This window comes from Coptis chinensis, chromosome 3 (assembly GCF_015680905.1).
Source record: "Coptis chinensis isolate HL-2020 chromosome 3, ASM1568090v1, whole genome shotgun sequence".
Taxonomy (NCBI): domain Eukaryota; kingdom Viridiplantae; phylum Streptophyta; class Magnoliopsida; order Ranunculales; family Ranunculaceae; genus Coptis; species Coptis chinensis.
Genome location: NC_141458.1, coordinates 98,497,779 through 98,569,867, shown reverse-complemented (window position 1 = coordinate 98,569,867; position 72,089 = coordinate 98,497,779). Strand labels below are relative to the sequence as shown.

Genomic DNA, 72,089 nt, shown 5'->3' with positions numbered 1-72,089 from the left:
TTACCTCATGAATATTCTCAGGAGATTGGTTGTCTGGTACAAGAGAGTAAGGGGGGGTCTTCATTTTCAGCTGTAGCTCTTTGTACCTGTTCAATTTCCTCCATAATAGATGACTCAACAAGAGCAGCCGACTCAAGGAGAGGAGCATTTGGCTTTTCTCTTTCACTTACCAAGCCAGTTTGTTCACTTGGATCTTGTAAGTTGTCAAAGCTTGTCCAATTCTGCTCTTCACTCTGGGTCTTCCCCTGAAGAGGAGAAGTGGAGACCAAGGCACTAAAAAACATCTCAGTCTCCAAGAAGGTAACATCCATAGTAACATAAGTGCGTCTGGTGGAAGGATGGTAACAACGGTATCCCTTTTAATGTGTAGCATACCCCAGAAAAATACAACGAACAGCACACGGATCAAGCTTAGTACATTGATTTTTATGGAGGTGAACGAAGACAACACATCCAAAGATACGAGGAGTAAGCATCAGGATGGAAGGCAATGGTTCATGTTTGGAAAGAGCCTGAAGTGGAGTCTGGAAATCTAATACTTTAGAGGGCATACGGTTCATCAAGTATACAGCTTTGACAACTACATTATCCCAGTAAATTCGAGGCACATGAGCACCAATAAGGAGAGACCTTGTAGTTTCTAAAATATGCATGTTCTTTCATTTTGCAATACCATTCTGTTGAGGAGTCTGAGGACAAGTGGTCTCATGAAGAATGCCATGAAGCTGAAAATAACTTTGAAATTCATGTTTGACATATTCTCCAACATTGTCAGAGCGAAGGATGTGAATTTTAGTGGAAAATTGAGTCTGAATCATGGTATGAAAAACCCGAAAAATACTAAGCACATCATGTTTATGTTTCAGTAAGTAAAGCCAGGTCATGCATGTACAATCATCCATAAAAATGACAAACCAACGAATGCCAGAAGAAGTCGAGATTGGAGAAGGTCCCCAAACATCATAATGAACTAAAGCAAAAGGTGTATCACTCTTATTCAAACTCAAAGGATAAGACACACGGTGAATTTTGGCTAACATGCAAGTGTCACATTTAAAAACTGAGTCATGTAAACCTAAAAATAAATTAGGTAATAACTGTTTCAAATAACCAAATGAAGTATGCCCCAACCGAAGGTGCCACAACCAAATTTGTCTCTGCTTGACGCTCGACGACTGTTTCGGCAGTAAACTGCTTCAACACAACGAGAGCAATGGTAAAGAATGCACTAAGAAACAGAGGAATTTGATGTTGGGGGAGATGAAATTGAACCAAATATTGGCTGCCTACGTACCCAAGATCTATTCTCTAGGGATCAAGTTTCAACATAGTTCCTTATGAAAAATAATGTGGTATTTATATAGGTAGAGTAGAGAGTCCTTGTAGCTCAAGTAATCTTGTTGCTTGAGTAATTGTGATAGAATATAACTGTAAACTGATAATTATCTTTTTGATAAGAAATAAATCTGGACATAAATCAATGTACATTAGTGGCAAGCCGACACATGAGTTAATGGGTCTGTATATTGATCCATGATATTGCGAATTGGGCCTTAGCCCTGTTGATTAAACGAATAAAATGGAGACCCCTAATAATGGATGTTTGCCACGTATGTGGGGGTCAAAACACCGCCCCCTCTTTGTCATGCGAACAAAGTTCACATGGCAAAGAAGAGAAGAAAAATCAAGGAAAAAATGGAATAAGAAAAAAGTGAGCGTAGTGTATAACGAAATATCATGCGAAAGGAAATGATAGAAAAATTGAATGTCGAGAAAAATGCCTGAAATATTGTGTGTTAAATAATTGTAAACTAATTTATATGAGGCTACAATGTAATTAATTGATAGAGGGGGAAGCAAGAAGTAAAATAGGTGACAAAAAATCGATAAAGAAAACCAATTTTTAACCCGGATTGGCAGATCTAGTATGAATAGAAGTATGGAAAAAACTAGATTCCTTTCAAGAAAGTGGTTGGGCTGTAGTGTCACACCCACTAGTTGGTGAGAGGGGTGAACAATGTTCGAGTCTCCACATAGACAAATTAATTTTTGAATTTCAAAGATTCCCAAACCTGGGCTATTATCCGGGTTGGATAAGGTAGGAAGATATTTAAAAATAAGTGATAAGGTTAAGCAATTTAAAGATAAAGGATAAAACAAAGGTGATAAACCAATTTAAACCGGATTAGGAAGTGATAAAACCTAATTTAAACGGATTAGGAAGTGATAAGCTCTCGCACCTTGGAACGATGGGCTAACACAACAAAACATAACTCATGAAGGAAAAAAAAAATAATGAAGCCGATGAAAATTTTCGATTCGGAAAAATTCTCGTAGAAAGATCGCGAGAATACCTTAGAAAAATAATGACGCCGATTTAAAAATTTTTGCTCTGAGAAACTTTTCATAGAAAGATCGGCACAATGCCTTAGAAAAATAATGAAGTTGACGAAAATTTCGCCTCGAAAATTTTTCGTAGAAAAGATCGGCACAATGCTTTAGAAAAAATAACGACGTGAATAAAAAAAAAATTTTCATAGAAAGATCGGCACAATGCCTTAGAAAAAATAATGAAGCGAATTTAAAATTTTTAATTTCGAAATTTTTTAAGAGAAAGATCGGCACAATGCCTTAGAAAAAATAATGAGCCGACGAAAATTTTTCGCCGGAAAATTTTAAAGTAGAAAGATCGACACAATGCTATAGAAAAATAACGACGTTGACGAAAAATTTTCGTCAAAATTTTTCAGTATAAAGATCGCACAATGCCTTAGAAAAAATAATGAAGCCGAAAATTTTTTCGCCGGAAATTTTTCGTAGAAAGATCGGCACAATGTCTTAAAAAAAAATAAAGTCGATTTTAAAATTTTCGGCCGGAAAATTTTTCGTAGAAAGATCGGCACAATGCTTTAGAAAAAATAACGACGTTGACGAAAATTTTCACTCGAAATTTTTTTCGTGAGAAAGATCGCACAATGCCTGAAAAAAAATAATGAATTTTTCGTTCGGAAAAACGCTCGAAAATTTTCAGAAAAGATCGGCAGAATGCCTTAGAAAAAATAATGACGCTGACGAAAATTTTCGCTCAAAATTTTTTTCATAGAAAGATCGGCACAATGCCTTAGAAAAAATAATGACTGCGAAAAATAGTTAACCGAAAGCGCTAAACGAAGCGAATGCAGATTTCGAAGATAAAAATTAAGATTTAATCGAACAACCGTAAGACAATTGACATAGATAATTGATTAGGTAATCATGCGAATGTAATACCATAGAGTTAAAACTTCTTTTGATGAAAAATAAAAATAAAGATGGGTTTGTTATTGAATATTGTTGTTGTGTCAGATAACATACCTGCGGAAAACTGACAATGTTGTAGATTTATGCAATTGAAATGAAATAGAACCAGACACCCCCATGTAGAGAAAAACACCCCCAATGCGTACTTAACTTTGCAAAATTAGGCTAAGCGAGCATAAAAGCGTTCAAACTTAGGCTGACGAAGCTAAACGTGGTAACCTCGTCAGATTTTGTCGGAACGATAGTAATGGACTAAGTGAGCGTAAAAGCGTTCAAACTTAAACTGACAAAGTTAAATGCGATAATTTCGTCAGATTTTGTCGTAACGATATTAACGAACTAAGCGAGCGTAATAATGTTCAAACTTAGACTAGCGAAGTTAAACGTAGTAACTTCGTCAGATTTTGTCGTAGCGATAGTAATGAGTAAGCGAGCGTAAAAAGCGTTCAAACTTAGACTGACAAAGCTAAATGTGGTAACTTCGTCAGATTTTTTTTGTAATGATAGTAATGAACTAAGCGAGTGTAAAAACGTTCAAACTTAGACTGACAAAGCTAAATGTGGTAACTTCGTCATATTTTTTCGTAATGATAATAATAAACTAAGCGATCGTAAAATCGTTCAAACTTAGACTGACAAAGCTAAATGTGGTAACTTCGTCAGATTTTTTTGTAATGATAGTAATGAATTAAGCGAGTGTAAAAACGTTCAAACTTAGACTGACGAAAAAATGACTGCAAAAGTGATGTGTCAAGCCCTTCGCTTCTAATGGTGGCGGAGATATAAGCCAATGAATCTGCATGACGTAAGTCATTTCGGGGTCTTTGAGTGATAGAGATGCTATCAAATTGTCGAGCAAGACTATGTATCAAACTAAGATAAGCCGCCATATGCTCATCTCTTGCTTCAAAAGACCCACCAAACTGATTTGCAACAAGGCGAGAATCCGTGTATAACTGGAGCTTTCGCGCCCCCAGTGTCAAAGTTGTTCTCAAGGCACAAATGGCATCCTCATACTCGGCTTCGTTATTTGAAGCGGCGAAGCCAAGTCGCACAGATTTCCCAATCTTTTCTCCGTCGGGTTTAACAAAAACACATCCAATTCCCAACCTAGATTTACTATGGGAGCCATCCGAGTAAACAATACATATGTCAATGGGTTTAGGAATTGCGTTTTCAAGTTGGTCTTCGTCGCCCCCAGTTATTGGCGGCAGAATGTCTTCCATAGATTCTTCCTGGCGCAAAAAATCGTCAATAGGAGAATCATCAATCGGAAAATCAGCTACCAAAGAAACCAGAGCATGTCCTTTTTCAGTAGTACGACTTCCAAAGACAATGTTATATACATTAAGATAACTTTCCCATTCGGCTAATCTACTTGATTCTGATAAAAAAAAGCGGGTCTACCATCATCAATGAAAAGAACAACACTAATAGCTTGAGTTGTAGCTGCCAGGTATATGCCACTAGATTGACGTTGAAGGACTTGTCAATATAGGAGGACTGGCCAAATATTTCTTCAGTTGTTGCAATGCCATCTCATAATCAATGTTTCAAGTTGCCGCCCTCTTTAAAGTCTCTACGAGTCATGAGGTATCCCAGAAATTTTCCAGAAAAGAGGCAAAAAGAACATTTTGCGGGATTAAGTCTCATGTCATACTTGTTAAGCCTATCAAAAACAAGTTGAAGATCGGAAAGATGATCACCAGTATCTTTCGATTTAACGACTATATCATCGATATAAGCCTTCATTATTTTTCCCAACAGATCGGAAAAAATTGTATTGAAGAGTGAAATCCATTTCACCCCGGAAGATTTAAACGCATTGCGCCCCCGGTCGAGCCTATGTGGAAGATGACACCTTCCATTACCTCTTACAAGAGTTAGAGATTTTAGGCGCGGTACACACTTTTGGGTCCGACTCGAGATTGTCTTTTTCTTTGCGTGTAACCAACCTATCTAGGTCGGTAGTTTGTCTGGGATTGTGGTCTTCCCTCTAGTTGCTTCTGTGACACCTTCATCCCTGCCTGGCTGGACCTGTCTGGGATGACAGTTTTTCTCAAATCTGCGAGGTCGGCCTTCTCTGTCAGGTCGGTCCAGTCTAGGATGAAGGTTTTCACTATACTTTCTTTTGTGACGCCTTTTTTCCCTGTCTGGACGGACCTATCTAGGATAGCGATTTTCCGCAAATCTGCGAGGTCGACCTTCCCTGTCAGGTCGATCCAATCTGGGATGAAGTTTTTCCTTATACTTTCTTCCGTGACGCGTTTTTCCCCTGTCTGGACGGACCTGTCTAGGATGGCGATTTTTCGCAAATCTGCGAGGTCGGCCGGCCTGTCCCGTCGGTCCAATCTGGGATGAAGTTTTTCCTTATACTTTTTTTTGCGCCTTCTTTTTTCGGGCGTTTGTACCGCATTTCTTCGTTGGCGGCGGTAGCGCGGCGGTGGCTTCTTCGCCGCTTCCCGGAACCTAGTAACAAAAGTACCTAACTTTTTGTCACATTGTTGCTTGATGTTCAAAAGTGAGTCGACATCCTTTGGCGTCTTGCAATTGTGGCGGAAACGATTAACAAACTGATTTTCTAGTTCATTGTATTGGTGAATTGATCTTGAAGGCAACTCACTAAACCAAAGGTAATGCTTCTCCCTTTAGAGTTAATGGAAAGAGCTTACATATGCGGATCATCTCCACCCCATAACACCAACTTATTTTTGAACGATAGAACATGCAAGCCAGGATCTCCTTCCGACTCATCATAAAGTTCAAAATCGGGTTGTTTGAAGTCGGGATGGTGGTAAGCTTCATGAATGTCGAGCAAAAACTTATCAAATGCGCCATCATCGGGATTGTCAAGTTTTTTTCATTCTTACATCCCTTGACTTTCTATCGTTAAGTTCTTTTGCAATCAACTCTTTTAACTATTGTTCTGTTAGAGTTAAAGTATTGGCTCAAACAACTGGACGCCCCCGGTCGTGCCCATGTGGAGAAGGATACCTTCCATTATCTCTTATTGGAGTTAGAGATCTTTGGCGGTACACACGATCGCTCCGACCCGGTGATTGTCTTTGTTTATCCCTCAGAACCAGCCTACTTGTAGGTTGGTAGTCACCCCTGGCCGGGGTCGATATAATTATACCACTTCTCCATGTTTTGTTGCTCTTGTGCGGGATGCCCGCCTTCCGGTCATGTCGTTTATATATCTCGGATGGCGGTCTTCCCTGAAATTGCTTCTCAGAGGTAAATCTTCCATTTGAGATCGGACATGTCTAGGGTAGTAGTTATCCCTACCAATCCAATTCTCCCCATAAGTACGGGTAATAGGGCCATTACTCTTAGAGTGTGCACTGGTTGATTGTGTTTGACAAATAACACGTTGTTGAGGACGATAAAGTGGATCTTCAAGATGGTCCCATACACTGGAATGGCCTGCGTCCCTTCGTGGTCGCCTGATGTTGTTGAATTTGCATCCTCGTCCACCGGCCTTTGCCTCTTTGCTAGCTTCCTTCTCAAGTTCCTATTTTAAATTTTTGACTCGTCGTAACTCACGCTCAACCGTATTAAGAGTGGCGGTAGCGGAGGCGGTGGTGGAGGCGGTGGCGCTGCTATGGTTGGATGTTGAGAATTTATCTTACCACTAGGAGCAACTTGATTGTTCAACGGTTCTTGCATTGGCCGATTTGAATTTCGAGGGTTGCAATTCCTATTAGTAGGAGGAATATGTTGACTATTTGGTCTGTTTTTTGTGCTTACCATCTTGATTGTTTCACGTGATAATGAATTCTAAATTCCCCACAGATGGCGCCAATTATGTTTCGGCAGTAAACTGCTTCAACACAATGAGAGCAATGGTAAAGAACGCACTAAGAAACAGAGGAATTTGATGTTGGGGGAGATGAAACTGAACCAAATAATGGCTGCCTACGTACCCAAGATCTATTATCTAGGGATCAAGTTTCAACGTAGTTCCTTATGAAAAATAATGTGGTATTTATATAGGTAGAGTAGAGAGTCATTGTAGCTCAAGTAATCTTGTTGCTTGAGTAATTGTGATAGAATATAACTGTCAACTAATAATTATCTTTTTGATAAGAAATGAATCTGGACATAAATCAATGTACATTAGTGGCAAGCCATGTGGCTAAGGTTCAGCCTTAGACACATAAGTTAATGGGTCTGTATATTGATCCATGATATTGTGAATTGGGCTTTAGCCCTGTTGATTAAACGAATAAAATGGAGACCCCTAATAATGGACGTTTGCCACGTATGTGGGGGTCGAAACAACGACTGTTGCATATTATTAGCTCTGCCAGTACTTAAATCATCGATATAATAACCCCCTTTTAGTACCACGACCAATGATCTCCTTGGTGAGAATATCCTGAAGAAAGCAAAAACCTGGATAAAGTGCACAGCAATTTAATTCCTCAGTAGCCTATCCCACAGACATCAACTTATTTGAGAGAGATGGAACAAGTAAAGTATTCGATAATGAAAGAGAGGGTGAGAGAGCAACAATTCCAGCTCCTGTAACTGGATATGTAACCCCATTAGCATTAGCAATACTAGTGCGTCTCAGTTGAGTAATACTAATAAAGTCCTTAGAATCAAATGTCATGTGGTATGTTGCCCTTGAACCAATTATCCATCCATGGTAATCACTCTGATTAGAACTAAATAAGGCATAACCACTATTACTTGAATCACTAAGGGTTGTAGACCCATCAATGCAAGCTGAAGTACTAGATGATTCACTTGGTGAGATAAAAGATAATTGAGGTCCTATATTTACCAAAGCAGCCCGACCTGAGTGACCATTGGTACAAGCTACATGTTGTTTCTGTGATCTTGAGTTCGTTCCACCATTCTGGATACCCATGTAACTTAAAACAAATTTCATGGGTATGTTTCAAGTTACCATTAATGAGTACAGCCCCTCCCGGATTGTGCCTTAGCCTTTGATGGATTAGACTTTCCACCACTTGTAGAGGAAGACTCGGTTTTGAGCATCTCGAGTGAAGAAGATAGTTGGTGTCCACTCTTGATACCTTTAGATGCCATAACAGCGCCACTTGTAGTTTCTATGCCTGGCATCATCACTGCCTGCCTAATATCATCCCTTCGAACGTGATCGTAGGCCTGTTCAACCATAGGGAACGGTCTTATCTAGAGCACATCACTCCGAACATTATCTAACCGATCATCCAATCCATCAAGAAAAGTATAGACTCTATCTTCTTGTAGGATTGAGTTATACTTATGTATGTCAACAGCACACTCCATTGGATTAGGACGACGAAAATTGATTTCCCTCCACAAGCCTTGAAGACCATTATAATAAATTTCAATGGATCCTCCGGCTTGTCTCATTCTTGTCACACATTTTTTTAGATCATACACTTGGGAGGTATCAGTCCCATCAAAATAAGTCGTAGCAATCGAATCCCATACCGTTTTGCAGTTGGAAATCGAATGAAGTTACTGATCAAGGATGAATCCATGGCGTTGATCAACCATCCCTTCACAATCGCGTTTTCTGTCCTCCATCTATTGAAGTTGGATTCTGTTTGTTGAGGTTGTGGGAAATCTCCATTGATATATCCCAGTTTGTCTTTGCCAGAGATATACATCTCGACAACTTGGGACCATAGGGCATAGTTGGTGTTGTCCAACTTAATACCGATCTTTGCAGCGGAAGAATCGTGGTTTGATGATTGGATTTGGGTATGATTTTGGGTCAAGACTTGCGTTATTCTGGTCGTGAGATCTTCTAGAATGGATTCGGTAGAGTTTTTGCCATGTTGTTGGTAATCCACCACATCGGTTGGTTCTACCATAGTTTTCAATCGGGTTTGGGTGTTCTTGGTCGACTGCTACAAAAAAAAATGGTCGAGAGATCGAGAGTAGCAATTTTATACGATGCTGCGATGGCTTATTTTTTTTCGAGAGATCGCCACTCCGATACCATGTTAATTCGTAGAGCACTCTTTATTCTTTTTTCCTACTTTCTCTGTACACAGAAGAACACTACTATATAGCTCATGGAAGGAGCTATATTAGGATATCTAGATCCCACAATATGTGGAATCTAATACAATAAGGAAACTTTAGATTTCCTACAGCTATTACAATTTCTACAGCTCAATCCAACAATTTCTACAGCTCAATCCAACAGGAAGGTAGTAAAAATGGATTAATGAAGAAGTCTGAAAGACATATTTGATGTAAGGAGCAGTGGGGCCAGTGTTGTAAGGTGGAGTTGTGATGAGAATTATGAATTATGATGGAGAGAGAAGGATGGTGTTTGAGTATGAGCTAGCCAAATTCTACCATGGAGATAAAGTGGCATATTGCTGGTGAAGGGAATAGAACTAGTGTGTGGTTCATCAGCATGTTGATTTTGCCTGAGAGTCGGATAAGAAACAGGGAAGAAAGAGGTCTTTAGAAGATGGAATAATTGTAGGGTAGTTAGGATTTTTGACGATGAATATTATTAAATTAACTAAGAGACCATATCACTATTGGACCAAAGACCAAATGAACAACATGTAAGGACTGATGAAATTCTAGGCTTAAGGCCATATGCCCGACCTGTCAACTCCTGAATTCGAAGGTACGGTTTATTAATTATGTCTTCCATCGTTTTCCATTCCCAGAATCCCAGAGGGTATAAGAAAACAATTCGAAATAAGGAATATGAAAACAACATCTAAAATATTATCTTGATATAGGAGAAGAAGGAACAAGTAGTAATTGCTACTTAGTTCAAGTAATATTTACATTTGACATACTATATTAAGAAATCTATCGGTCACAAAGAAACAATTCATTTGCATAAACAATCGAGTTTCAACAAATTGTGAAAACCAACTTCAAAGTGAAGCTGAGCGATCTCCTATGGGATATTGCTCAAGTAGTAATAATTTTTTGGGTAGATACATCACCCTCGTTTCTTGATTAACGTACAAAAATATAGAGCATCTGGTAAAGAAACTCCAAATTAGCTAACACTAAAGCCAAATGGTATATATGCTGCATAAGATTAGCAGTTCTTTACATGCTCACCATGAGGTTCTGCATACCATGAACCAATTCAGTAGCATCAGGGGCGGGAACCCAACTCGACTGCAATTTTCTTAGCGATTTGCCGAAATCTTCACACGCATGAGAGAAACTTTCTAAAGAGACTTCAAGGTTGAGGACCTCTGCCTTCATTTCATTCACATCACTTGATATATTATCAGATGCCACATTTATGCTAATAATATGAATAAAATTCTCTTGGAAGTATTTGTTAGATTGAAACACAAAAACTAGAGCAAAGGGGAGTTCCAAAGCTTCGGCCCGAAAGTAATATAAGCCAGACAACTATATATATATATGTATTTTTTTATGATTGTGAGAGTGTTAGACACTCCATTGCAGATCTATTGGATGTCAATGTCATATAATCAATTTCATTGTGAGAGACTATGGGCATTGACACTGTGATGTTCATGCATGCTCATTCATCTTCTTCTTAAACCCTGTAAACCTTTGACACCATGTTTTATTCTTCTTAATTCTCTACTAATTGCATTGAGCTTTTGTATATATTGAGTCTTACACATTATCGTTACATGTAATCGATACACATTATGTTCTGTATGAGATAAAGAAGCATGACACATGCAACACTTGCTTAATACTCATCTTTCCCAATAGGTTATGGTCTTCAAGTCGCCAATGTTAATGTGCATTAACAGTAAACATTGGTAATAGGCTATACGTACATGTTTGATCCATTGACTAGAAATTGGTTTGAAGCTATATGATCATGAAGTGAAAGGTTAATTAGTTAAACATGTTAGATATTGACACATGTAGAAGTAATGGAAAAGAATCAAAGATGCATGTCACATTTTTTTTATTTGGCTGAATGTATTGTATATTCATTGTTTATGTTGTTTGATATCGATTTTGTTTGTGAATTTCACGAAACTGTTTCACATTGTTGTGATTAAATCAACATAGAGTTTTTGTTATTCTATGGTCAAGAAAGTTTCATCCTGATAGATTTTTGGGGATTTTTAATGTATTTTAGGATTCTGATTGTGGGGGTACATTGTTAGGATGGATTGGGAATCTCATATATAGTAGCTCGGTATATTATTGAATTAAGTCTAAAGTGTGGTATATGTTCAGCACAGACTGTCTCTAAAATCTTTCGACAAAATTTATGTCATTAAATCGGATTAGTATAAATAGTTTGAATTGTAAGAAATGTTGTATGTTCATGATATTATTTCCAGATAAATAGAGTAATGCTCAAGTCCGCTCAGCACCAATTAAGAGGACATAGCTAGCAAGAGTTATAAGGCCTTAGAAGCGGAAGCACAATTAATCTTCTAGAGTAAAGATAATAGGAAACAAGAAACGAGAGATTTTGGATTGTTCAATTCTCAATAGTGCTACTAAATATCCTTTTAATACTCAATATGTGTTACTCAATGAATCAGATCAGTTTGACTTACTCAATTAGGAACAATTGATATTGATTTTTAGTGAGTATTTTTACTATGTCGAGGAGAATACTTAAGATTGTCTGCACCTTTCGTAGAAGATCTATAATGTGTTCCTCAAGTAGAATCTAAGGTATAGTACTCACATTTACCATGTCATTAGGCCATTAGGTCAACATTATCTCTTCTGTCTATATTTGTTAAATGCCTTGCTCTCCTTTTCATTGGTGTAAATTTATATTGTGATTTTCTAATGGATGAAAATGAAGTCTTTTCCTTTGAGGTGAAAAAAACGGGAATAGTCCCTAGCAATAGAGCTAGAATACAATTTCAACAAATGCTCACCTTCAGCAGGTTGCAAAAGAAAGACCATTCATTGTTTGATCATTAACACATTAAGTCGTGGGTTTTCAAGACAATTGAAATTTTATGTAATAGAAATGAAATGGAGCCTTTCTCCATGACATAAAAAAAATGTAAATGTATTATCGAAATTTTTTTAGATAAGAGAGTTGTCCATAATTAATTGTTATAAACACGCCTATGCTAGAAGTCCTTCCTAAATTATTATTACCTTATGAAGTATTCTATTAGTTTCCGAATTTAAATGTTTTTTACCGAAATTATTAGTTTCTGATTCAAAAAAAAAAATAGTTTACAAGTTTAAATTTGGTTTTGGAGTCTAATCCGTGAGCGTAGCGAATCTTGAGGTCGCTTTTCTAAAGTCACCCAAAAAACAACTTGTTTCGTGTCACCCTCTCCTGTGTCTGACCGTACCCCCAAATAACACTTCTTTTGTGTCTAACCGTACCCCCCCCCCCCCTCTTTTCTCATCTTCCTCTATATATTCGCCTCCAATCTCTCCTCCATCAAACCTGTTCTCACAATCTACCTCGTTGGATCTAACTCTCCCAATCGTCTCTCTATTCTCGCTCTTGGAATCGCCGCTGCTGTTAAAAATCTGCAAGTTGGAATAATCTGATCTGCTAAAGAACTCAAATCAGATTATTGTTAGTAGGTAAGAGATTTCAGTATATTCGGTCACTCTCTCTGCTGTTAAAAATATGAATTTGTAATTCTATGGATGTAGATGTTATGGTTCCTCAATTTGTTTGTGAACTTATCCACAGAAATTGGTACGGTTAGATATATACGGGCACAATATAGGAGAAGGCAGTTTGAAAACAACCTTTAACCAACCATACAAGATTATTAAAGTGAAAGAGAGCATTAAGAATGTTATAAAAGTTGTGTGTAATATTATTAAACTGTGGGGTAGTCAATGATTATAGACAAATTAACATAAATTGTGGGGTAGTCAATGATTGTGCCTATATGCTTCCAGCTATAGATATATTGATTCATTGATATATGATATGACTGGTCATTGGTAACTCTTTGGTTTGGCAAATACTCATGCTCTACATGCTAACCCATTTGTTACTCTTGATCCTAATAAAGTCTTAACCTCTGCAAGGTTCTTGTTCATCATCCATTTCGAGGTCCGAACTTCAAAAGTTGTGCATTCGGTTCTCACGGTTGGCCTACGAAAAGACAGTGCTCCTCATCGTTTGGAAATGCTATTTTTGAAAAAAACCACCAACTATGCATGTGCTTATCTTGTTGGAGTTATATATAATTGCTTTAATTTTGGGGCAGGATGAGTGTATTCTTCCAAAGATTTTCGAGAGAGATTTGAGGCGATTTGCCATTCGCAAATCAACATCATCAGATTAGGAGGAGTCTTCCACTTCCAACGCAAAGAGGTACTTATATTTGAAAATTTTGGTAGCTTAGTTGTCTCATGTTTGGATGACTTGATCGTGTTCACTCGTCATGATTTGGAACTCTGCACACTTGAGTCTTGACACTTCAAACCGCTAAACTATTTTTTGATATATATTATAGTTTCAGGTTTGTATATATGGTTTTGGAACTATTACGGATGGATGTGCTAATAAAATAATAATAATAATTGACTTTGTTCTATTTGAAGTGTTGGCCGATTTCTTTAGTTTTTGATTATTGTGCAAGTTCCTAGGGTTCTCGACATTTGAGTTAGACCGTTCTTGTTTTCGACAACAATCATTGACTTATTTAACAATGTCTTCTTCATTGTCTTAATAACACAGTAATTCCCTAATGAAATCGATATGTTGGAATTTAATCACCAAATTTAAGAACATGCTTTTCTATCCTTTTGTTGAAAAGTTTGATGAAGAATGAAGAGCGACTTGCGATCAAAAGTTTGATTTAAAGTTTTTCATTCGAAATCAACCCGATTGGTGGGATGCGGCAAGTAACCTCTAAGCTATACAAGTTTGTTGTGGGTTGTGCTGTGTTATTGTCAAATTTGAAAAAAGAAGAATTGCGGAGTATCTTAAACCTCCGATAATCCAACTTACTGAGAAAAAAAAAAAGATGTAGGCTATGTACCCCTTATAATAAAAGTATAGGTAGTTGTTGAAAGATGAAAGGTAGAAGATTCTATATGGGGAAGAAGTAAAGGGAGGGAGGAGAGATTGTTCACACTTTAAGTGTGCAATATGTCACTATGAAGGGCCAACCCAAGTCTGTCACGAGAGCTAAGTAAGTTGAGAGAATTAGTCGGTGATTACTTCTTGTGCTAGCAAAAGTGTTTGCTTGAAGCATCATCACATATGATGTTGGTGGTATCTTGGCGTGTCATTGGTATCTTTGATTCTTTCTTTGTGTTGTTGCATCGGTTTACACACAAGGAAAGAGTTATTTATTCTAGAGACAGAAAAAGAATAGAGGAGAGAGCGAGAGAGTTGAGAGGTGGTCAGGGATGGATCTAAGGGGGTGCAACTGCTAGGAACTAGCTAGAAGTATGCCCAAACAATAAGGACTTTGTAGAGAAAAAAAGAGTTTTTTCTCTGTTTTTTAACATTCGAGAGATGGCGCCAGACGCCATGGTCCAGTGATGTTTTTACGCCAACCGCTCGAAGAAGCGCACCGCCAGTCGAGTCTTTTTTTTTGTGGGCTTCGCTATAGTAACTGTGATTTTGGTTTTTTGGTATAAAAACAAAATCAGTTTTTTGGAAAACCTAACTTTTTCCAAAACCAAGAAAGAGAGAGATTATAAGAGAGCAATTCTTTGTGAGTTGAGTGTTCATTCTTTGTGAGTGAATTGAGAGACTTGTAATCTGTTACTCAGGACATCCAGTAAAGCTTGGAACTCGCAGTGTGGAAGTAGGCAAATTGCCAAACCACGATATATCTCGTCTTGTGGTTTGTTCTTTCTTTACATTAATTGTTTTACTTTATATGCTTGTTATTTTATATTGAGAAGTGTTGGGATATTGCTTGGAGGGTGTTGAAGTCTTGTCTAGTGTGAAGGATCGATCTTTGTGTGGGATTGATCTGTTTGTTGTGGGTAACGTTGTTTCCGCATTTATATATTTACAACAATTGGTATCAGAGCTTAGGTATACGACCTAGGATTTTGAGTTTAGTGTTCAAAATTTGTGTAGACAAGGTGTTCGATTAAATTCTGAGGTGAAACTGTTTCTTTTAGGTTATTGTGTGTAACTTGAAAGATGGCTCCCAAGATGTCAAACGCAAGGTTTGAAGTAGAGAAGTTTAATGGGAAGAATAACTTTGGGATTTAGCAAGTCCAAGTAAAGGACATCCTCATCCAACAAGGTTTGCACAAGGCTTTAAAGGGGATTAAATCTAAAGGCGAAAGTATGAGTAATGATGATTGGGAAGAGTTCGATCTTCAAGCTTTGTTCATCAATCCGGTTATGTCTTGCTAATGAGGTTATGTATAGTGTGATGGGAGAAAATACCGCCGGTATTTGGCTCAAACTAGAGTCTATGTATATGACCAAGAGCATGGCCGAACAAGATGTACCTTAAGAAGCGTCCTTTATCGGTACATGGTGGTCGATGGTTCAACGATGCAAGAGCACGTTAGTGAGTTCGTCGACGCCGTCTAGCGGATTATTTGAATGTTGGTATGAAGATGGATGATGAGGATCAAGCGGCATGTTTAATATTCTCCTTGCCAGAAAGCTATGAGCATCTAATGACTACATTCATGAACAGAGAAGTCATCGATCTTGACGAAGTTCAAAGTGCACTTCTTTCTTATGAGTTGATGAAGAAGACACGTGTAGAGAATAGCATTGATGCAGGTCAGGGGCTAGTGGCAAGAGGAAATTGTATGAACAATTATTCAAGTAATGATAATTCTAGGTCCAAGTCAAAGAAGCCTTTAAAATATGTGCTATCTTCAATTGCAATGAAAAGGGACATTATGCAAGTAATTGTCCTCACCAAGAAAGAGAACAAGAGAGATGGTCGGAAGAAAGGTAAGGCAAAAATTGAGGCAAATTATGCTTCGTGCTCGAAGAGGATGAGTTAGGTCTCGCGTGTGTCCACACAAGACTATATGACCGAAAAGTGGATTCTTGATTCCGGATGTTCCTATCATATGTGCCCCGAATAGAAAGTGGTTTACTTCTTATGAGAGCATTGATGGTGGTTCCGTTTTAATGGGTAATGGCGTTGCTTGTAAGGCGGTAGGAATTAGAACTATGAGGTCAAGATGTATGATGGTGTAGTGAGGACTTTAACCGATGTGAGACATGTTCCTGAGCTAAAGAAAAGTCTTATTTCTTTTGGTACCTTGGATTCCAAAGGCCACAAGTTTTTGTAGGCGAAGGTGGAGTCCTAAATATTGTTAATGGCTCTTTAGTTGTTATGAAGGGTCAAAAATATGGAACCTTGTATACTCACGATAGGTAGTGCGGTGATAGCGATGTAGCGATGGGTGCATATAGAAATGATTCGAAGTGCACTAAGATATGGCATATCGCGTTTAGGGCATATGAGTGAAAAGGGTTTGTCCGAGTTGTGCCGGCGAGGGTTCTTGAAGAACTTGAAGAAGCCAAGTATGGGGTTCCGTGAGCATCAAGCGTCTATGGGAAGCAGTCAAGCAGAGTCAAGTTCAAGTCAAGCAAGCAGCACGGCGACAACAGGCATCCTTGATTATGTGCATACGGATGTTTGGGGACCCTCCATGGTGGCTTCCAAGGGAGGTAACCGCTATTATGTCTCATTCATTGATGATCATACTCGCTATGTGTGGGTGTATATGATGAAATTGAAAGATGAAGTGTTTAAGACATTTAAGAAGTGGAAGACAAGGGTTGAGAATCGCACAGATAGGAAGGTAAAGACATTACGGTCTGACAATGGTACTGAGTATACCTATGGACCTTTCCAAAAGTTCGCGGCGATAGGGAATTGCCGCATTAATCGACAAAGGTGGGCACGCATACGCCAGAATGGAATGGCAGAGAGGATGAATAGAACTTTGCTTGAAAGAGCAAGATGTTTATTGTCTAATGCCAGTCTAGGCAAAGAGTATTGGGCAGATGCAGTGTCCATGGCGTGTTACCTGTACAATAGGTCACCCAGCATCCGCTATAGATTGCGGGACACCTTATGAGGTGTGGTCGTAATAACCGGTGATTATAGTATTTTGCGAAGTGTTTGGATCGATAGCTTACTACCATGTGAGGGGATGCAAGCTAGATCCCAGAGCTAAGAAGGCCATATTCTTAGGCTTTGCAAATGGGGTAAAAGGGATATCGATTGTGGTGTCTAGAAGACCACAAGTTCCGGTCACAGAGATGTTACCTTTGATGAGACTTCCGTGTTATTTTTCGCAGGCCGGAAGAAGTAGTTGGGCAAAATGGTGAGTCTATAGAAGTTCAAGCTAATGAGCTTGAGTTATGCGATGCAGCAGATGATTTGGTTAGATCATGATGAGGTACCAAATCATGGAACCACACAAAGAGGGGAAGAAGAGCAAGAGCATCCGCGAACTTGTAGTGGCTGACCCAAGCCACGAGACAAGTTAAAGAAGTGCACAAGTATGGGCACGGAAGCCCGTGAAACACTATGGTCGGTGGATTTAGTGGCATATGCACCGAATATCGAAGATGATGAGCGGATAGCTTCAAGGAAGCTGTTAGAGATGCTCATTACAGAGATTGGTTGGTAGCTATGCAAGCAGAGATGGAATCTCTTGATAAAAATCACACATGGGACCTAGTTTTATTGCCAAAGGGCAAAAGGACTATCGGCAGTAAATGGGTGTTCAGAAAGAAAGAGGTCCTTCCTGAGTCCAACAGTACTGGGTACAAGGCAAGAGTGGTAGCAAAGGGTTTTTCACAAAGAGAAGGAGTTGACTACAATGAGGTATTTTCCCCGGTGGTCAAACATACGTCCATTCGTGTGTTATTAAGTTTAGTTGCTCACTTCAACTTGGAGTTAGAGCAACTTGATGTGAAAACTGCTTTCTTGCATGGGGACTTGGAAGAAGAGATCTATATGAGACAACCTGAAGGGTTTGTCGTTGCTGAGAAAGAAGATTATGTATGCAAATTGAATCGGTCACTGTACGGGTTAAAGCAATCGCCCAGGCAATGGTACAAGCGCTTTGACACATTCATGATGCAACATGAGTACACCCGGGTAAGTATGACCTGGCTGTGTCTACTTTAGAAGGCTTCGTGGTAATGACTTCATCTATCTCCTGCTTTATGTGGATGACATGCTTATTGCTTCCAAAAGCATGGTGGAGATAGACAAGTTGAAATCTCAACTTAGCTCTGAGTTTGAGATGAAAGACTTAGGTGGAGCCAAGAAGATACTGGGCATGGAGATTGACAGAGATAGGAAGAAGCGACGGATAGTTGTATCTCAGAAGAAATACATTCAGAAAGTAATTTCTTGATTTGGTATGGAGAATGCAAAGTCGGTTTCTACACCTTTAGCTGGGCATTTTAGACTTTCAGCTAAGTTCTCTCCTAGTTCGGTGGAGGAACAAAAGCATATGGCAAATGTTCCTTATGCAAGTGCCGTGGGCAGTTTGATGTATGCTATGGTGTGCTGCGCCCGGACATTTCCACAAGCGGTTAGTGTTGTCGGTATATGGCAAATCACGGGAAAAGGCATTGGGAGGCGATGAAATGGGTACTAAGGTACTTGAAGCGGTACTTTGGATGTGGGATTAGCTTATGGTGGAGGCACTTGTTATGTCATGGGTTTGTGGATTCCGATTATGCAGTGATCTAGATAGACGACGATCGACTCATCGGTTATGTGTTTATGATGCATGGTGCACCGGTTAGTTGGAGGTCTATGCTATAGGCTACTGATTGCTCTATCTACTACCGAGGCAGAGTATATGGCGTTGAAAGAGGTGAAAGAGGCTATGGCTTCGAGGTCTTCTAGATGATTTGGGTATTGAGCGCGAAGGTGTTGTTTTGCGGTATTGTGATAGTCGAGTGTTATTCATTTGGCGAAGAACCAAGTTCATCATGGTCGGACCAAGCATATTGATGTCCGTTATCACTTTATATGGGATGTCGTTGAGGATGGTGATGTAGCACTTGAGAAAGTAGACACCCATGACAACCCCGCGATATGCCGATGAAAGTTGTCACCGGAGTTAAGTTCCAACACCGTTTGGACTTGCTCCAAATCCTACATGTTTGAAAGAGCCCCCGCGGTGGGCATAGCCCTTCATGGAGGCTTGATCGCGAAGTCTTCCTTGCTGGAGGTGTTCTTACTGGATGTGATCTTGCTGGATGTGTTCGGCTTGGTTTTATGTGTTAAAACCTCACCGAGGTGGAGAATGTAGAGAAAAAAATGAGTTTTTCTCTCGTTTTTTTATTCGAGAGCCCGGGCCGGATGCTGACCCGCCATGGTCCAGTTTTTGTTTTGGCGCCGACCCGCTCGCGCGCCAGCGCCAGCCGTGTCTTTTTTGTGGGCTTTGCTACAGTAACCGCGATTTTGGTTTTTTGGTATAAAAACAAAATCAGTTTTTTGGAAAACCTAACTTTTTCCAAAACCAAGAAAGAGAGAGATTATAAAAGAGCAATTCTTTGTGAGTTGAGTGTTCATTCTTTGTGAGTGAATTGAGAGACTTGTAATCTGTACTTTCGGGACATCCAAAGAAAGCTTGGAACTCTCAAAGGTGGAAGTAGGCAAATTGCTTCGAACCCGATATATCTCGCCTTGTGGTTTGTTCTTCCTTTACATTAATTGTTTTACTTTATATGCTTGTTATTTGATATTGAGAAGTGTTGGGATATTGCTTGGAGGTGTTGAAGTTTTGTCTAGTGTGAAGGATCGATCTTTGTGTAGGATTGATCCGTTTGTTGTGGGTAACGCTTGTTTCCGCGACTTATATATTTACACAGACTTGCACCCGAAAAGTTCTTAAGAAGTTCTATTATTGCTCCATTTTTCCAAAAGTTCCACTAGATTCGCACCTCCGAGTTAGAATCTCCGGTTCCGATCCCCCGAGGTGGTTTGTGGTATTGCTTTCTTGAATAGATCAATTCTGTTGTAGAATTGGCTCGCTTCACTTAATTTTATAATAGGCGACAAATTTTGATAAAACTAATTATTTTTTTTTTTTTTTTATTGAGGGTTAATCAAATTCCACGCGGCCCAGGCATTTGCTTTTGATCGGTTCCGACACGCCTTTAACAAGTTTCCATATCTCTCGAAAGGATGAACAAACTAACATACATTCCTCTTTCTTTGTAAACCTCCATGTTTTTCATTTCATATTGCTAATATATCCGAAAGAAGATTACTATGTAACTTGTTTTCTTAGAATCATTGAACCTATCTCATGAAACTAAACTAGATGATGATTGTTCTTAGCACGTATTTTGGATGTCTTAGTGCTTACATATACAATTAGAATTTTAGAATGGTTCAAGCTCGACCATGGGTCTTTGTTTTGATCGAAGTCTTATTTCTTTTCGTTAATTACCTAGTGATGATAAACATGGAAGAAATTGAAAGAGTTCACCTCATAACTATCTTAATATCATGTAGACTTGTAGGCTAGCAGAATTCAATATCGCTCGGCAGTAGTAAATTAGTAATACTTAATGTTTTGTTAGATTATTTATGTTTTCCTATTTTCAATGTTTATCTCGTTTAATAGGAAAATTGATAAAGTATGGTGATCTGAATATTTTCAATAACTTTATGATGTGCTTGCAAATGAAACTTGTAGGTTGAACTGTTGAAGTCTTGAAGAATACACTCCATAAATTAGTGTGTCCTAAGGCTCATACTGTTGCAATGCTGCTATATATATGGCCTATAAGAACGTGGGACTATTTGTAACCATTGTAATCTTTTTATAAGCTTCAAACAAGCAGAAAAGTGTGCATCAAAATATCTCATAGTCATTCTTTTTGTCAATTGAGAGAATAACAAGCACAATAAATTTATGCATACAGGAATACGACCATCTTCACTTATATAAAATTAGTCAAAGTAATTGATGTTAACAGTTAACCAAAAGAAACAACCTAGAAAAAAAAGGTAATATAATATATCGAGAAATATCGATACATTTCGAATCATAGTCGTAAATATTGAGAAAACTGATAATTTTGACATTTACGAATAAAAAATATTAAATTCACTCTCTGTCAGACCCTCGACTACTACTTGCATGCCATTAGGTGTAATGGTTCTGAGATCCCCATGTGAAAATCGCCTCAATTTCTCTTTTGCTATTTCACTTAGTAACATTTCAATGGATTCGAAGGTAGCATTGGCCTCTTTTTTTAAAACTTTCACAACTTTGAAATTGTCAATCACTTTCCTATTAATAGAACATAGTATTTCAATCTTTTAACTAAACATAGTTACGTGGTTTGTCTAAATCTGAACATTTTGAGTTTTTTTCAAAGTCTTTTAATTTTAGTCCAACTGTGGTGATCAATTTTTTTTTTCAAAATAAAATTTATAATTAAATAATAAGATAAGATCGTATTTTAGTCCAATGAAGTGCTATGCTTCGCTCACGCCTCCACTGCTATGCAGTATACTAGTTATAAAAGAGGAAAATTAGGCAAACTATTTAAAAGATCCCCGGCATATGCCGGGTCCAAAAACTAGTCCAACCCTCTAAAATCATCCAAACCCTAACCTAAATTTAATTTGATAAAGTTCATCATAATTTATCTAAATCATCTTTTGCAATTGATTTTTTTTTCGTCAAATTCACCAATGGCCTCGGTAAAGAGAGGAGATTTATTAAAAACTAACGGCCGATAGCCTCTATTTAAGTCGTCGAGAAGAAGAGAAAGATAGATGATGATAAAAGCAGGAGTGAACTGTCGATTTGAAGGTCGTCTTTTACTGATAATTTTCAAATCTCTGGCGTGGTTGCTCATACCGAGACAAGGGATGATAAAGTCGGAGCTTAACTGTCTTTGTCCTCAGATTTGCGCCGATTTGCCCGGTGCTTGGAGATGGCGGATTATAAAGGCAGGAGGAACGGTCCCGAATTGAAGGTCAGCCCATTACGATCTTCATCCGAACATGTGAAGGAATTGTTCATCGCTTATTCTCACGGAAAACGGTGTTCATTGGTACAAAATCGATCCTAGGATGAATATAAACTATTTTGATGAGTGAATCTGTTTTAACTCCAGTTTGCATAGTCCCTTACCCTGAAATTGCTTTGCATAGTGGTTCTGTTGCTTTAGGGCCCAAGATCTTTATGATGGGTGGTTTTATTCATGGAAATTTGAGTGGGATTCTTGCTCAAGATTCTGCTGATTCTCTTTCGATACTAATAGCAAGGTTGAGTTTTGAATGGCGAAAGGAGCCCACTCGGTTTGTTTGCCAAGAGGGCTACTCCTGCACTAGTTGCTACACACGGCAAAATCTATGTGTTCGGGGATAATAAATTTTGTCCAAAACCATGGGCTGAAGTCTATAATCCTGAAATTAACCTATTCTCCCCTCTTGTCCACCCTCCTCCTAAACTCACTATTAAGGGTTTTGAAGACATTTCTACAGCTCTTGTTGCTAACGGGGATAAGATTATTTGGGTTCAGGGTGCGTGTTCATCCTCTTTTGACGTGATAAATGGGTTGTGGACTCAAATATGAGTTCCTTTTTGGAAACCAATGCGTTGGCCTCTTGGGTCTGTTGTTGTTGGGGATTTAATATTTACTTTTGACCATGGAGATGTGCTTGCTTATGACTGTGCTAATGGTGTTTGGTTTGAAAGCCCAGTCCAAGGTTTAGATATCTCTGTCACTGTTTTGGACGTGTTCTTAATTTAGGAAATGGATCTTTGTTTGTTCTTTGGTACGACAGATGTAGACATTGGGGCACATATAAAGAACAATATGGTTTTGGGTGTTTGACATTTCAAGTTACTAGGGTAAACTCCGCACAAGGAAGCTATTTGTTCGCCAATGTTCTGAATCGGTCGCTACTTTGTGTTGGTGGTGGAACCAATTTTCATGATTGTATTGCAATGTAATTTTCATTGTCTTATCATAGAAAGAGAATTCTATCGATAAAAAAAAGATTCATAGAAAGAGAATTCTACGGGTATCTTCAAGTTTCATTCTGTTTATGTTTTTTTCGATTTTAATGTTAAGTTCGAAAGATTAAAGAACACATTTGATATTTCTTCAATTTTATGAGGGTCGGGGAACTTTTGAATGATTCACCAATCTACATGAAACACAAGTCATATTTTTTAGACAAGTGGAAATTTTATTTTTTATACAAGTGGAAATTTTATGGGAAATCTGAAGAAATAAACCCCTTTCCCCCAACCCAAAAAAAAATGTAGCCAGTTTTTTCCAATGGTAACACATATAAATCGGTATCAGATCATCAGCATCCACACACCAATACGCGATATGTGATATTATGTGGAAATTCTAAAATTGCCATAACCAAGATCAGATAGTTCATCATGAATAATTGAATTATATTATTCTATGATCTTAAGTTTGATAATCTTTATGTTATACAAAGCCTCCTGAAGCTTAGATAGTTTGATAATCTTTCGTTTATTCTCAACAGCGAATTCGGATGTTTTCTCGACGAGAAATTGAAGAAAGAGATCAGTAGATAGAGATGTTAATAAAAAGGGCTTCTAATGTTACCTTCTTTATGTTTTGGCCTAGTTTCATTATCTTCTTTAGTGGTCCGATGATGTTACCTTCTTTATGTTTTGGCCTAGTTTCATTATCTTCTTTAGTGGTCCGAGTGGGAATCTCTATTTCTCGGTGAATGATATGGAGGTTATGGATTGAGAGTTGGTAGGAGTGATCACCTCAATTTTGTGGGAGAGGTGGTAAATTTCTTGCAGTGCTCCTACACGCTTACGCTTTTCACGACTTGAGGTCTTGTTGCTGGAGGTGTCTATAATCATGTGGATTATCTTTTCTTCGCCATGATCGGAGGAGTGCTATCTCCTGTTGTGCCTCGACCAACCTGGAGATTTGGATCGTCGGGCTGTTCTGCTTCTGCTCCTTCTGCGAGCAAGTCGTTCATAGCTCCGGCTCCTGCTTCTATTGCGGTTGGCATTTAGCTTATGCCTGAGGTCGCTTTCTGACAGGAACTCCTTCAGTTTTCCCTCTTCAACTAAGTCTTGGAGGTAATGTTTGAGACTCCAACATTCATCGGTGTCATGGTGGTGGAGTTTGTGGAAATGGTAGTATGGACGTCTTGGTATTGCTATCACCTTGTTGATGTTTGGCTTGAAGTAAGGTGTTGTATATATCTTCTTCAGGATATGGGTTGGTGCCCGGAGAAGTTGGAAAATTCTCTTTTGGTGTAGGAGGGCTTGTGGGAATTGTTGCCCTTGTTGTTGTTGCTTGAATGTTGATGGCTTTCTTTGGGTCCTCGCTTGTCGCTTACTGCGAGGACTTCTTTGCCTTTACGCTGGGCCATCCATTCTTCGTACTTCATGTACTTGTCGACTTTGTGGTATAGGTCGTCTAGGTGCTTTGACTTGTTGCGCATGAGAGACCCTGCTAGGTCGGAGTCATCTAGGAAGGCGTTGGTAAATGCAGAAGTTCCAAAGCTATCCTTGAGGCCTGACTCCATTGATAGGAGTTCCTTCTTGAAACGTCCTAGAAAAGCATAGATAGTCTCGTTGTGTGCTTGCTTCATCTGGAACAGTGAGTCTAGGTCGGCTTGTTTCTTCTTGTTGTGGACGAACTCTGCTGCGAATGTCTCTGTTAGCTTGTCAAAGTTGCTGATTGAATCAGGAGTGAGCGTGTAGAACCAGTCTAATGCTCCATCCTTCAAGCTGGCTGGAAATAGTTTGCACTTTAGGTAGTCAGAGTCCGAAGTTACCGTAAAAGCGCAAGGATCCGCTAAAAGCGTGCTATGTGCTGGCCTAGACATGAGTTATCGTCGTACAACATGAACTTTGGTTAGATGAAATCTGTGGGAGGTTGTTTGTCCCTGACTTCAGTGGTGAATGGTGACGCCTTGTATGACTGGAGCATCTTTTGAACGATCTGTGTTGCGCTTGACTTCTCCAACCTCTGGACGAAGTCTTCTAGTCATTGATTGGTGGTGGTGGTGAGGGTTGTGATTTTATTGTTCTCGATTGCGTCTGGAGTCACGTTATTGGTGTTAGAGGTGGTTTGCTCGCGCATAGCTTGGTTCTCTTGCTGGAGCATGGTGAATGATTCGTTAAGGAATTTGACTTGATCTATTAGGGCTTGTAGCTGTGCTTCCATGGTGGTTTTCTAACCAACTTCGTGGCTTGAGAAAATGGCGTGTTTGTTTTTATCAAGGGAACGAACCGGCAGACGGCGCTAATGTAAAGGTTTGTATATTTTGGGGTCTACGACCTGATGTTGTGGTTGGTAGGGAATGACTGCTTGCCTACGTATCAAGTTCCTTGGGTCAACTTGAATTAAGTCTTACGTAGTTCATCTCTCTCTACTTATAGATGTTTGAGCTGACCTTCCATATTTGATCCAGGCCGTTGTCAAGTGTAGATTCATATTTTGTACTATCTTGATTATTCGTCATTACTCCTGATGTTACAAAGTGAATGTCTTATTGATTGGTGCGTTGACTGAGCTCCAGGATCGTGCTAGATTATTTGCTTCCATATATAGCTGTAACTGATATTTGGGACGACTTGAGTCTGGGTCGTTGTTACGTCATGGTGGCGTGGTACGAGCTGATGATGTACGAGTTGTGAAGATACGACCTGGATTGTGGACACATGTGCTGTAGTGATATGCTTGAGAACGGAGGGTACTTACACTATTCACTACTGGTTTGCTGATATGATTTAAAGGTATTTGATACATGTTTTGTTAGAATATTTTATAGCTTATGCTCTATCTATCGAAGTATGGAGTATTGTTATTTGAAGTGGGCATTGGTTGGTCTTTAATTAGTTAATTGTATAAATTTGTATTTGCTTGTTCAAGTTGGTATTGGTGAACAAAATATTTGTCCTCTATTTCTGCATCCAAGTGTATTGTTTGTTAAAATGCCAAGCTATATTTTATGGTAGTTATCCACTTACTTTGAGTATCTATTACCTTGCTTTGTTATTTGAAGTGGGTATTGGTTGGTTGTATACCTTTTGGGATAGTCAGTTAGCTTTATTTATTTATTTAATTAATTAATTTTTATTTTTTTTTTTTTTTTTTTTTTTGCGTTGGTATTTGGTTTTCTTAGTTTCAAGTTCAAGTCGGAATAGACAAATTTTTGTATATTCCAACTTGAGAGGGGGGATATGGAGATATTAGGACATGGAATAGTATTTTAAGGCAAGGAGAACGTGGAAACATATGTGGAAGAATATGGGATCTATATTCGTATGAGCAATGACATCCCCACTATTAATTATTTATGTCTAAGGTAGCAGTCATGCTTAATCTGCACTCATATTTCAGGTAGCAGTCTCACCTAAACTGCAATCGTTGGTGTTCAGGTCACGCCTAAATTGCACTTATTGGTATTCAATTAGCAATCACGCCTAAATTGCACTCATCTATTTAGTATTCAACTTTAGCAGTCATACCTAAACTGCACTCGTGTTTCAGGTAGCAGCTGCACCTAAATTGCACTCATCTATTCAGGTAACAGTCACGCATAAACTGCACTCATCTATTTAGTATTCAAGAGTATCTTTTTGTTGACATCAACAATAATATTGATAGTATGTAGCAACCAAAAAGCGCACATCAAATCAGTGTTATTATTTGCAATTTATATTATGATAACCATAACAACAAATGGAGTGAGCAGCAACCAAGTAGCATGTCATCAAATTGGTGTTATGGTTTCAGTTTGTAATTGTGGTACAACTTCAGTATTCAGGTTAGACTATTGTCTAAATTGACAGTTTCACTTTCTAGAACGTCTCAACAATTGTTCAAGTTCTTCAACTAAAGACAGTTATAGGCAAAAGGGGAGCATTATTCTTATATTTTATTTTTGTAATTTAAGTTGTAATATGCATAGTTGCGTAATTACAGCTTGAGGGAGAGTGTTAGAGTATGAGGGTGTGCGCTTATTATTGCTCTTTGTGCCCGCCCATATATTGTTGATGTATGTAATGTTCCGCGTTTCTATAAATGTGAACTATCAGTTTAGTATATTAAACTGAACTATATTTAGTATTTCCAAGGTATATATATGGTAGAATATGATAACACTCTCTAACCCTATTATTCTAGCCTCAATTCTTCTCAATGTCCTCATACTATTCTTGGTTTCCTATTACAATAATGACACAATTCTCTTAGCATCACCACTAACAAGTCACAAAAATGATTCAACCCAATAAATTTCCAAATAATCTTTGCGTGCACAGTACAAATGCCTCTTCACAAAAGCAAAATATAAAGAGTCGCAATTCGTCCTAATGCATTTGGTTAATTAGAGCAATATGGCCCATCCCTACCTTAGTCACACAAACCGTGTATATCACCTATCGCTCCCGATCTCAAACCTCGCTCTTGCGGTTTTATAGCAAAAGCTCCATAAAACCGCGCTCCTTGTTTCTAGAAACCGCGCTCCCTAAATTACAAAACTGCGCTCCTTGAGTTCTTGAAGAAAAGCGTCTCCTTACCCATGACACAACAATGCAAAAATTATTTAAATTTTAAATTTAATCTTCATATTTTCTTAAGTTGAGACTACTAATCCTATTTGGCTTGAGATTTTAGAGATTTCGGGGGTTATGGGAGTTAATTTTTCCAATGTGCTTCTGGTTTGGTTTCACTGTAAGTTGGGAACGAGGAAGAGAGACAGAAGAGTGAGAAAGTGAATAAACTATGGTTATTTTAAAGGGGCCCTATTTTCAAACAAACTATTCTTTCTTCTGTTTCCGACTTACTGATTTTTGTGCCTAACTAAAGTGGTAATTATGAGCCAGCATCAATGAATTTGGGCTTTGGACTTCATGGGTATCAATGTATTATTAGGCGTTTTTTTTCATTTTTACAACATTTGTCTATGTAAAATTGGGTGCCTACTTAAATTTAGTTGTGAAAGTAGTTATTCCATAAAAAAAAAATATGTATCATAGTAATATGGTATGTATTTACTGTAAAATTATTTAAAATATCTTATGTGTATACGGCGCTCTGAAGGCGCTTTGGATTATGGAGTTTCCCAAATTAGCCGCTTTCTCACTCTCGCTCTCGCTCCCGCTTCACGTTCTGGTGACTAAGATCCCTACAATAGGCTTAATATAATTGCACATGTTAATGTTCGTAACATAAGAAGCAAATACGAACCTCCCCAATGACATATAAGTGAATTAGCACAATATTGCCATACCTTGACCATTTCGTAGTTCGATCACGTAGGCACCAAAACTAAACACGTACTTACAATTAATAGGAAAATGCACCATTAGAGTTCAGCTGATGCAGATTTCGATTGTTCTACCCGATATCATTGTGTCCAATGACCTATGAATTTTTAGCTCTCGTTGAAGGTGATCGAAGTTTTTTACTTTTTAGGACACACTTGGCTTTTGAACTATGAATGAAGTAGGGTGAAAAACTTCGACTTTTTATGTGTGTGAGCCTTTGAGCCTTTCCACAACACCAAACACCTCCATCCATTGATTTTATTACAAGCTTTGTGTGCTAAAGATAACATTTAGATCTAATTAGCAGGTGTGGATTACAATTTTTTTGACAACTAGTGCATGAATATCTTTGGAAAGCTTGAAATTTCAACAAAGTCGTTCTATCTAAAAAATGCTAAAACACAACCGAAAGGGCGAAAAAGTCTTGGGCTTTCACAGAATCATAGTCATGTATCATTTATAGTTTGATACCCATAGGGCATAGAGCTTTAGATCCATTTATAGGAAGGGTTCTTGAGTCTCCAACTCTCGACTCTCGACTCTCGACACATGAAAAGTTGACAAATAAACAAATCAGATCATGACCAGATTTTTCAATTTGGTAACTACATAGAAACATAGGATCTGTATAATTTCAAGTCACATTTTCCTACATTTAAGTGTATAACTACGAGACCATCGTGACAAAAATAGATTAAGTGGGAAAAAAATATATTTTTATTGTTAAAAAAAAAAAAATTACATTTACGAAACCAAAGTACAAGAAAAACAAAACCAAAGTGATTTCCGAAAACCCGAAACATCGTTTCTGCTCCGTTAAATTTCCTTCCACCAAAAAAAAGAGACACAGACTCAACAAAAGAGAGAGAAACATAAAAAAAAAAAAAAAGTGTTTTTATTTTATTACACAACACATTCCCATGAAATTACACTCAACAAATTCAAATCAATAATAATGATCTTTTATTATTACAAACAATTTTATTTTCAGATCGTTTTAATTGTTTGATGCAGTGAGGAGGGATATTATTTTTATTAAAGATTAAAAAAATAAAAAATGAACGGTGATGATGAAGCTGCTAGTTCTGAAGGAAGTTCAGCGGCAGCACAAATACCAACACCACTTGACTGGAAATTCTCTCAAGTTTTTGGTGAACGGACGGCTGGTGAAGAAGTTCAGGAAGGTATCATCTTTCTCTCTCGATCCATTTATTTTTTTACTAAATTGATTTGTTTTGATCTGTTTTGATCTGGATCTTAGGTAAGTGCAAATTTTCACTGAAATTTCAGATTTTGTATACGTTGACCTTTAATTGATTGATGTGTGGGGATTGGGAATTAGTTGAACTTGATAGAGCTGGTTTTTTGTTTTTTCAAGTGCATTGAGACTTTGGTTTTGATGGGGATGATTGATTCTTAGGTTATGTAAGACCATCAAGTGCAATATGTCTTTTTTTCCTGTCTTCATTTCTTTAAATTTCCTTCTTTTTTCGAACTCTGAATGCAATACAGGGCGGAATTTTTGCGTTAGCCCATTGATTGTGTATAAAATCGATTATGTCTTCAGTACTTGATATCTACATTCCTTTATGGTTATCTTCGTGTCTATTTTTTAGAATGTGTAAGTTTTTTTTAGATAGTTTGAAGCTTTGCTTGTTATTCATACTTTTCTCCCACTTTTAAATTGTAGAAACCGCATCTGTAAATTTTATCAAGTTGGGTTTGGATTAATTAAGTGCTATAAGGAGCCCTAGATTACCATTTGAAGTATGTGTTGTGTGTCAGTTAAGACAGAATGTTATATGCCACAAGATCTCGATTTATTTTCTTTTTTGCTCTGTAAAACCAAAATATCTCACTCTTTGATATAAGTATGATATCTGTATACAACTTTATGGCTGGTACAGAGCCACTTCTAACTTGCCAGTGTGTTTTATAATAAAGTAATGTCAACGAGTAAGACTAAATCACAGTCTGAGAAATTATCCACGATCCTGCTTTACTTTAGATTTCTAGCACTGGCATGGACACTCATGTGAGCGAGCACCCATTGATATTTCTGCACCAAAATTAGTCTGCATTTCCTTGGCAGTGCATGATTCTCTTCACAAAATTAATGGTTTTAACATATGACTACTACTACATCAAAGGAAGTTATTTCTCCGTAATGTCTAGGACTCTGGGTGTATCATTAATTATCTATATGTCATCGTATCCCGTGTACACGTTTTTTTACTTTTCTTCTCCAGAAATGTATTAATAGTTCTAACTGTATTTAAACGTAATAGCCATGAATTAACAATCTTGATTGCTCCACTTCCCTACCCCTTTTCTCTATTTATCTTTTGTGAAGAGCTAGTTCTTCTTCATGAATGTTATCCTTATCTTTGCTATCCTTATCTTTGCGAATGTTTGTGTTGCAAGTCTTGTGCACTACAACATTAAGCCACAAAACTTTGCTATTAGTCTTGATGTTTTCTTGTAATTACTTCAGTTTAGTATGCATCAGGACGAGCACTTCCAATCAATCATGTATGTACATGCTCAGTGTAGTCCTAATTCCCGAATCTCCGAATAGATGTTGTATATTTAGATTTTGGAAATGCCCCTTTTGTTATCCCTTGGTCACATAACAACTAGACAGCCAGTCGATGTGTGTCATACATCATACTTTTGCTAACCCATTTTTAAATATTGTGCTTCAATTTAAGTAAAGCCTTTGGGTTCACAAGCACAAATTTCAAGTTATAGTGTGCAACTGCTCTCGGCAGTAACATACGTAGAGTCGGTAGAGACTCCTCTTCAATATGAATGAGTTCATCAAAACAGAGAAGGCATTTCCCTGTTGTCGCCTACTAATGTAGGAAATCAAATATCTCACCACCCACTTGTTTCAATCTTGTTATGTCCTATAGCTTTTCTTCCTTAATGTCCAACATATCATTTGTTCTATTTTTCTGTTCTCTTCATCTTTGAGTTAATCACTACTATTGGAAAATCTTTGGCTTTCACTTTGATGTTGAGATCGTAACAATATTACTTTACTTGGTTGAAAGTGTCTATATGTTGCACATCTTTGTCATTGTGTGGTGACTTTAACTTACGAGCGTTAGGGAGTGCTCTGAGAGGAAGGTGCTGGGTGTGCAGGAGGTAGTTCTTGAGACTAAGGATTGATTTTCTTCATTTATTTTGGACAGCAGTTCAGTAGCAACTATGTCATAGTACTCGATTTGTTTTGTTTTCAAGTAAATAGAGATGCACCCATCTTGTAGGCACATATGGTTTGTCCATAAAAATATCATTTTGTTAATCTCTACCTAGTATCATGAGCATTTTACAGACTATCTTGATGTGTGGATTATCATATTTTGTTCAAAAGTTATTGTGGACTGATGAGTTACCATGTGCAGTTGATATCATTTCCGCGATTGAGTTTGATAAAAGTGGGGACCATCTTGCTACTGGTGATAGAGGGGGACGGGTTGTTTTATTTGAAAGAACCGATACAAGAGATGTAGGTTTTACTCACTACATGCATTTTGTTTGATTCTTCATTTTTTTCTTTAACTCTCTTACTCTGTATTCTGTAGCATGGATATCGGAGAGATCTTGAAAGGATGGACTACCCAATAAGTAGGCATCCTGAGTTCCGTTATAAAACAGAGTTTCAAAGCCACGAGCCCGAGGTATTATAGTCTCAATTACACTGATAAGAATCTGTATGAGTACATAATTTTGTGCTGTGATCCCCCTTACAATAACGTTTTTTTCTGTAATTCAGTTCGACTACCTTAAGAGCTTGGAGATAGAGGAGAAAATTAACAAGATAAGATGGTGCCAGACAGCCAACAGTTCCTTGTTTCTTCTCTCTACAAATGATAAAACAATCAAATTTTGGAAGGTATACTTTTTAGATGTGATAAGCAGCACAAGTTTTTGCTTTTTGGAATTAGCATCTTGCATAATGCTGACACATAATCTTTGCAAGTCTTGAGATTTGTGGATAGCTACTCCCTTAACTATTCGTATTATTTATTTTTTGGTTGCTGGATAGGTTCAAGAAAAGAAGGTGAAGAAAATTTGTGAGATGAATGTCGACCCCGCGAAGAGTGGGGGAAATGGTAGCATTGCTAGTTCAAGTATGTCAGCTACTTCAAAACCATATCTTGCAAATGGAGGACTTCCTGAGAGATCTTACAGCTTTTCGAATGACATTGACTTCCCTCCAGGGGGCATTCCATCGCTGCATTTACCTGTGGTAGTTGTACACAACCTATCCTAACTACTAATTTAATGGAAGTATATTTGATATATTTTGTGTGTAAAAGGTTACTGCTGGTAATATATATGATGGCCTGGCAATTTAATCTTATATTTCCGTCATCATATGTCACTGACAAACTGAAATGTTTGATGAAAGTGCTGGTTGTCTTTTCTTACTTCTGTGCTTAGTTGTGCACATTTTATTGTTATACTTGATTAAGATTCTGACATTTGGAAAGTCTTAATTTTTAGGTAGCCAGCCATGAGACAAGCCTTGCGGCTAGATGTCGAAGAATCTATGCTCATGCTCATGACTACCACATCAACTCAATTTCCAATAATAGGTTTGTTTAATTTTTCTACTTTTTCTTCCAAGTGAATATATATTTTATGTTATTTCAGTCCATAACATGCACATATTGGTCGGGATAGATTCATGAGAGCTGATCCATGTTTGTTTACACTGGTCCCAAGAAATTTCAGCATTGGTGTTTGTATGCAAATTCTAATCCGTGCAAAAAAGAAAATGAAATTCAAACTCTGAAAAGGACTATTGCTGACTTTTTTGTTTTAGAACTTCCCAATTTCCCGTTCCGTTTATGGAATATGGGGAGGGGTGGTCATTCAATTTGTAATAGTAAGTCGTCTTGTTTGAAAACTTAAGTAACTTTGTAGTTTTCTAAATAATTTTTTTAAGAGATAGTGCGACTGTATAGTTGGTATTCACGCTTGCAGCCATCTTCTCTATTTATTTCATGATCTTGAAGATGGCTTATATCTCCAACATTTTCTGTTGTCAGTGATGGTGAGACTTTCATATCTGCTGATGATCTGCGAATAAATCTCTGGAACTTGGAAATAAGCAACCAAAGTTTCAACATTGTCGATGTGAAGCCGGCAAACATGGAGGATCTCACTGGTACAAATTGTCAATTCTGTGAATAATACTTGCACCATTTTTTTTTGTTCACAACAAAGTTGCAGATTTGATACTTGGGGGCTTCTTTTAGTTTCGTTTCTTTCTGGCTTACTGCAAGTCTGCAACTCCAATACACGTCACTGAATATCCTAGAAAGCAGTAACAGTGACATGGCATACCAAGAAAAATGTGTCGAGAAATCATGGAGCATGTCTTAAATACCACCCATTAAAACATGATTCGTTGACACATTCCCCCCCCCTGTTTGATAGTTAGAAATTTATTCCCTTACCCCTTTAATCCATTTTATCCAGTGAAGGTGGGAGTGGAACCCAAGACCTTGGGCCTAACCTCCCAAGGCTTGACCAATAGGCCATTGGACGCCTTCAAACAAAACTTACTAGTTTTGAAAGTCAGAAGAACATAGAAGAAATTGACAAAAGCATTTTCCCTCTCTTCCAGGTTTGACTCTTTTTTGGAATCAGTTTTGGCCGTATATCCCCTAACCTTTGACGAGCATTTTCTAAGACTTCAACCTAAATGCTTTAATGGGAATTTGAATCCCAAATCTCAAAGTAAAATCCATATCTGGAAAAGCAAAGAAAAAAGGGAAGTCTTAGTTTCGCATACATTTTGATTTATATATACTGAAGTATACAGAAGGAGAGGTTATACATACACATCACAACCCCACATCTTAGTGTTGAATTTTATCTCAACTACCACAAATTTTCTACCAAAATAATGGTTTCTTTTGATATACGTACATAGTGGCATATTCCTATTTGTAATAGACCAAGTACGCAAATGAAGAGAGAACCTATCTGCACTTCTTAGTCATATACTCATATAATATGGAACTTTTTTATGCATTAATTAATCTATATTAGGTGTTTCAATGTGCAAGACACCTTTGACACACATACCTCATGGGATACCTTATCCTTAAACTTTTCCTATTATCAACATATAATTTTACCGATAAAAAAAAAAGTGGGGGGGAGAAAAAGGAAAGGTGCAAGACATGCACATCTAAATTACTCTCGGCCTACCTTCTATTTATTTGGATATGGCCATTTGGCTGTAATGATTTTCGATTGTAATGTAGCTTTCTCAGCCTACCTTATATTTATTAATGACAAGTAATTTTTACCAATAAAAAAAAAGAACAAAAAGGAAGAAAAAAAAAAAAGAAAAAAGAAAGGAAGAAAAACCATTGACATACTCAACCATATTTTAGGCATTTTATAGCATACTAAGAAAGGATGTTGGATACCAAGTGGATCTTTTACTGCAGGGATTGCTCAAGTCCCCACTCCTACCACTTAATTGATGAGGAAATCCTCTTTGATAACCATAGCATGGCCTCTGTACTCCGTTAATGTAGTTTGTAAAGATTTGTTTACTGAGATCAGCTGGTTATTTCTTGTCGTTCTTGGTTTACACACCGTCCCTTCCAACCAAGGAAGGCCTGTACATGTACTTGAGTTCCCTTGTCGGAGCTAGGTGAGTTGTGTGAGTTCCCAGTCTTGTTAACCAATGTATTAAGATGATAATGTGCTTTGTGAACACATGGGAATGTGATATTTTATTCTTTATAAGTTTATAACTACTTGGGAGAGAAATGCAGTTACCATTGGGTTTGCCACCTTACCTTCAGTGTGTAAGACAAGGCATGTGGAAAGATTTAGGCTTTCACTGACACTCTTGACTTTGATATTATGATATTATAATGTCCCCTTCCTGTTTCTTTATTTTCTGGTCGGACTGTGTGGAGTTTCATATGCACTCCAGACAGTTTATGTCCTCTAATAGTGTTTAATGGGGCCGGGGCCCAAAGTGCCAAACCCAGATTACCTTGTTGCTATCAATATAAATGCTCCCTACTTTTAAAAAAAAGATGTTTCGTTTACTAACAACTGTAACAAGTGTACATTACTAACAACTGGTGTTTAGACTGATCTCCAGTTGTTATCACCACTCTTTTTCTTAAACAGTTATACATAGTAACTTTTATGTTGATAATGTTGTGTGCTTGCAGAGGTGATAACATCTGCTGAGTTCCACCCCAACCATTGTAACATGCTAGCATATAGTAGCTCCAAGGGCTCAATCCGTCTTATTGATTTGCGGCAATCAGCTTTATGTGACACTCATTCCAAATTGTAAGTGATCTTCCACTACCGTCTTGGTTTTGTTGGTGCACTAGGTGGAACTATGGAGAATTATTTTCTTTGGATCTGCTAGGAAGTCTGGAAATATTTAAGTAGATCTCTCAAGCCCAACTTTTCTATCATCTGTAGGTTTGAGGAGCATGAGTCACCTGGCTCAAGGTCTTTTTTCACCGAGATTATTGCCTCAATTTCGGATATCAAGTTCGGGAAGGATGGTAGACATATACTTAGTCGTGATTACATGACCCTTAAGGTATTTGTCTTATTTAAAGTATCACTTTTGGTCTCAATATTGGATTACAGATGAATTAATGTACCATACTGCATATTCTTCATTTCAATCATGCATGCGAACACAAGTATTATCTGAGTAACTGTTTACTTAGATTTGCAGTTTGATGAAGAAATTGCACTGACAATAACCTTGTTATTTCGTGTCCAAGAGTCTCAAAATCTGCGCTTTAGCTTCATCTAATAGCTAACTATCATCTGTCACTATTTTATCCAGTTGGGACTTGGGTGTAACCTAAGCCAAATATATTTTATTTCTTTAACTAGATATGAATATATGAACACATTTTTTGTTGGATAATACGATGTCCAGAAGATAAGCAACATCCAAGTTCAGCACTACCAAGTAAAGTGCCAATCTAGCATAACAACATATTGTGCCGCTCAGTCAATCAATTCATTAGTCCTGAGCAGCATATGGCAAAAATATTCCTTTATGTTACTGTGGTTAGAAAAAACTTTATGTTTGCCTTTGTAAGTGGAGAATTGGAACCTAATGGTGCCAGATGACTGGTAATCCGACTTAGGTTGACAATAGGACTGTTTACGATCTGTAATAAGCGGAATCATACTCCAAAATAGTGCATAGAAAACAGGTAGCTGTTCATTGAATCAGTAGATTCAACGGGAGGACGAGTGGAACCAAAGGGTTAAGTTTAGCTCCGATGTGTGGGGAAACATGGGAGAATCAAGTGATGCTTGCTTCAGTAACACGGGCCGTAGTGCGTAGGACTAATATTGAGCAAAGTTGTTCAGTGGTGTCCATAAATGGAATTGTTTATTTCCGTGATGCCTTCTATGACAATCCTACTGTTTGATCATGAACCTTTAATTTGCAAACACAGTTGCTTTTGTTATTGTCCAGTGGTGGAAGGTATTAAGGAATGAAGAATGAGCAAGGTGGGAACTAGGATAGGTAAGAGTAAGATGACTCCGAGGACGATGAAGAAGAGGATGGTCATTTGATGTTCAGTTTCTCTTGAGGAACTTTGGGGATGAATGTGAGGAAGAGCTGGATTAGAGTGGTTCTGCCGTTGGGGTCAGGACAAAGATGTGGTCGATTTGGAGAATTATGAGTTTCTTAGTTGAGATGCTCAGCTGGTTTCTGTTTTTTTCAATCTCCTCTATTAGATTGAAGTAGATTTTATTTCATTTGCATTTTTCCTTTTCTTTTTTTTTTTTTTTTTTTTCCGTGCTTAGGGAATCTGGAGCAGTAAGCTTTCTGCTTCTTACTTTGGGCTTCATGTAACCGGTTTCTGATTCTATTAATGTACACATCTTTTAGCGAACAAGTAAAGAAATGATTTCAAATGATTTCAAATGATTCAGTTCCTTGCTAATGTAATCAGTGCGTTTGTTCTTCTTAGATTCTATTGATTTTGGCATTATGCAGCTTTGAGATCAGAGCCTTTTTCCTGTTTTTATACTGATTGTGTGTTGATGATGATGTTTGTTCCTTTTCCTTTGGTTACTTTTCTGATTCAAACTTGATTTACTTTGTTTTCAGCTATGGGACATAAATATGGACTCAGGTCCTGTCAAAACTTTCCAGGTTCATGAATATTTAAGGCCCAAGGTAGTCTTTTCTTTCTTTAAATTCTTCTTTTGCGTTTGGACAACACTATTATGGCATTAATTGAACACTGTTCTGTTTGTTTTATCCTGGCCAGCTCTGTGATTTATATGAAAATGATTCAATTTTTGACAAATTTGAGTGTTGTCTGAGTGGAGATGGGCAGCGAGTTGCAACTGGATCCTACAGGTATGCTTTTCAGTGCGATCATTTTCATTACAAACTGCCTGATCCTATGACTGTAACATTGTTTCTGTGATCTCAGCAATCTATTCCGTGTGTTCGGTAGTACTGTTGGTAGCACCGAGGCGACAACTTTGGAAGCTAGTAAAAACCCCATGAGGTACATAAATTATGATTACGACAAGCTAAAATCTTTGAACGAAATGCTGCAATATTTTGCAAAATCTTTAGATGTCTGTTGTATCAAGGTACTAGCAGTAAATCTGGCCAATTAAATATGGCTGGCAGGGAAACCTTCCCATATCATAGTTTACAGGAAAAGGTCATAGAAATAGCGGTATATATTTGAAATAGCAGGGAATTAATGGAAGATAGTATGAAATGTTGCATGTGTATATAAAAAAATCTATGTTACATGGACCCACCATATTTTAAAAATAATCCGTGTAGGGTACGATACGTACACATTTAGTATGTGATAAACCTCTGATTTTGATATTTTGCCGCGTCAGACACTTTGTGTGAGTGTCGGACTCAGACACACATACCCCTGTCAATGTAGCTTAGAAAAAAATTTGAATTGTTAGAAGCTTGTGACTAAAGATATGAATCCTTCCAGACAGTACATGAAAAATGATAGGTCACGTTCATGGAAATTTTAAGCCCCCTTCGATAAATAATTGGAGTTTTCAATCTGCTAGCATGATCATATTGGCTAATTTATAGTATGAGGTTTTCTGTACATATCAAAAGAATTGTGTATCCTTTTCTCACCTGTTGTCATTATATTGCTATTCAGGAGACAAGTGCAGAACCCTGCAAGACCATCAAGATCCCTGAGCAGTTTAACACGTGTTGTCAGACGAGGTTAGCAATGATGTGTTGAACATGTTTACATTGTCTATTCCTGTGTGGTTTACTCTATTTGCAACATCTCACATTCTTCTCCTTCCTTTGGTTTGGTTCGACTACAACAGGAGCGGAGAGCCCAGGTGTTGATGCAAATGGAAATTCATTTGATTTCACAACAAAATTGCTCCACCTAGCATGGCATCCCACTGAAAACTCATTGGCCTGTGCCGCTGCAAATAGCCTGTACATGTATTATGCATAAAGATGGTCATTGAACGAAATGGTTTCTGGCCTTTGATTGTGCTGATTATGATGGCTAAGCCGTGCCATCGCACTGGCCAGCTTTTGAGACCAAGGCTGCAACATGTACCTCCGGATAGCATTCATCAAAGTGTAGCACGTTCCATCCAATCGGGGTCCAGAAGTGGCTGTTGCGAAATCCAGGAAAAAAAGTAAAATTGTCTTTTGCTTTTTTGGCCAGGCTGATATTTCTAATTTATTTTTTGTCCTTATTGAAAGATGAAGTTTCTGTTCCTATCATGTTGGATTAGATCAAAGAAATTGTAGATCTCTACAACTGAAACAAAGGCTGCTCTGCCACTAGGATTGAGATGAGGTGGTCTTTTCTCGAATATGAGAAAGGGGGTTATTCACTCATTGTTCCTAGGGTATGACTTGTATTTTTAGACGTACATTTTCAGGGCTTGTGGAATTTCATCATCCTTTTTAATTCTAATCCTTTTGTATTTATCTTTTAGACTTTTCAGACCCTTTTTATCCTGCTTTTCAAGTAGTTACCACCTCATCTTTATTTTGTTGTTAAAATTGACGGACATGTTAAGGACGAAGGGACTATAAGTGTATTTTGATTACCTGGGTCAAATGACTAGAAGCAACAAATTTTGAGAACATAAATTGGAAAAAACTAACACAATATAGAATTAACAATGTGGCAGAAATATCACTAGAAATCTTAGGTTGTTTATCTTTATACAGATGGAGTTGAAGTCCAGGTCGAGTTTGATCGGGCCATGTAAATATGAAAAGGCCCAGTAAATTATTATATCTCTCCGTTCTCAATCAAATCGTCAAACCAATATCAACCTCTTTTTATACCCAACCCTAAAACCCAGACCAGAAAAAAAAAGACTAGGGTTTCACTATCCAACTTTGAAGCAATGGCAGAAGAATTACAATATTCATCAAAAAGAAAATACGAAGACTCAACCACACCACCACCACCAACATCAAGTGGTCCACGTAGACCAACAGGCTTCTCCGCACCAATCTCCCCACCCGATAATAATAATAATAAATCATCCTCATACAACAACGTCCCTCCTCCAGCCATGGACCAATTCCAACTCGCTAAACAACGCGCTCAAGAAATCGCTTCTCGTCTCTATAACAACACTACCGAACCCAAACGCCCCCGTACCGAATCCAACGGCTCTGACGATTCTAACCCCAACGGTAATACTAATAATACTAGCCTTTCATGGTGGGTATTATTGTAATTTTACTATTTATATTTGTTTTTGTTTAACAGATTATGGGTCGGGATATCATCAGGCGTCGTCAGCATTACCAGTGCCGTATGGATTTCAGGGGGGTACGGCGAATGGGTCGAGTAAGAAGATTGAGATACCGAATGGGAGAGTGGGTGTGATAATTGGGAAAGGTGGGGAGACTATTAAGTATTTGCAGAGTCAATCTGGTGGAGCTAAGATTCAAGTGACTAGAGATATGGATGCTGATCCACATAGTTTGACTAGATTGGTTGAAATTATGGGGACTAGTGACCAGATTTCTAAGGCTGAGCAGTTGATTCAGGAAGTTCTTGCTGAGGTATTTTTAACTAGTTTATGTATTTCTTATTATGCCGTTTTTAAGTCTAATTAGTTTTTATGCACTGTTCTTGTTAGTTGTTACTAAGGTAATCTACTTCATTATCTGTGTAGGCTGAATCAGGGGGTTCTGGGCTTGTTTCAAAAAGATTTACTGGACAACCAGGGGCTGAGCAGTTCTCCATGAAAGTTCCAAACAACAAGGCACACTATTATCTGTTTTTATTTTATTTTTGTTTGGTTGTTCTCACTGTGCAGTCTCTAACGTTGTTTGGTTCCAGGTTGGGCTGGTCATCGGCAAAGGAGGCGAAACTATTAAGAGCATGCAAGCTAAGTCAGGAGCTCGTATTCAGGTTTGTGTTTTATTACAATCCCCTTTGTACTTCATTTGTATTCAATTTAACTTTTGCTGTCACATTTTTATTGAAGCCCTGTGCTCAACTGATTTGTTCCTGCCTTTTCTTTTTTTTTTCAGCTAATACCTTTGCATCTTCCCCCTGGGGATTTATCAACAGAAAGAACTGTTTATATTGATGGCACCGAGCAACAGATTGAATATGCCAAGCAATTGGTGAATGAAGTTATAAGTGAGGTATGTTTGCAGGTCCTCGTTATCTGTAGTTAGGCTCTGTGTTGCTCTTTATCTTCAGGTGTTCTTGATCTTTATTGACTAACCAAATAAGTAATTGCTGATTGCGTTTTTGAGACTTGGTGCTTGTGAATATAGATTTAGGATTCTTAATTCGTACCTAAACTGCATCCTTCTGAATTCTGATATGCATTTCTTGTTATCTACTCTTGCGTCGAGCATACCTCTGATCCTAATACTTATTATAACTTTTTTATCTACTCTGTTTAACACTGTACAGAGGCAAATCTTTATTTTCAAATAATGTGCCTAGTCAAAAATATTCTCTTTACAAGGTTTTGGAATTCATGTTTATTTTAACTGTTGGAGAATCTGTGTTTAGCTCAAATGTAGTCTTGCAGGTTTGGCTATTTGCATCTAGGGTAATCTCCAGCTTATATAGTGAATTTATTAATGTTGTAAAATTTACTGTAGTGAATGATTTTGCGAATGAAAGAAATGAAATTCTTTGTAGGACTGTTACACTGTTCTATTTTGTACATTCTATATGTTTACCCTCAAAAAGATATTGTTTTTTTATTGGAAGAACAGAAAAGGCTGTGCTTTTATGCAGTTGCCGTCCTCTAGTGTCCACTTTGTGTTTCGTGTTAGTTGTCAGTTCTTAATTATGTGTTAATGGCCACATTTGATGGTTCATAATCTGCCTTCTCTCTTTGTTATGGTATCTCTACATTTTTTTGTGTCCTTCACTGGATTAGTCTGTCAAAGCTATAATGGTTCTAACATTATGTGTTGTCTTGCTTCTTTTGATGTTTTTTTACTAGTAGCAACACCTCATAGTGTGCTCATGTGGCAATACATGATATATTGTGTTTTTCTTACTAGCTTGTGAGCTGCGTTTTTAAAATCATCTTTTATCTGTTATACTTCAACATGTCTATTGTTTATGCTGCTTTTTGTCAATGAAGTTCTGCATATCTAGTATATTGCCTTGTTCATTATGGTTTTTGACTGTTAGAAATATGAATTGTCTCCAACCTATTATGAACCAACCTATTATGTTCAGGGGAGCTTTTTTATATTGGATATGTTCATTTCCGAGTCTGAAGCTACTCATATTCAATTGCCCCATACAAAACAGGTTGAAACTGACAAAATCCAATTCTATTACCTGGAAATTCATTAATTTGTGCATTATGAATCATTTCTATGTTTGGATAATTAAGTGAGCTCTGGTAACATATCATATGTATTCTAGTTTATCTCTTAAGTTTAGTGGTACTGCTGATATCTTAAGATGTCTCGTTACTGTTTGCTTGCCATCATTGCTCCTTGGATGTAAGGATATACCAGCTTTTAGTGTTTCTCTTCCTGTGTAGTGCATATCTGGATAGTTGCAGGGAATTGTAGTACCAATATTTGTACTTAGCGATGAGTTGGGAATCAATCATATATTCGTGGAAGCAACAAAATTTGAATATCTGAAGGATTTGATGTTTAAAGAGACTCTCTAGTGCCTACTTGATTCACCAATTTTTATTGATTTGTGTTGTCAAAACTTGATTATTAAGATATGACTGTACAATATCCAACAGAGTATCTCAACGGTAAAACTATCATATGTTTGTTGAGGTAATGAACATACAGGATCTGTGGTTTCTGGATTGCATGGCTTTCTTGTTTATTTACAGATAGCGGGCAGATACTCCCATCAATATCTTGTGGAAATATAGATTAAGAATAAGTGGACCCTTTATCTTTGGGTGTTGCTGGAGCTCTTAAGAAGGGAAAACAGGAGTGTGATGTGAGTTATTATACTTATTGAGCTGTGGCTGAGTCTGTTGGATATATTGCTGTGGAACAGGTCGTGCACTTTTTATCCCCTTTGTGATCATATTGAACTCTTTCATGGCTAGCAGGGTATACATGAAACAACTTTTTTACTGATTCTTAATTGGATGAAAGTTTTCGGGATAAGATTGTGTGCCAATCTGGAATAAATTTGCTAGTTATGTGCATCATATGAATGAAATTGCTGTTTCAGAATTATGTAGGATTAGCATTTGTAAGCGACAGTCAAGAATTTTATGCATCTGCGGATACTTTATGTGGTTTCCTCTTGTACAATACTGGTATGTTTCGACTCTTGTTACCCAGTAAATAGTACTTGATCTTATGAGGAGCTACAAGATGATATTGATGAGGAATATACGTTTGATGTTTAAGCTTGAGATGATGAAACCGTGGGTCATTTATCACTCGCCCCGTTCTGTTTGTTCAATCATAAAAAGTTGAAGATTGGATTTTAGGTGTTTGAAAGCTCATTATTACTTTAGAAAATCCCTCTCTAAAATGTTTACTTATTCATGTGGACTGTGTATCTCTTAAGTTGGTGCTTTGCTTTTGTGGAACCTCCGGCCATCTTTAGTGTCTTGACCCCCGATGAATAGAGTCGAATTTCATGCCCTCCCATGGTTTTTAATCAAAGACACATCTTGATTTGGATAGGACCTTGTCTGTCCTAATGTAAGTATTTGGAGGTTGTATCGTGCTGACATGTGCGGTATTACTTACACATGTAAGGTTAAGATGTGACTTGAAGTTTTCATTACCCACAAAGACATTGTAGGTTGCTAGTTGCTTCGTAAACCCTCGAGGGTTCATGTTGATTATCCTTTCTATAGAGATTCATTAATATTTGATATAAACTTTGAATCATGAATATGATCTGATTATAGGTGTGATTTACACTTTGCTTGAAGTAATTATTAAACAGGTTCAAACTTTCAGGAACCACGTGAGAGTTTTCTAACTTCTTATTTTAGTGCTATATCTATTTGCTTGAAGATTATTTGTTTTTGTTTTTTTAATCTTTTTTGGTTGCTGCATGTATTTAATGCCATCTCTTAGTATGACAATAATTCTTAAACTTGGTCCCATCGTTATGACAAAGGTCTTTGTATGGAAATGTTCTTGTAAATTACCTGTATAGCCTTGCTTTGGCCATTCCTTTCTAGTAGGGAGAAGATCAGCTCTGCTGGCGTAAATCGTTAAGTGCACCTCAGTGCGGTATGTTGGTGTCTTTACTCATCTTAGTACACATGGTTGCACCAAACTTTGTTATTACTGCTGAATCTGAGATCCATATCTTTTTGTCATTATTTTTATGCCCATTTACGTTAGTTGTTAGATGTGACTTTTGTGTGGTTGATTACGTATATCTTTGTTCACTTATATTATATGTATGTGCCAATGGGTGCAAAAATGTTATTTTGGTTCATATGTTAAAAAAATATTTGCAGAATCGTGTTAGAAATCCAAGTATGGGTGGAGGTTATTCTCAGCAAGGTTTCCGTCCTCAACCACCAAGTTGGGGCCCACCTGGACCTCCCACTCAGCAGTCTGGATATGGTTATATGCAGCCTGGGGCATATCCTGGTGCGCCACCTCAGTATAGTATGTCTCAGCCACCTTATACTGGTTATCCTCCTCAAGCAACCTCCACGGGGTGGGACCAAACACCTGTTCAACCAAGTCAGCAGTCTACCCAGGGTGGTGGATATGATTATTACAATCAGCAACCTCAACAACCATCTACTGGAGGTGCCTCAGCTCCAGCAGATAACACTGGTTACAATTACAATCAAGCACCGGCTTCTAATTACAATCAGCCACCGGGGTCATACGGAGGATCTAGTTACTCTCAGCCACCTGCACCTCAGCAGCAGGGTTATACACAAGATGGTTATGGAAGTGGTTATCATGCACCGGCACCTCAAGCTGGTTATGGTCAGCCCCAGGCAAATCCGCAGAGTGGATATGATCAAACACAAGGATACAATTCAGCACCTACTTATGCAACTGGAGTTAACCCGCAAGATGCTGCTGCTCCTGCTTATGGAGCACAAGGAGCACCTACTCAGGTCCCTCCATCTGTCCAGCCTGCTGTTGGAGCCCAGCAAGGGTACTCTACTCAGCAGCCCAACACACCCCCAAGCTATCCCACTCAAGCAGTTCAATCGGGTTATCCCCCGTCATCGCAGCCTGGTTATGGGGCCCAGATGCCAGCTACGTCTGGCTATGGACAGTCTGCACCGCCAACACAACCTAGCTATGGACCACCTCAGGGGCAGAAGGCGCCATCAAGTCAGGCAATTTATGGGCAGACCCAGCCTCCTAGCAGCCAAGCTGGCTATACTCAGCCAGCTACTGCACAGCCAGTTTATGCACATGCTCAATCCACTCCTACACATTCTGGATCTGCTCAGTCGGACTCTGGTCATCATCGTCCTCCAGCTTCTGGCTTTGGATCAGCAGCTCCTCAAGCAGGGTATGTGCAGCCACAGTATGGTGTACCCCTGACGTCCCAACCAGGGTATGGTCAACAGCAGCAACAGACATATGGTGATTCCTATGCTGGTGCATACACACAGCCTCCTGTGTTTTCTGGTGATGGTACTGTGGGCAGCAATTCACATGGTACTTATGACGCTGCACCAGGTGCTCAGTCTGCTCAGCAGAGTGGAGTTGCCAAGGCATCACCCAAGAGTTGATTTGTAGCGGTAAGTTTTTGTGCAAGTGATAATAGGATTATTGATATGTTTGATGTTAAATGTATAATATGCTTGCAAGTTAGTTCTCGGAAGTTTTCAGGTGCATGCTAAATTCCAGTGTGTTGGGTGATTAAGTTTGAATTTAGATGGTTTAATTTATGTTCGATTGAACCTGTTAGTCCTGTTTGACTTAATAAAAATGTTATTCTCTTCAGTCTTGTTTCCAACTTTATAAAAATGTCAGTCTCTTCCCTATTGCAAGTTCTTTAAGTTAATTAACGTTTGACATGCAATAGGGTATATGCTTATGTACTGCAGTGATTTCGGTATTCCATGAGTTAATCCAGCATGGTCCGTTCCTGTGTTCGGTTCTTCAGTGATCGGAGTTCGAGTATTTACCCCCCCTATTGATTAGGTCCTTGGTTTTTACTGTCCCTAGTTGTTGTCGTTTACTTGTCTTACAAAGTTGAGATAAGCAAAAAAAAATTGTTACCGACTCTACTCGTCAGTTAGTATGTTCTGGGCAAAATGCTATTTCGAAGCTCTGAATCTACAAAATGCTAGTTAAGTCCAAGCATTTGCATCACATCCATAGTTAACAATTAACATACTCGAGTATGATGAGCTTTGGATTATTTTTGTTTGGGGAAGCATTCTACGAACTAGAGCAATGGGTAATTTGCGTAACTAATTGTTTAAAAAGACTATCAAATGGATGAGTATAATTTTTCAGAGAGAAAATATTCAGAAAGGTGGCCTGAGCTAACAATTCCTCAGGCTAAATATCGAAGGACCTACATTTTGTCTTTAGCGTCTCAAGGCAATACTTGGCTAACATGTATCTAAATATGTGGAGTCCCAGCTGGCTAATTGAAACAAAATACTTGGTCTACATGTATCTAAATACTTGGCCAACATGTATCTAAATATTCTAGATAGCCTCTTTCTTCCTAATATTGTGAGGAAAATTCTGAAAATACCACTTAGTAAGAATGAACATGTAGACACCATCAGATGGATAAAGGAACAAAATGGGGAACTGAGCGTAAAATCTGTCTATAAATGCCTCAGCACAAAGACAGATGAAAACGAGCAAAATCCACACCTCTAGAAACAGTTATGGAATACGGATACAGCAGAAAGAGTCAAGTTGTTATTCTGGAAAGCTGACACAAATAGTTTTCCCACAAAGGAGAACTTGAGGAATAGGACTATTACTAACTCTGCAACTTGCCTGCGCTGCAATAACCAGATGGAATCTACTTCTCATGCACTTTTCCATTACAATATGCTAAGGCATATATGGTATGCTTCTAAACTTTCCATTAGGACGGACCACTGGAACCAAACTGATTCAATCAGTACTATTATTAGTACTATTTGCTTTAATTTACACGATAAAACCATTTTAAGGAACACTATAAGTAATTTTGCCACTACTATGTTTTCCATTTGGATTAGTAGAAATGACATTGTTTTCAACCAAAAACATACAAATGTTTTCAGCATTATACGTAGAGCTACAACTTTCATTACAAACAATGAAAAACCTTTCTCCAAAAATAACCATTTACACATGTGGCCAAAAATAAACAACAATTGACACTACCTCACCATAGATGCCTCTTGAGATTGTAACACAAACCAAGTAGGAATAGGTTTTTCCTTATGGAATAACTTTGGTTACTATATTGGTGCAGGACACACTAAAGACACGACCTCTGACCCAGAAGAGGCAGAGGCACAAGCTATTCGAAGAGGACTAGACTTGACTAGGCGATTGGAGATCCGATGTCTCGTTGTTTGCAAAAACTTAGCCGAAAATTTGCAACACAGGGGAACAAGTTTATCTTGGGGAGCTACCTCAGTAGCACATGATATTTGTGCTTGTACTTCACTGTTGAATGTCTGTACTTTTCACTTTATCCGTAGGGATTCTAATTTTGTTGTTCATGCTTTGGTTGGAAGGGGTAGGCGAGCTCCTCCTTATTTTAGTTTAAATCCTACTACGACAAGATCTCTGATCCAGATATGTGTGGATGATGTAAACTCTGTAGGAAGATCTTCCTAAATTTCAGTTGTGCCTTCCTTTTATCTATAAAAAAAAAAACCCAGGAAAAGTTGGGAAAAAAATGAGGAAGAGAAGAGAAATATCAATTGAGCTAGCCTCTCCAACCCACATCATCTTCGTCCTTTTTTGCAAGTTCATTGTTTCTCTCCCTCTCTTCTTTGTATTTAGAACCTTAAAATATTAACAATAAGCCTCTTCAGTCTTATCAGGCATGATAAATTTATGAAGCATTTTACTATTACAATGTCTGAAATCATATGTCCTCTCCACCCATTAATTCATATAAAATTTACAGATTGAGCAATTCATCTAAAGGGTTGTTTTGTTGGAAATAGTCTTGTTTGTGTCCAGAGTAATAAGAATAATGACCGAGTCTTTAGGGTCAGTTAGTTTAGCTTTTGTATTGTTGTTGTTAGTCACACCCACTACGATACAGTAGGTGCTTTAGTGGGTAGTTATTCAGTTATGATGTAAGGATTTATATAGCCAAGTATTTGCTTTAATGAGATTCAGATCATTCAATCCAATTGTTTTGTGTTCTTGATCTAAACTTGAATCCTAACAATTGGTATCGGAGCCATTACTGGGCTTGGAGAAAGAAGCAGCAGTCTTCGAGTAATCAAACATTGTGAGAATGAGTGAAGACAAAACCCTAGCAAAAATCCCTCACTTCGACGAGCATTATGATCACTGGAGTGAGTTGATGGAGAATTTGCTTAGGGCAAAGGGTCTTTGGAGTTGTGTGGAGAACGGTTGTGAGGAGTCGAATAATAGAGCAACGCTGACCGATACACAGTTAGCATAACTTGAGGATGCAAGAACCAAGGATCATAAGGTGAAGCACTATCTCTTCCAGGCTATTGATCGATCTGTTTTCCAACAAATCTTGGATCGTCGCACCGCCAAGATTGTCTGGGACTCCATGAAGTTGAAGTTCAGAGGCAATACAAAGGTAAAAAAGTCTCTTCTTAACTCTTTGAGAAGAGAATTTGAGATTCTGGCCATGAAGAATGCCAAGACAGTCATAGAATACTTTGCAAGAGTTATGACTGTCGCCAACCAGATGAGGCGCAATGGAGAAGTCATGGCATATTCAAAGATTGTGGAAAAGATTTTACGAACCATAACTGAGAGGTTCACCTATGTTGTTGTGTCCATAGAAGAATCAAAGGATATCGACACCATGACTGTTGATGAACTACAAAGTACACTGGTAGTTCATGAGTAGAAGTTTCGGAGGATAAGCAGTGAAGGTGAAGATCAAGTTCTGAAGATATAGGATTGGGGTGGAGCTAGAGGCAGAGGAAGAGGATTGGTTCTTAGAGGCAGGGGACGTGGACGTGGCAACACCCATCTAAACAAAGCAACCGTTGAATGATACAAGTGTCACAATTTAGGACATTTTCAATATGAGTGCCCTACATGGCATAAGGAGGCCAACTATGCTGAGTTAGAGGAGGAGGATGAGCTTTTGTTGATGGTGTATGTGGAGCTGCATGAAACAAAGAGGAAAGATGTCTGGTTTGTCGACTCAGGTTGCTCAAATCACATGTGTGGAAATCCTAGTATGTTTACAAGTTTGGATACTAGCTTCTCTCATTCTGTAAAACTTGGAAATAATACTAGGATAAAGGTCATTGGAAAGGGAGTAGTGAAATTGGTGTTAGATGGGATTAACTACTCCATTGGTAATGTGTATTGTGTACCTGAGTTGAAGAACAACCTGCTAAGTGTAGGGCAGCTTCAAGAAAAGGGAGTAGCTGTGTTGTTTCAGGACGGAGTGTGCAGTTTGTTTCATCCACAGAAGGGAAAAATGGCGGAATCTGTTATGAGTGCAAATAGAATGTTTATCTTGCTAGCTGAACCATCAGTCTCGGCTATAGAAGGAAAATGCCTCTAAGCTAACACCATGGACCAGTCCAAGTTGTGGCATCATCGCTATGGACACTTTAGTTACAAAGGCTTGAGCACTCTGCATTCCAAAAATATGGTGGTAGGTTTGCCACAGATTACTCCGTCGAGTGATCTTTGTGATGCATGCATGAAGGGTAAACAACATAGGACTCCTATTCCTAAAGTGAGTTGTTGGAAAGCAACAGAAAGACTGCAGTTGGTTCATGCCGATCTCTATGGCCCCATTAATCCAATTTCAAGCGGCAAGAAGAGGTATCTACTGTGCTTCATAGATGATCTCTCTAGAAAGGCATGGGTTTATTTTTTGATAGAAAAGTCAAAAGTATTTTATCACTTTAAATGTTTCAAGATACTTATGGAAAAAGAAATTGGGTTGCCTATCAAATGCCTGAGAACAGATAGAGGAGGAGAGTTTAACTCTGTAGAATTTGATGATTTCTGTATGCAACATGGAGTGAAAAGACAACTGACCACGACTTACACCCCACAACAAAATGGAGTGGCTGAACGTAAGAATCGGACTCGATGAACATGGTAAGAGCAATGCTTTCAAAAAAGAAGGTTCCTAAGTCATTCTGGCCGGAAGCAACTCATTGGTGCATTCATGTCTTAAATCGCTCACCTACACTAGCGGTAAAGAACATGACTCCAGAGGAAGCCTGGAGTGGGATAAAGCCATCAGTCGATCATTTTAGAGTGTTTAGATGTGTGGGTTATGTACACATTCCAGATGCTAGGAGGATTAAACTGGACGACAAGAGTGTGAGCTATGTGCTGCTTGGTTACAGTGAGCGGTCTAAAAGATACAAGATGTATGATCCAGTTGGTGATAAAGTCATCATTAGTCGTGATGTGGTTTTTGAAGAGGATCGTATGTGTGATTGGAATACAAACTATGAGAAGGAGCAATTGATGGAGCTTGAATGGGGAGATATTGATGAACAAGAAACAACGCAAGTAGAAGGAGAAGGAGAAGGAGTGATGGGAGAAGTCGATGAAGCTGAGGATGTTGCACTTGCCAGAGAGGAGATCGAATTTGGTAGTAAGGGAGGGCAGGATTTGTAGAGCTCCCATATGGAATGTTGATTATGTTTCACGCGAAGGATTATCAGAAGAAGAAGAAGAAGAAGAAGAGGAAGCAAATATGGTGCTGATGATCACAGCAGATCCAACAATTTTTGAAGAGGCAGTTCAGAGTTCAAAGTGGAGATAGGCCATGAATGAAGAGATTAAGTCTATAGAGAGAAACCAGACCTGGAATTTGGTGGAATTACCTTCTGGAGCTAAGAAGATTGGGGTAAAGTGGATCTACAAAACAAAACTTAATGAGCTGGGGGAGGTTAGTAAATACAAAGCTAGACTCGTGGTGAAGGGGTACTCTCAACAGCAGGGAATTGACTACACAAAAGTGTATGCACCTGTGGCTAGAATGGACACGGTTAGGATGATAATAGCTCTAACAACTCAAAGGGGCTAGAAACTCCATCAATTGGATGTCAAATCGGCATTTTTGTATGGGGAGTTGAAGGAAGATGTGTATGTAGAACAGCCAAAGGGGTACGAGAAGAAAGGGAGTGAGCAGAAAGTGTATAAGCTTCAAAAGGCTCTATAAGGGCTAAAACAAGCACCTAGGGCATGGTTTAGTCGAATAGAGTCCTACTTTCTCAAGGAAGGTTTCAAGTGTAGTCCTAGTGAACAAACACTCTTCGTCAAAAGGAAGGGAGGTAAAATTCTTATTGTGAGTGTTTATGTTGATGATTTAATGTTTACAAGCAATGATGATGAGATGTTGAATGAGTTCAAGAGATTTTTGAAGATGGAGTTTGAGATGACTGATTTGGGGGAGTTGAAGTTCTTTCTGGGAATAGAAGTTTTGCAAAAATCCGATGGTATTTTTATATGCCAAATGAAGTATGCATCTGAGGTTTTGAAGCAGTTTAAGATGGCAGAGAGCAATTCTGTTAGAAATCCTATTGTTCCAGGGCAGAAAATTTGCAGTGATGAAAATGGTGCCAAAGTGGATGCTACACTGTTTAAGCAAATGGTGGGAAGCTTGATGTATCTCACAACAACTTAGATTGATCTTATGTTTGTGGTGTGCCTCATTAGTCACTACATGGGAAGTCCTACACAACTACATTTTGCAACTGCCAAAAGAATCTTATGGTATCTGCAAGGGACGGTGAACTATGGTGTTTTCTACAAAAGGAATGGTGATAGTGATTTAGTTGGCTTCACTGACAGTGATTATGCAAGAGATATCGAAGACAGTAAGAGTACTTCGGGGTATGTATTTATGATGAGTGGAGGTGTAGTAGCCTGGTCATCAAGAAAGCAGCCTATTGTAACATTGTCATCTACTGAGGTAGAGTTTGTTGCAGCTGTAGCATGCGCTTGTCAGGCAGTTTGGATGAGGAAAGTTCTTAAGGAAATCAGTCATGATCAGGAAGGAGGTACGATGATAATGTGTGACAACACTTCAGCCATAAAACTGTCCAAGAATGCAGTTTTTCATTGCTGCACCAAACACATTAGGGTCCGTTATCACTTCCTTCGAGATCTTACTAAGGAGTGTGTTGTTTAGCTGTTATTTCGTGGTTCACAAGATCAGCTTGTAGATTTAATGACAAACCCTCTTAAGTTCGGAGCTTTCAAGAAACTTCGTGAAGAATTGGGAATGTGTGTTGCTCCAGATGTGAACTGATTGCTTGTCATGACAATAAGTTCAAGGGAGGGATTGTTGGAAATAGTCTTGTTTGTGTCCTGAGTCTTTAGGGTCAGTTAGTTTAGCTTTTGTATTGTTGCTATTAGTCGCACCCACTAAGATATAGTAGGTGCTTTAGTGGGTAGTTATTCAGTTATGCTGTAAAGCTTTATATAGCCAAGTATTTGCTTTAATGAGATTCAGATCATTCAATCCAATTGTTTTGTGTTCTTGATCTAAACTTGATCCTAACAGTTTGTTGCAAATGTTGCAACTAATGGACTAAATTGAATTTTAGCAGTCGAAGTTGAAGTAAAATCTCAATTCCAAGTACTCCACTTCTTAAAAGTCCCAAACTCTTTCCCTCAATTCTCCAAGAAATTCAATCTATTTTTTCCATTATGTAATTAAAAAGTAAATTCAAAACTTTATTCATCAATCGATCTCCACCTTTTTTAAAATGTAAACTGCTGAATAGAGAATAGGAAGAGAATGGACAACTCGATCATTTTATGTTTGTCCTTTTTCCATATTGTTTTCAGGGTGAACTAGTGTTACCCCCCTACTAGATGAGCCAATTAGGATTTCCCCCTCTACTAGATGGGAAATTAGGGTCTCCCCCCTAAATACACACAAAAAAAATTTGGTCAACCCAATTTGACTTTTGTTTTGTGTGTATTTAGGGGGAGAGACCCTAATTTCCCATCTAGTAGGGGGGAAATCCTAATTGGCTCATCTAGTGGGGGGTAATATTGGTTAACCCTCTATTTTTTCCACGTCTTCAAGAGTTCAAGTACATTGTGGCCGTGGGTTGCCTTGAGTGTTTGGACAGAAAATCACGGTCGTTAGATATTTTGACCTGAGGATTTGTTAGTCAGGATAACCTTTCTGAATAACAGCTCTTTTTCGGAAGGAGAAGACCATTGTAGTTTCCTTGCTCCAAGGGACGACTCCTGGATTTCTTATATATTTTTTTTTCACCAAAAGCAGTATAACTCGGTTTAAGTAATTTTGATTGGAGGCTGAATGGCTCTTGATTAAACGAAAGTGCACCACAAAGGGGACTTGGTGAAGGGCCACATTCACATTGACCATCCCTTGGGAAGAGTTAAACGAAATGGTCAATCTTTTGCATCAAGACCCCATTGGAAGATAAAGAAGACATAACTGACTTGATTATCATTGGTGAATTGTGAATATGTAATAAATTGGATGTTAGCCTGAATGAATGTTAGCCTGAATCTAGCTGGAATATAGCAACTGAAGACAAACAACAGAGATTATTCGACAGACTCTGATGCATATGGAAATTACAAATCTGGAGTAATATCTGAATTGGATCTACAAATGTATAAGGTATAGTGTAATGAACAAGCTCAACATCACACTTCTATCTGGAGGAGTAATCAAATCTTCATTTAAATCAAGGGTCGATCTTGAGTTAATCAGGGAAGTATTTGTCACTCACAGTATAGATGAATCTTGTTACTTCAATATAACTTATCCTTCAATCCACATCCGGATCTACCCAAATAGCTACTTCTTCATATACTTCTCCTGTCTATATTCATGTACTTCTCTGTTAATTGTCTCTCAGCCTACTGATGAATCATTTCATTCACTAGATTCTAACATTTGTTCAAAGATCCTATATAGACTTTTCTACCTTACCTTCTATTTGCAGTTTCTATTTCTATTCACTGCAGGCTATATGAAGCTCAAAGATAATGCGTGTCCAATGAAATTTCAAGAAATCACAGCTAAATCTGAAGAACACTGGGTATCTCTGATAGTTTACACAACACCCAATGAACTACCTCAACAGACAAGCCATTTTCCATCGCCTAGACACAATTATCCACATCTTACCATATCTTACACCAAATCTAATGAAAACATCACCATATTTTCATCCCATTTTTTTTTCATTCCCAAAATATCACAAAAACAAATCACATTACCAATCCAGTTCTTTCTCATATATACACCAGACAATCTTTCCCTTTCCTCAACCATGGAACACATATCTCATATCCTATTCCAAGCTCATATTACTGAGTCCCAAGAAGAGAGCAAAATAATGGAAATACCAAGAGAATTACTGATCAAATCTAGAGCTCGATGGGAAGCTTCACTCATCGGAAAAATCATCTCAAACAGTGAACAACAACCAAATGAGATCATGAAGGCTATCCGTCAGAAGTGGAATCTGAGGAAGACACTGGATATTGTGGTGGTACCTGGAAACAAGTTTATTCTAAGCTTCGAGAAAGAAATCGATAAAGCTTGAATCTTGAAGGATTAGCCTTGGCAAATCTTAGGCTATCTTTTTGTTCTAAAAGCATTCTCTCCAAACCTAAACCCTCAAGATATCAGCTTTACCCATCAGGAGTTCTGTATAACTTTTGAAGGACTGCTTTTAGAACATTTAATGCCTGAAGTCATAAGATACTTGGCAGCAGCGGCTGGAAGTGTAACAACTGTTTACACACCTGATAACTCACCACGAGATGCTACTGGTTACAAAGCAAAAGTGAACGTGGAACTGGCTCGCCCATTCGCACAAGGAACAATGGTCAACACCTTTGATGGAGGAAGAAAATGGGTCGACTTCATATATGTGGGAATTCCCAACTACCACTGCCTCTCATGCCATTGCATAGGACATGATACCTACAACTGTCAAGGTATTCCACACCCACCACCCATCATACAACAACTGCTTCTTGAAGCACTTGCAATAAACACAATATATGATGTGGAGAACCCAGAGCATCCTCCAGCGTCATCATCTGCAGAGGAAACACACCACCAAAGTATGCTTTTTGGTGGTACAGTTACACAAGAAAGCACATGCCGGAACAGTGATATCCCCCCACGAGTTGAAGCTGGACACGTGGATAGCAAAGAAAATATCCCAGAAAAAATCTCTCCATCAACTATGGGCCAGATCTCTGGACCAATAACTCCAAAGCCCAACAAGAAAAGGGCCCAAACCAAGAAAAAGGGGGAAAAGGTCGGTCCAATATCAATTTCTATTCCCCATCTGATATCTTCTCAAATCACCACCTCCTCAACCAGCAGCCCAAATATCAATCACCCACCACCTCCAACTTCACCAAACAAGCAAATTGCCAAAAGATCTTACAAATCAAAAGGAAAGATGGTGGATTCAACAAACAAGCACCCACCAAAAAAGAGGAAAATTAATTTCTCCATTCAAAATCCGCCAGCAACACCAACAACCTCCTCTGAACTCGAATACTATACACCACTACCACCGGCCACACAACCACATCTCAACAACTCACTCATCGAGTTCGTCCAAACCTCAAGGGTGCATGATGAATCCGTAAATAACCAAGCAGGAATCACTGTCGATATGGTTTGGAATTTTGTCACTAACCCACAGGTCACTCAGCTGCTGCACTCACAAGGATTAGCTGTCCGAGTAGTTATGGAAGAAAACGATTGGGACTATACACAGCTGAATGCTCAAATGCATAACCCAATATCCTTCATGGAAACCAACAATCTCACACACTCCCCAGGCTTTGAATATCATCAGAACTACGCATTATCTTCTGAGCAATCATATGGGATGCAGCAAATGGAAATTGGATCGGCTTCTCTTGGTTCGGCTTCAAACCCAATCTATCCTGAATAGGTAACCCATCAATACATTTGTTCATACTTATACTCCACTTCATCTAATCATTATGTGAATATTTCCTTGGATAATCATGATTATAAATGTCAGCTGACAATTGCTGTTGATATTTTCACTATCCGTATATCACATCAGTTATACATAAATCACCACTCCTATATAGCACACAAGATTCATATATACTGGAACCAATGTTTGTTGAGATTGTTACTTGCACTTTATACTGTTTATGCACTTGTATTTCCAATTTATTTTACTTCTCTAATATATCTAGAAGTCGGCTTTTCCTTTAGAAGTATGAGAACTCTTAGCTGGAATTGTCGGGGCTATTGTAACACTAATACAATCTGACACTTAAAAGATCTTATTGCAACAAACAATCCTGATATCATCTTCCTTTCTGAAACAAAATCATCTGACCCTCAGCTAAACACATCTCTTCTCAGACTGAATTATCCTAATCATCTTGTTATTCCTGCTAATAACAAGGCAGGAGGACTATGCCTCCTATGGAAAGGTGGTATATCCATTACCACCATTTCGACCACCTATAACTCCATCACTGCTCATATAAATCGTCACACAAACCATCACTGGATTGCTTGTTTCTTTTATGGAAGTCCCTATAAACCATGTAAGGATAAAAGTTGGGAACCCATAAGAGCTCTATCATCTTTCAATTATCCTATTCTCATAATAGGAGACCTCAATGTTACGCTGGATCCTGAGGAGAGTTCTAGTAAGTATCCTTACCATTTTATAGATGGTGAACCAGCACATTCCATCATAAACAATTTGGCTCTTATTGATATTGGTTTCAAAGGTTATCCTTTTACTTGGTCTAACAAAAGAGTGGGTCTAGACAATGTCCAAAAAAGATTAGATAGAGTTTTAGTAAATGATGCTTGGCTCATCATGTTTCCTAATGCTATCCTCTTCCACAAAGCAGCTTTTGGTTCTGATCATTGCCCCATTCTCCTTGACTCCCATCCACAGTCTACTTCCCTTCCAAAACAATTCAAATTCCATCACATGTGGATTGATCACCCTGATTATCCTAATATCATAACTGATTCTTGGAACAGAGTTCACCTCCTCCACCCAACACCCTCTCATTTGATCTTTGGGAAACACATCTATTCCGTCAAAAAAGCCCTTAGGTGTTGGAATAAGACTTCTTTTGGCAACATTTTCTAGCATATTTCTTTTCTTAAAAAAACTATTGCATGCATTCAAACTAGATGTCCAACAAAAGAGAATGTGGCTTTAGAACATAAAGCTCTTAGGGACCTTGATAGTTTGCTTGACAGTGAGGAAAAACTGTGGAAGCAAAAATCAAGAGATAAAGATGTGATAGAAGGTGACAGAAACACTCATTATTTTCACATCAAAACCTTAAGACACAGGAAGTTTAATAAGATTGAGTGTTTAAAAGACTCTAAAGGTACATGGTTCACTTCTCATAAAGATATTGGTAACATAGTGGTGACACACTTCCACACACTCCTCACTGAACATAACACTGTTAATACCATGCTGATTTCTGATCTCTTCGCCAGCTCTATCTCCAATGAGGATAATATAGATATTCAAAGACCAGTCACTCATGCAGAAGTTAAGGAGGTTGTTTTTAGCATTGGGGGTCTCAAAGCCCCTGGGCCTGATGGCTTTCCAGCTATTTTTTATCATAAGTCTTGGGACTTAATTGGTGAAACTGTCTTTAATTTGGTTTCTAACTTCTTCTCTGAAGGTCATTCTTTAGAAAACATCAATCAAACCAACATTTCTTTGATTCCAAAGTGCTCCAATCCTGTCTCTTGTGATGACTTTAGACCTATAAGTTTATGCAACATATCTTATAAAATCATTTCTAAACTTCTTTCCAACAGATTGAAAGACTCTGTGGCAAAATGCATTTCTCCTTTTCAAAGTGCTTTTGTGCCTCAAAGACAGATAAGTGACAATGTTATTTGGGCCCATGAAATAATGCATACCTTAAAACATAAAAAGGCAAATATGGTCTTATGGCTATTAAGATTGACATGTCCAAAGCTTTCGACAGAGTCAGCTGGTGTACCATTCTTTCCACACTTAAGTCTCTGGGGTTTGATCCTAAGATTGTACATCTTGTTAATCAATGTATAAACTCTCCTCATTTCTCTCCTGTTATTAATGGCACTCCTACTGGACACTTCAAATCATCTAGGGGCCTCAGACAAGGTGATCCTCTATCACCTATTCTTTTCATTTTGTGCATGGAGATTTTATCAAGAATTTTAGAAAAAAAGACCTCTGATAATAAAATACATGGGATCAAGATTTCTAGAAATAGCTCTACTATATCACATCTTCTATTTGCAGATGATGCTTTCATCTTTTGTAGAGCTAATATGGAAGAAGCAACTGAGCTTCTTCATGCTTTAGAACAATTCGGTTCTGCCACGGGTCAAGAGATAAATTTTGGAAAATCTGGGGTTCACTTTAGCAAAAACTTACCCATGGACCAAGCCAATAGTATTAAATAGATACTGAATATGAGATCCATCCAAGTTGGGGAAAAGTATCTTGGCGCTCCCCTCTTCCTTGGGCAGCCTAAATCTGAGATCTTCAACAGTATTATTTGTAAAGTGAATAATAGGATCTCAGGTTGGAAGAGTAAGGTGCTCTCCCAAGCAGCTAGAACTGTACTCATTAAGCCCATCTCATCAGCTATTCCTACATACCAAATGAGTACTTTTCTGCTGCCTCTAAAAGTCACTACTACCATGAATGCCCTTCAAAAAGATTTTTGGTGGGGAACTAGTACTGGTAAGAAGCACCCTCTTTATCTCAAAAACTGGAATTTCATTTGTAAATCTAAAAGACAGGGTGGTCTGGGTATCAGAGATGCACAGTTATATAATCTAGCTCATTTAAGTAAAATTCTTTGGTATATCATTTCTAACCCTTCATCCTTCTTAGCACAGCAGCTGAAAGGTAAGTATTTCAACTCATCTACTGCCTTAAACTCAACACATGTACATAATATATCTTGGTTCTGGCATGGTATGCAGAAAATTCTTAATAAGATCAAAGATAACTCTATCTGGCAAACTGGAGATGGCAATAATATCAACATGTGGACAGACTCTTGGATTCCAGGTATGCATAAAGGGAGAGTACCAAACTCTATTATACCAAACCAGTCTTACAAATGTGCGTCAGAACTCATTAATCACCACACCAGAACCTGGAACATCAACCTTCTTAATCAACTCTTTGATCACCCAACCAACCTCAACATACAACAAATATACCTACCTAGATCACAACTAGAAGACAAACTTCATTGGTCTCTCACAAAGAAAGGTGCACACTCAGTCAAGTCTATGTATCACCTACTGAGTTCTCACAATACACAACCTATCATCCCAACAACCAATCTTGCTTTCTGGCATAACACCCATTGCCCAAGAGAATCACTTTTTGCTTGGAAATGTTATCATGAGATTCTACCAACTAGGGAACATCTAGCTCAAATTATGTATATCAATGACAAATCTTGTTTGCTATGTGGTATGCCTGTGGAATCTGTACATCATATATTGTTAGTTTGTCATTTCACTAGTAAAATATGGGCAACTATCCCCTGGAGTGTCAGATTATCTCAATTTGAGCACTTGCAGGTTAAACAGTGGATAGACTTGTGGTTTAATCCACCTTCTAAGTGGCCCATAAATAAAAAAATTTGGACAAAATTCTGTTTGTACTTGTACTGGAAAATTTGGTTGGAAAGATGCTCTGCGTTTTTTCATGAAAAAATAAGACCAAATTTGTTCAAAATTTCCTTTGCTTGTTAAATTTTTCTTTGATTCTCTTGAGAACTTAACTTGCAGGAAACACAACTGAATCCCAAGAAGGAAATGCATTGGAGCCCACTGCTATTAATCATGTCAAGCTAAACATTGGCCTCGTACATACAAGGAAAAGACTCGTGTTATGGGTTTGTTCTAAGGACGCTAATGGATGTTTTTGGCTGCGGGAGCGAGAACATGGCGAGACAAACAATTCAGGAAGAAGCAGAATGCAGAGGAGTGCTCCAAGGCATCAAATGGAGCTTAAAGTTCATAGTACATAACTTGGAAGTGGAAACTGACTCCCAAAGTGTCAGCATCTTTTTGGAGAAGAAGAATGCAAACATATCATGGTCTTCTCAACTACTACTTTTTGATGCCTTAGATCTGTTAACTGCTGTAAATAGCTATTGTACAAAATGGGTGAGCAGATCTGGAAATAAGGTTGCTCACAGGCTTGCAGAGCAGGGTAGATCCCATCCTGTGTTCACAGAATGGATTCAGAACCCACCCCCTTGGTTATGTAACAATCTGAACTCTGATAGACTTTATGTAAACTTTGGTGATGATTAAAAAAAAAAAAAAAAAATGTAATAAATTGGTGCTCATATCTCAAAAGCTGAGAACATCAAAATTGAAAAGGGTAAATCAAATGGGAGAAATAAACGACAATGTGGGGACTAGGTAGGGATTGCGGACTGCCAAACATAATCTGGTGATTCTGGTCAGAACAACATACCCAGATTTATAACTAAAAGATCATGCATTACCAGCTTTAATTAAATGATGATCAAGCATTAGATTCCCAGTGTGAAAAAATTAAGAAATCTAAAGACTAGAGGATCCTGCGTTATCATTTAGAAACAAGTTATGTTGACATTAATTTTAGAACTTTCACTCTATTATTGTGATATCTGGTTCGAACTCTGAGGTGCACGACTCATTGACTACGTTTCATCAAGTAGAACAGAAATAGACGTCCGTAAGTGTGGCCCGTCTAATTGTTGATCTCAATTATTGATAATTTTTAAATTTGCATGGGAGAAAGGCTTGCTTGACTCACCAGAGCATTAGGTAATCCTTAAATATTTGAAGACTTGAAAACAATGATTGTATTCGTAACTCCATAAGACCTTAATTAGAGAGAGAAAACATAATAATGCTTGGATTCTGCATCTTGTTAGATTGACTAAATAAAATTGCTATCATCTTGTGTTTATCTGGTTATGTTGTGGACTTGTGGTATATATATACTTACTTACATGGACCCTAGGACCCCTAATCCAAATGCTATACTGTCCCTCACGTATGGTGGTGGTATTCTATGAGCTGAACCAACGAGTAACAGCCACAAACCAAGGAAAAATGATCAAATTATATTGTGGAAAGCTTACCTTTAGACAGGTTCAATCGCCACATATAAGAAATGAGTTCATAAAAAGTGATTAGCTGATATGGTCCCTTTTATTGAAGCATTTCTCACTTAAAAGATAAGAATTCAGCACATGATAATGAAGTATAATAAGTTAGCATAGGCTTGAATTTTCGAGGTTTGTCTTCACAGTATTTGAATATTGAGTACTGCATGAGTTCCAATGTAGTAATATATGGTGGGTGACAATAAGATCAGACGTGCTCTGGGTGGCAAAGAGCTGGATATTTATTCGTATTAATAAGAAGACAGAAATACAATCAAAGTCTGTGTGGAAGTTCTTGGACCACATTTTAGGCTTTATAAGTAACCATAGTTAGAGACTTAGAGGAAATTGATTAAGCAAACCGAAAAAAATGCATCTCCTAAAAAAAATGATCTGGCCATGTACACTACACGCTTGATGGCAAAATTTTACGCATGAAATTTTTACGCATCGAAACATGTTATATATTTAAAATCACATGCTTAACATATGTTCAATTTTATTGATGGTATGATTATTGTGAAACTCTCTTATTTATTTTTACGCATGAACAAAATCTGAGTTCGAGATTTGGAGATTATTGAAAAAGAAGAATAGTTCGAAATTCGGAATGGGAGGACAATTCTGACGAAAATGGCTATAACTTTTTGCTCAATGATCGGATTCACAATCTGCTTTTTATATTAGAAAGCTAACTCAGAGATGTTTCCAACGGTGTATGGCTCGAAGCATAGTTTGTCTTGATCTGGTTCAGTTTTACAGTTCTTTTTTTGCCAATTTTCTCCAGAATGGTGAAACGTGAAAATCCGATTTTTCAATCGAATAGGTATCTTACTCTTTACCAAATACATGTAATTCTTTGTTTTATATTGAGAGATGATTTGAAACTTAGAATTACATGCTAGGTTTTTTAATTTAAGAAAGTTAAACTAAAGACTATATGTTATAGTTATTTATCTAGTCAATATGTACGTTGTGGCACTGGGTATTGATTAACATGTGTTGAAAGTTTTTTCATTGACTAGATATAATTGTTTGAGATTAATTTCTCTTTTGTTCATATATGATCACCAAGTTTGAATTGGTGTCTTGTTGGTAATGTTGGTAATGGATATGCATGTAAGAAAATATTGAAGTTTGTTGTATCCCACATCAAGTAGTAATGGAGCTACACTTCTATTGATATAGAACCCCACACCTTAGATGAGGTCTAACTGAGGTTTGGGCCAAGTGATGGCTAAAGTTGGGGATAGTACCAGTCTTGGGTGAGAGATTTGTGAGGGTACCATGTTTGGTCCCTAGGCTTGGCCGTAGTCATGCTTGACTAGTGAGACAAAGTTGATGGTTCGGTTAGATCAATTTCGGTCCAAGGTAGAGATTGTTAGGTGTATGGACTATGGACTGAATTTGATGTTGTTGATCTTAATAATCTTATACGTCTACTTACATGATTTCTTGTTCTGTTAATGTTTGGCATGGTAGATTATGTCATATTAACACGAAATATGTTAAGAACATGAGCATACTTGGTTTAATTCTTAATTTGAATGATGATGATTTTGTACACGGTGAATCTTGCACTAAGGCCAAAATCACAAAGAAGCCTCACAAGTCAGTTGAAAGGAGTACAAATCTGTTAGACTTGGTATACACTGATATTTGTGAGCTTGAAGGTGTTCTGACTAGAGGTGGTAAAAAATATTTTATTACCTTCATTGATGATTGCTCGAAACTTACATATGTTTATTTGCTGAAGAATAAAAGTGGCATTTTTTATGCTTTTAAAGCTTATGTACTTGAGGTTCAAAATCAGCATGATAGAAACATTAAAGTAATTCAAAGTGATTGAGGTACTGAATATGGTTCTGCTGATTTTAATATTTTTTGCAATCACATGGTATTATTCATGAGACGACAACTCCTTATTCACCTGACATGAATGGAGTAGTTGAACGTAAGAATAGAACACTTAAGGGATTAATTGTTGCTATGTTGCTTAGTTCTTGAACACCCTCAATTTTGTGGGTGAAGTTGTTTTGACTGTATGCTATATATATACAGCCCGGCTCCTAAAAGGACCTTAAATAAGTACCAAATCTAAAACAACCACAACCTCATCTACAAAATGATTTAAAACCTAATCTTTTGTGCATATGATCTACTAACCATAAAGAACATCTCTACAAAAATTCAACTTGTTTGACAATTTTTAACATTAGCAAAAGATGATTGCAAAAACTAGATATTTATGGACCGTTAGATATTTTTTCAAAAGTGGACAACAATTTTTATCTAAGTTAGAGGATATCAAACGAGTTGAATTTTTGTATAGATGTTTTTTATGGTTAGTAGATCATATGCACAAAAGATTAGGTTTTAAATCATTTTGTAGGTGAAGTTGTGGTTGTTTTAGATTTGGTACTTATTTAAGGTCCTTTTAGGAGTCGGGCAATTATATATATATATATATATAATTGCTAATTCTAAGACAAATGTTACACCTTATAAGCTATGGAAGAACATAAAACCTAATTTGAGTTACTACAGAACATGGGGATGTCTGACTTTTGTAAGGAAGCATGATCCTAAAATCTCAAAGCTTGAGAGTAAGGTTTTGGAGTGTGTCATTTTTCTAGATATGAAGAGTAATATTTTTGTTGATCATCTTATGTTGAGTTTCTTGAAGATAGATTTCCATATTTATCTATAAATAGTGGGGGTGCTAGTGGGGGTATTATCTTCCAAGGCCCCTAATATTGATGTTTCTGACACTGACATATCTAGATTGCATGATATATTCATGGACACAGAAGATGAACCTAGAGGATATAAAAGAGTTTATGGTCACTAAGGTCTTGAGACCCGACTTTGTCACTATACTTTGGAAGGAGATCCCTCTTCCATTGAAGAAGCTCTCACATCTTTTGATTTCGAATTTTGGAGAGAAGCAATTCAAGTGAGATTGATTCTCTCATGAAAAACAAAACTTGGAATAAACTTGTTGATTTGCCTTTTGGTTGTAAAACTATAGGAATCAAATAGGTTTTAAAAATGAAGTTTAAAACCGATGGTTCAATATATAAGTTTTAAGGCCTAACTAGCTTGTAGTCAAAGACTTTAAACATAGTGAAAACTTTGATTCTTTGACGCATATTCACATGTTATTATGATAACATATGTTAGAGTATTATCATATGTTATTGTTATTCATAAATCTTATTGTTCATCTCACTGGATGTTAAAACTACCTTTCTAAATGGGGATTTAGAAGAGGAGATTTACATGGATCAGCTAGCAAGTTTTGTAAAAAAGTGAAAAGGTATGCAGATTACTTCAGTCACTTTATGTTTGAAACAGGCATTGAAACAATGACATAAAAAGTTTAATCACTTTGTCATTGCCAATGGTTTCAAGATAAGTGAAAGGGACAAATGCAAATATTATAAGTACTCTGATGGGATATATGTGTTATCATATGCTTATATGTTGCTAATCTACTGTTTGTTGGGTCTAATCCACATGGTGAGAAATAGACCAATAACTTGTTGTCTTCTAATTTGATATGAAGGACTTAGGTGAAGTTGATTACAAGATCATCGATTGACATATGTTAGATCAATCACACTTTATTGAGAAAGTGTTGAAGAAGTATAACCACTTCGATTGCATGCCTGTTTGTTTTTTTTATTTGTTATTCTAGTGTTAAATTATTTTGTTAATAATGGTGAACATGTGAATCAGATTAAAAATACAAGTATCATTCGTAGTTTTGAGATATGCTACAGATTGTATAAGACTTGACATTGCCTATGCAGTAGGTGTTTTTTGTAGGTGCACTAGCAAGCAATAGATTCGGATTGGAACATCCTTTCAGAAGACTCTGAGGTCACCAGTGGCTATGTGTTTAGCATTGGTGGAGGTGCGATGTATCTTGGAAGTCCAAGAAACAGACCATAATAGCATAGTTTGCTATGGAGTCTGAGATTATTGTTTTGGCTAGTACGAGTGAAGAAGCTAGTTGAATATAAGGCCTTCTTACTCATATATACTAGTCTAAGATAGACAGTATTAGTTACAATGATACTTTGTTGATAGCATTACAGCTATTACTAGGAAAGTCCATATCATTTTGATTTTGTGAGATCTGAAGATAACTTTGCAGATTCACATACTAAAGCTCTGGCCAGAGATACAATGTGAACTGCTCTACTGGCATGGGATTGAAGCCCGTTTGAAATACGAGCATATGTGATGGTAACCCAACCTAAGGATTGAAGATCCCAAGAACTAGGTTCAAAGGGAAGAACAAGTCACAGAATGTTGGTAATGAGTCATGCATTGTTGTTTATTAATCATTCCATGCTTGATTAATAAAATGCATGATATCCTAAAGTGATTATATAGGTTGAGTTTTATGGGAAAACTCTTAATGAAGTTTTATAGTCCTTATGGGCGGAGTGTATAGCTACAGGAGCACTCTTGATAGACTCACCTAGTAAATGTGAAAGTACAAGCCGCTTTCTATGAGAATGAGGGTTGATTATCTAGATCATTCACAAATCCAGGATGGAAGCACAAGGCCTTTAATGTGTGGGCTTGAGAGGAGAACGTTGGATATGTTACGTGTGTTGAGAACTTATCTTATACACAAGACTTAAGTTTAAGATTTTGTCACTTATGGTTCTTATACTTTGAGTACTCTTCACTACGTAAATGTTTAAGTAATGGACACCTTTATTTATGCATTACACATTGAAATGATATTGATTGCCTATATAATATATCTTATTTTTATGAAAATAAGTGGGGGATTGTTATGTTATCTGAATAAAAAATGGTTTTGGAAAACCCTCTCTCAACATAATAGATTCCGTTTTGGAAATGGAAACTACCAAACCTTGTGGGCTCCTTTCTAAACGGGCAACTGTATCAGTTAACCCAATAAAATAGGCCGGATCCACTAGAGTTTGAGTAGGACTCTTGTTCTCCAAGTTTTGTACTCAATAAAAACCCCTCTTTGAGCAGCCAAAATAGAATCTAGTTAAAGAAAACTCTATTTTCTATACTATTTGTGGGCAATCAAATCAGTTTTGCGTTCGTCTTCTTTTCTTTTTTGTTTAAGTGCAGTTAGTATTGAAAATTGATTTATTGTGGTTGTTGTATCCTGGAGGTTGGCGTGGTCTGTCTGCACAAAAAAGAACAGATGTGAAACAACCTTAAAGAGAGCGTACCGATCCGTGCCTCAGCCGTCTTGTATTCATAGTTTGTTCTTGTTGCAAATAATTGTTCCCAATAATAATCTATAGAAGACAATATCAAATTTAGACTGACGTGTTTGGTATAGAGGCAAAGATTGCATTGCAAATTTCGACTAACTGTATATTGAATATATCAGGATCTGGTAGTGTCCTAAACTCCTGCCATATATTCCTCCAAGGTATGGACTACGGGGAGCAGATTTTCGATAACTTTCTTTCGAATTTGGTAGCTGCAGTTGGCAGCAAAAATTCTGACGCGCGCAGCGCAGTTTGCAGGACCATTGACATACAGTGTGCTGGGTAGTTGAACTATACACCCAATACACAAGCAAAGTACTCAGAATCATATCACTACATTTTCTAATCTATAATTTGCCCAGCAGACATTTGCTACATTTGCTTTTAATTTCTAAACAAACTTTTGCTACTTTGCATTTTTTTTTTTTTTTTTTTTTTTTTATATAGATTGCATAACTTTTTAACCATAACTTGTCTACTGCTCATTTAGGACTTCACAATTTCAGATATATCACATTTTAATAGCCTGGACTTGATTAAGACATTGGATTTTGGATAACTTGTTGTTTATTTCAATGGTTTTACGAATACGGACCATTTTGAATGAAGCAACAGGACATTCTTCCTTGGACGTGTTCCCTAAGCTTCCACTAGGCGGAAGCTATGCTAATATCGGGCTTCTGCCTAAATATGTAATGATGCGAAGTATGTCAAAATCTAAAAGATCAATGCCTTTAACTGTCGGGCATCTTAGGAAGAGGATTCTTTTTTTCTAGATTTTGAATGGTAAATGATGATGTTGATCAAAATATAAAAACAGTTTATGATGTTGATTAGAAAACCATTTGGAAGACAGTCTGGTTGTCTTCCAGATGTTCTGTTTCGCTTGAGTTCTGCCTATTGGGTACAATTTAGTGACCAAATAAGTACTTAAAAATCCACCTCACATTCAAAGAAACATTACTTTAGCTAAACAATTACTAGTGTTCCCTGGTCATTGGGCTATATTTACATTATCTCAACATTAAAAATTCTTAATGTACCTAACACACTAAGTAACAAAAAGAATATCAGGCCTTAAGCAGATTTAGGTGATTCCCAAACAAATATTTTTCTGAAGAGTTCTAGTTTTTAACTAGAATAATGAAAGTTAATGCTGACAGTACACTTGACAATTACTTCATGATTTCTCAACCGAATGACATAATCCATCCTTAATTCTATTTTCAATGTCTATGAAAGATATAATAGATAGGACTCCTTTTCTCTCTGAACAAAGATTAAACTACTAGACTGTTATATAATAGCAACCTCGCCAATCATGCAAGTCTTTTTCAAATGTTTCCATGGTTACAACCAATTGTTGGTTCTTTAGGGATAAAAGGTTATTGAAGTACATAAGAGAGACTGTAACTTTCCATTACAACAATCTCACTATTCTAAAGTATAAATTCTTCAAATCTGGTGATGACCATAGAGTGATACCGTACCTGTATGAATATGTTCTTTTCTTATACATATTATGATATGATGTGACCTATTAATGGCAAATCTTATGCTGTTGTTGAGTCTTGCCGTCTTGGCACATGGAAGACCTTGATCGTGATCTTGAACCCCTTAACATCTTCTACTATCTTTTGTTTTTCTTATTCATTCTGCTATGCCCCTTCAATCAGTTTGTTAACGACTGTACAACTAACAAATCCCATTGTAGATCCTAGATCTTGCATCTATGAATGAGCGGATAATTGCTTCCATCTCTATGTATATGGCATGTGCATTATTATGCACGTAGAACCTATATAAGCATATTACAAAACATATCTACCCAGACACTCTTAAAATTCGACCTTATGAATATCACAACCCATAGAATGATGCAAAAAATTATAATGATAGTAATGGGATAGTTTGTTTGGATGTTTGAGACTGCCCCACTTTTCAGTTCAGTGACTGTCTACATACCCTAAAGGGATCAAGTCTCTGAAAGTCTACAGAGTGTAAAACTTCCAATGTAGTTCTGCTGAGAAAAAATCTTCAATATCTAACCACTCGAAACCCTAGAGAATCTCTGGCTCTGGATCATTATCTCTAGTCTTCAAGTACATTAAATAGAGTCATAACCTCCGGATTCTGTAGGATCCGACTGGGCCTTATTTCCAATTGATTTTGGGCTTACAGTGGGGATTGGCCCACATGCCATAATGTGCCTGGCTACGAACCTGGGCTAAGCCTGTTAATACAAAGGGTTCAATCTGGGTGTCATGTGTAGAGAACATGCACAACTGAACCACATAGATGCTGTGATGCTGAGCATTTTGTGCCCTGGCTACAAACCCGGGCTAAGCTTGCAAATATAAAAGGTCTAGTCCTGGTGCCATGCTCAGAGAACATGCCCAGCTGGTTCACAGAGATGTTGTGCTACTGAGCATTCTGTGCCCTAGTTACTAATCCGGGCTAAGCCTGCAGATATAAAGGGTCAAGTCCTAGTGTCATGTCCAAAGAACATGCCTAAGCTGGTCCACAGAGACGCTGTACTGCTAAGCATTCCATCGAATTGGATGTCTCACTGCCCACAATAATCTAATGAGGCCACAAAATAGGAGGATAAGATAATGGCACTTGGACCATTTATGAGGGTTCGCACAATAAAGGATTTCTGTCATGCACTACAGCTATAACAGTGTCGGGGCAAAAACTGTAAGCTACAGATCTACCAAAACACTCTTGAGAATCTGACCTTCTGAATATCACCACCTATAAAATTATGCACAGAATATTTAAATAACAATGAATTGGTTTGTTTGAGATGTTGAGACTGAACCACTTTTTAGTTCAGTGGCTGCCTACATACCCTAGAGGGATCAAGTCTCTGAAAGTCTACTGAGTATAGAGCTTTCAAATATAGTTATGTTGTTGAAAACTCTTCAATATATAACTATTCGAAAAACTAGGGAATCTCTGGATATGGATCTTTATCCCTAGTTTTCAGTTACATTGGATAGAGTCAAAATCTCCAGATTTTGTGAGATCCGGCTGGTCCTTGTTTTCAGCTGATTACGGGCTTATAGTGAGGATTGACCCACATGCCATCATGTGCCCTGGCTACAAACCAGGGTTAGGCCTGCAGATATGAAGGGTCCAGTCTGGGTGTTATGTCCAGAGATTATGCCCAGCTGGTCCATAGAAGCATTGTGCTGATGAGCATTCCATCGAGTTGGATGTCTCACTACATAAGTCGATCCAACAAGGCCACAAATGAGGAGGATCAGGTAATGATGTGCCCTAGCTACGAACCCGGGCTAAGCCTGCAGATTTGAAGGGTCCAGTCTGGGTGCCATGTCCAGAGAACATGCCCAGCTAGTCCATAGAGACGATGTGTTGCCGAGTATGCCATCGAGTTGGAAGTCTCACTGCCCACAATTGGTCCAACGAAGCCCCAAAATAGGAAGATCAGATAATTCAATGTAGACCATTTATGAGGGTCCACTGTCATGCGAAGCAGCCACGTGGCAGAGAAAAGAAAGAGAATGTTCTTAATATTTGTATTTGAATTATGTAGACATAAGATGTCATGGTGTCTCTTCACCATCCTTCATCATTGATGCCTCAGAGCGCTGAATGCATAGAAACTGAGTCTGATGCTTAAGAACATAAGTGAGTCGTATTGCAAAATCTTATGTGTGTCTGCACAAGTGTCTCTTGTTAGGCCCCAGTGTTTTGACATCATATGTGAGTCTTGCGGAAAGAGGTTCGTAAGCTTATGCCACATAAATGTTCTCTAATTCTCTGTCTTGAGAGCATGGAACACATATAGTCTAGCTTGAGGATGTATGATCTTGAGCTCATTAACGTAGAGAGAAAATATTTTTATTAAGTCTGTAGAGTTTTAGACCTAGAGAAGTCTTGGAGATGCTTAAAAAATGAGATCCGCCTAGTGACGCTGAGGTCAGTCCCAGTTATATGTTCAGCGCGCACCGTTGTGTTCCACTCGTCTTTTGTACCACCTGATATTGTGGGAGTTGAGGGTTAATGCCCCCTTGCTTTGACTTTGTACCATAGTCTGTGATGATTCACCATGAAGATCGTGATGTTGCTGTTGGATTTGTGAGCATGATAGGTGTTGAATACTGAAAAGTCTGACAAGTAAGATTTTGGGAGTCGCTCGATGTAGTGTGGCCCAATTAACGAGACCATGCTCATGCCAATGTGGAAGGAGAAGGTACTTCTGAACCAATTCCTAATGTTGTAGATATGATGTATAGTCTGCTAGCTCTAACCATGTCTTTGGTTGCTCAGGGAGCCACAAGATAAGAGACAATTCTGGAGATAACCACCCTGATAAGAGAGTTAGGAGGGACCCTTGTTCTATTTAAGTACCATTTTCATTTTCATTTCAGTATGTTGAGGAGGTCTTGGCTAAGTATTCCAGTCCTTTCCGTGAAGCTTGCATTGAAGCAGAGTTAGAGCTTCAGTGCTTACGGGACAAAGTTGCCACTTTGTTGGAGGGAGCCCGGCAACTTAGGGAGATTAGCCACCCATGATGAGATGAGTGTCTAAAAATTTAGAGATGACTACTTTAACTGATAGGCTCAATGAGTCCCAAAATATTATACAAATTGTGGAGTGTGACCATCGTCTAAGTGAGGAGCATACAGGTCGTGTTGTGCAGGAGTATTGGCATGTATATTAACAAAGTAATATATAAAATGCACGACATGAATATTAGCAAAGTAATATATTACCGCCCCCCAATACTGCACGTGGATATCATTCGCATGTAGTGTTGAATAAGAATCGACAACAAATCAAGGTTTGACAAGTTCTGTTCGCAGAATAACTCGGTTGAATGATGCAACCGGGCTGAGTATGTTGTCATACTCAAATTATATATATTGTATGACAGTGTGAACTGTAGCTAAAGAATTACCCGATTGAAGCGTAATCGGACTGAGCAGTTTTGTAAGAATGCTCAGATAAAATAAGTCTATATAGTTGAACCCTTGAAGGTGTTATCATAGACATTTTTGGAAAAGATTATCCCAGTTAGTGTGAAACGTAGCTAGGCTGAGCTTTTTTGCTGTGAAGCTCAGATATGACATTAATGCACAGAGTCTGATTCTATACATATTGTCTTCGGTTTAGAGGGTCAATGGCATACAACCGTACCAAGCGATGTTCTCTATCCAAACTTGGCGATGCCTCCAAGGGATAGATTGCATCAAGCACTTGGGTTTTTAAAGTCCTAAAAGTTCGGAGTTACCCAGTTCACAAATAGGACCTAGCCAGAGGGTCAACGCCATTTACTTGGACCAAGGTACATTGCGCTTCTGTACTTTGGATTTTTGAACTTCGGGGATTTGTGTTTCACGCCGAAGGCAGGCAAGAGGGTCAAAGCCATATACCTGGACCCGATACTTTAGTTATACGGGACATTTTTCAAGCCTGATGCACTCGCAGCACTTGCC

General features: G+C 38.0%; 2 protein-coding genes across 4 annotated transcripts; both read left to right on the top strand.

Annotated features, from left to right (window-relative positions):
* The first annotated feature begins 29,262 nt into the window (after window positions 1-29,262).
* Window positions 29,263-39,496, top strand: LOC147512030 (serine/threonine protein phosphatase 2A 55 kDa regulatory subunit B beta isoform-like). 2 transcript variants are annotated; one of them, XM_086603611.1, is made up of 14 exons: window positions 29,263-29,675; window positions 31,902-32,005; window positions 32,082-32,177; window positions 32,273-32,392; window positions 32,546-32,752; window positions 33,007-33,098; window positions 33,555-33,673; window positions 35,715-35,838; window positions 35,977-36,100; window positions 37,646-37,714; window positions 37,809-37,900; window positions 37,977-38,054; window positions 38,694-38,761; window positions 38,872-39,496. In XM_086603611.1, the coding sequence occupies exons 1-14, from the start codon at window positions 29,549-29,551 to the stop codon at window positions 39,006-39,008; spliced, it is 1,557 nt and encodes a 518-aa protein (XP_086459737.1). In that variant the 5' UTR covers window positions 29,263-29,548; the 3' UTR covers window positions 39,009-39,496. The 2 variants fall into 2 exon arrangements, with proteins under 2 accessions (XP_086459737.1, XP_086459738.1); XM_086603612.1 differs by having other exon boundaries at window positions 29,286-29,675; window positions 32,546-32,749.
* Window positions 39,497-39,712: 216 nt separating this feature from the next.
* On the top strand, window positions 39,713-45,949 carry LOC147512029 (KH domain-containing protein). 2 transcript variants are annotated; one of them, XM_086603609.1, is made up of 7 exons: window positions 39,809-40,219; window positions 40,296-40,594; window positions 40,708-40,797; window positions 40,875-40,946; window positions 41,069-41,185; window positions 42,249-42,323; window positions 44,485-45,949. In XM_086603609.1, the coding sequence occupies exons 1-7, from the start codon at window positions 39,925-39,927 to the stop codon at window positions 45,733-45,735; spliced, it is 2,199 nt and encodes a 732-aa protein (XP_086459735.1). In that variant the 5' UTR covers window positions 39,809-39,924; the 3' UTR covers window positions 45,736-45,949. The 2 variants fall into 2 exon arrangements, with proteins under 2 accessions (XP_086459736.1, XP_086459735.1); XM_086603610.1 differs by lacking the exon at window positions 42,249-42,323 and having other exon boundaries at window positions 39,713-40,219.
* The last annotated feature ends 26,140 nt before the right edge of the window (window positions 45,950-72,089 follow it).

What these genes read in the sequence shown, in the direction of transcription:
- LOC147512029 (XM_086603609.1), top strand. Translation starts at nt 39,925, where the DNA reads ATGGCAGAAGAATTACAATATTCATCAAAAAGAAAATACGAAGACTCA. An exon ending in AGTCAGGAGCTCGTATTCAG is followed by an intron (nt 40,947 to 41,068) that starts GTTTGTGTTTTA and finishes TTTTTTTTTCAG; the next exon opens with CTAATACCTTTGCATCTTCC. An exon ending in TGAATGAAGTTATAAGTGAG is followed by an intron (nt 41,186 to 42,248) that starts GTATGTTTGCAG and finishes TATTATGTTCAG; the next exon opens with GGGAGCTTTTTTATATTGGA.
- LOC147512030 (XM_086603611.1), top strand. Translation starts at nt 29,549, where the DNA reads ATGAACGGTGATGATGAAGCTGCTAGTTCTGAAGGAAGTTCAGCGGCA. An exon ending in AAACATGGAGGATCTCACTG is followed by an intron (nt 33,674 to 35,714) that starts GTACAAATTGTC and finishes GTGTGCTTGCAG; the next exon opens with AGGTGATAACATCTGCTGAG. An exon ending in GCTAGTAAAAACCCCATGAG is followed by an intron (nt 38,055 to 38,693) that starts GTACATAAATTA and finishes ATTGCTATTCAG; the next exon opens with GAGACAAGTGCAGAACCCTG.